The 71,282-nt window shown below is 51.2% G+C and overlaps 2 protein-coding genes across 2 annotated transcripts in view; one reads left to right on the plus strand and one right to left on the minus strand.

Annotated features, from left to right (window-relative positions):
- Positions 1–12,035: 12,035 nt before the first annotated feature.
- On the plus strand, positions 12,036–43,016 carry CUNH8orf74 (chromosome unknown C8orf74 homolog). Its single transcript, XM_033176912.1, has 4 exons — positions 12,036–12,121; positions 15,845–16,037; positions 39,996–40,402; positions 42,652–43,016. The coding sequence occupies exons 1-4, from the start codon at positions 12,074–12,076 to the stop codon at positions 42,886–42,888; spliced, it is 885 nt and encodes a 294-aa protein (XP_033032803.1). The 5' UTR covers positions 12,036–12,073; the 3' UTR covers positions 42,889–43,016.
- Positions 43,017–66,294: 23,278 nt separating this feature from the next.
- The window catches only part of SOX7 (SRY-box transcription factor 7), a 6,865-nt gene continuing 1,877 nt past the window's right edge, over positions 66,295–71,282 (minus strand). Inside the window, exon 2 of the mRNA XM_033176961.1 lies at positions 66,295–69,207. Within this exon, the coding sequence (XP_033032852.1) occupies positions 68,279–69,207 (929 nt within the window). The 3' untranslated portion in view covers positions 66,295–68,278. The remainder of the gene's footprint in view (positions 69,208–71,282) is intronic.

Here is a 71,282-nt window from a genome sequence, read left to right on the forward strand (position 1 = left end):
CTAGGGACAGAAGGAAGCGGCCAGTGATGGGGAGAGACTGAGGATGCAGGAGGGAGGGGACAATGCAGGTCCTAAAAAGGTGAGAGGAGGAGCCACAGCTTGTTACTGGGGCCTGGTTCCCGGGACTGGTATGTAAACCCAGCCACGGGGCATTTACGCACTGAGTAAGAACTACAGTGGGCTCCACATCACCTGGCACAGCCCAGGACAATGCAGCCTCTGGACCATCACTTCCTCAGCTGTCCTCATGAGAATTCTGCCACCACAGGCCCTCCTAGGGATAGGATGGTTTTCCACAACTGCCGCTGCCAGGCCATCATTCTCACACGTGGGCACAGCCCCTCCTTCCCTCAAAGGGCACACCCACTGTCAGGTTCCACCACCATTGGCAGCTCCTTGCTGCTGTTGTCCTCAAACCTCGTGGACTCACTCCCTCACATGAGGAGTTTGGCACCTGGCCGTGCAGAATCTCCCTTTTCACTTTAGAAATGCCACTGTTCCTTGATGCCCCTATGTCTGTGTGGCACCCAGCCCACAACCTGGCCTCATATCCCCTCAGCTCAACACCCTCCATCCACACTCCAGCTCACCAACTCACTCCCCATCCGTTCCCCAGGCTTTATCACCCAGAAGTGACCAGCTCTAGAAGCCTAAACTCAAAGAGCTCAGTCTCAGGCCACAGTCTCCTATGCGTACAGCTCTCTCCTCTCCGGCTCTCAGCACAGGACTGCCCGGTAGCCTTTCAGCCATGCTGCTCCCGTGCTTTCTCCTGCTTCCTGGCTCTACCGAGGCTCTCTGCCCAGCCCCATTCTCATGGGACACACTTCGTATACTCTCTTGCAGATCAATGCAACGACGTACCTTCCTCTCCTCCACTGCACCAGTTGGAAGCTTCTGAAAGAATTTGCTCACTTCTGTGGATTTAAGTTACTTCAAATTCACGGTCTCAGCATTAACTGAGACGTTGATTCATTTCCTCAATGTTTTTCTCATTCTCTGGTTCAGTCTTCGATGCTCTTTTCAAGGTTTCTCTCATTCTGTGGTCAGGTCCAGCCCTCACAGTTGCTACTCCAAATCTTCACCAGCTTCCCCGAGTCACCGTCTCCGTGGACCTTTGGGCAGGATAATAGGAGGTGAGCTATTATTAACATTGTTCCTCTGCTAGTTGCAGAGGAACAGCAAATCTCCCTGAAAGAAGCTGCTCTGTGTCCCCTTATAGTTCTGTGTCTATGATTGCCTTTACCCAGACACCACAGTAAGCAACATTCTGCAGTCACGTGAGCTCAGATCGACTTCAACAGGAAATCCACCAAGTCTTTACTGCAGAGCTGAGGTGGCTGCTGTGGTTGGATTAGGAGTTTTGTCTTCTTGTTGCCATCTGGATTCTTCTCTTTCCTTCCCCTCTGCACCCTTCTACTCCTGGATGGGAAAGATGCTCATTTTTCTTCTCCTTACTTTAGAGAAAGCTCCCAGCTGCAGGCAGCCAGGCCATGCATGAGTGGCCTCTACAGGGCACCATCACTGGGGGTGTGGCTCACAGGACCCCTCGGAGCTCCCCGCTGGACACAGCTCCCCAAGTGTCTGATCTCTAAGGCCAGACCAATCCTAGAATGAGTGGCAGGGCTTTAGAACAGTGCTTCTAAAAGGAATTGCAGCTAACAGTGAGTTGTGGGCAGTTTGTTACCTACACAAAATGGGATAAGGACAGACATCGTGGGTACGCATTTAGAAGCTTAGAACAATTTGACGTTGTGGTGATATCCAAGTGCAAGAATGCTTGGCTCATATTTTGTGTGTCTAATACATTTTTAAATAATTTCTTTCATTGTATTCTTTTAAGTACTGACCGACAATAGATTCACAATTTTTAAACCCAACAAATAGGTTCTTCTTTCCCAGGTGTCGTTGGAGAAGCACATATCTGCCCTGGGAGCCATCATGTCTTTCCTCTTTCTTTGGAGGGAGCCACCAACCTGGCTCACACCTTTACAAGGCTGGCACCCACACTGTAGTCGGCTTCAGCCCCCGTAACACAGGACCACAGACTGGGGGCTTAGATAGCAGAAACGTATTTCCTCACAGTTCTGGAGTCTGAAAGTCCGACTTTAGGGTGTTGGCAGGGCTGGTTTCTCTGGGAACCTCGCTCCTGTCCTGTAGACGGCTGTCTTCTCCCTGCGTCCTCACATGGCTGTTCTTCTGTGAGTGTCTGTTTCCTAATCTCCTCTCTTTGTAAGGACATCAGTCCTATGGGATTAGGGCCCTTCCCATATGACCTTATTTTACCTTATTTACTTCGTTAAAGACTCTATCTCCAAATACACTCACATTCTGAGGAATGGGGGGTTAGGACTCCAACATGTAAGTTTGGAAGGACATGATTCCCCCCTCACACCATGAGTTCACACACTCGGGGCCCAGTCCTCCCAGCTTTTCATCCTCTCTGTGTGACTCCCATGGTCCTCAGCAGCTCAGCTCTCCCCTTTCAACAGAACCACAGATAAGAGCGGACTCGAGAACCTGGGCTCATTTCCGAAGTGCCCGACCAGTTGTAAACTGGTAAACCCCCAGGGCTGCTGTTGGCCAAATTACTATCATCAGGGGATTCTTTCTTTCATTAATTCAACAAATATGGACCTGGTTTTTGCTTATGTGTCTGACACTGTTCTAGGTACAAGAGATACCAAATAAACATGCAGTGCTCTCACGGGCTAAGGTTCTGGGGTCTCCAGTTCTTCCTTTCACCTCTCAGGCTCCCAGGATCGCTCCCTCCTTTCCAAAGGCTGCTTCAGGCCAACCCTCCCCAGCCTCTGACCTCCCAGCCACAGCCTCCACTCCAGGAGAGGCCTTGACCGGAACTCCTCCAGCCAGTGTGCCAGCTCTCCCAGGCATACAGAGGACACGCTTCGATGAAGTTAAGTTTCCACGTGGGTCTGAGTACTGCAGGGCCACTCTTGGAACCACTGGTGTCCTGTTCTCTGCAGACGAACATCCAAACCTCTGTAGACCCACCCCCGCCTCCACAGTGACATCATCTCTGCCTCTTTTGTAAAGTGGAAATCAGACTGAGGTCTCTCTCTTTTCAGAGATTCAGGTAAACAGGCTCCAGCCTATCTTACTGGATAGGGAACTTGGCATCTCTCCGCAGATCCATGGGGATATTTGGGGGTTAACGCTTTCACCTAGTGAGAACCAAGTCTGATTTACTATGGCCAAATTTCTCGTCTATCGTCTGTTGGGATCAGGAAAGGCAGCTGGGGTTAGCTCACAGCCCTGCAAGGGAGGACCTTTGAGGGTGACCAGTATGCAGCCCTGCACACCAAGCTCTCAGGCTCAACCCTCCTTGCATTGAGGAGTGTCCTGGCATCTTCCCTGGAACTCCCTACTGCCTCCACTTCACTCTTGCCTCCTACCTCTTCACTAGGAGCCCTAACTCCCCACCTCTCCTACCCTCCTAGTGTCCTGCCACATCTCTTTTCCAACCAACATTTCCTTATCCCCAGGCAGAAGGTCGATGCCACTGTGGCAGAGGGTGTTGGCTGTCCATGTGACTTCTCTACCTCCTTCCTGGCTGGAGAAGCTACTTTTGTCCAGATATTGGAGCCTCACCCCTTCTTACATAGAGCCCTGAGCCAGCACTGGCTCCAGGAAGTGCCCACAGTCATCCTTCCACAACCAAAGAAGCTATTTAAAACAAACTAAAAACCAAAGCTATTAAAACAAGCCATTAAAAAGAAATTATTAAAAACAAAAGGCTGTCACCGGGGTGCATGCCCTAGCGCTAAAGCTCACTTCCACACTGCACTTGCCCACACTAAAGTGAGGGTGGTGCTAGGGATGTCTCCTCTCAACCTCCCCCCACCGCCCACCACTTTGCCCACATCACCATTGGTCCCATCACCCTCCCACTTCCCCTGACTCCAGGCAGAGTGATCCCCAGCCAGCCCCAGGTAGCTCATCTCCTCTCTCTCTGCTGGACCCTCAGTCCCCAGTTAGTCCTGCTCTATGTCGGGTGCAGAGTCACCTTTTGCAGCCCGCTGTCACATCTGGGTCAGGGCCCACCTCTCCTCCATCCCAGTCCCCTGAGGGTTCTGTCTTCACATTCCAGGTGCAGGCTGGTGACATGGTGTACTCCTCCCTTGTCCTGGGAGCTCTGGACACCTGCCTGGGTGCTTTCATTCGACAAATACATTGGAAGGGTCAACTCCATGCCAGGCACTGCTGTGGGCACAGGTCCCCGCAGGGAGCAAAGCCAGGCCCCTGCTTTCCTAAGTAACACCCTAGTGGGGAAGACAGACACACACTCAGCCAGTCCAGGGCAAGGGGTAACCTGCTGGGGAGGAGGATGAAGCTGGGTGGGAAGAGGAGAGGAGGGGGAGCTGTTGCAGAGGCGTGCTTGGAGGATGTAATCTGAGGGTGTGACATTGGATGAAGGCTTGGCCAAAGTGAGCTGGCCAAGCAAGCACCAGTGTTCTGGACAGGAGAAAAAGGCACAAATGCATGAGCAGGAGCACGCCTGCAGCATGGAAAGCCCAGCAGTGGGGATTCAGCAGAGGAGATCACGCCAGATGGTGCCGGAAGTCAGGGCAGCGTCATATAAGCCCTCACAGGCCATCTCTGTAGCTCATGCTGTTAGCAGTGTGGCTACTGTTAAGGGCTCAATAAACATTTGTTGAGTGAGTGAATGAATGAATGCCTGCTTTGAAGCATGCTTAGGTTGATTGTGTCCTGAAAATGGCCTTTCTGGACTGTTTATCTTCCTCTTGCCACCTCCAGGGGCCTGGGCTTATGGTAACTTGGGAGCAAGGCCTATGTTCTGGCTGCTCCTTCCCCAGAGAAATGAAGGTTGCCGACCTGTCTATCAAGCTGCGAGCTCACAAGTCCAAACTGATGTTCTGAGAAAGTGTCCACCATGGGGAAGACTCGAGTTCCAGCACGATGATTTGTCCTTGACGGGAGTTCCTTTTATGTTAATGAGAAGGCTTCCCAGCCCCCACCCCCATGCTCCCACCCTCCCCCAGTCCTGGAAAAGTCTCCCAAGATGACGGCCTGACTGTCCCTTTCTCAGGGACCTGAGAGGAAGTAGGAGGTGCAACTCACATGGGTGACAAAAGGAGACATCCTGAGGCCTCAACGCCCCCACTTCCTGGCTCTGGCAAATCACTTTACTTCTGTGAACGAGAGCCCCTTGCTGCCTGGGCCACCTCACAACCTCATTTGACCCCACCTGAGCCAAAGCAATTCAGGCCTATAGCACCTAGTGCAGCTACGTGGAAACCTAAGCCCAAGCGACAGCGGCTCAACCCAAATGTGAGTGTTTCCTTCTCATACATCATAGAAAGTCCAAGAGTTAGGAATCAGTGACCAGTGCAGCAAGCCTTGGCTGTCACCAGGGACCCCGGGATGGGATGCCCATTCATGTGCTTGCAACATGACTGCCAGAGCTCCAGCAATCATCCCAGCCTTCCCTGCTGGAGGAAAGAAAGGGATAAAGGGTAAATGGGCTTCCCAAAGCCCAGAAAAGCTGTCAAGGATCATGTCACATGACTAGTCCAATCTGCAAGGGAGGCACTGAAATGTCATTTTTTTTTAACAGTGTACGTTGCTCTTGGCACCCCCCACCCCGCCTGCCCCACAAAATGGGAATTCTCTTGTAAAAGGACTAGGAGAGAACAATACTGGATGGATCACAATTATTTCTCTGTCTCTGAACTTCACTGCTAGCAATCTGGATTCTTCCTACCATATTCTGCAATGCTACAGCCTTGGTTAGTGTGTGGTACATGACCCAAGGTACAGCAAGTGACACAGTTTTTTAAAATGTTTTCAAATGCATCACAAGGTCACTAGCTTTTAGTCTGTAATGTTTGATATGTTAATATTTCTCTACCTACCTTCTTCATTCAGTCCCTTTCAAACATTAGCTTCTTTTACTTATGGCACCCCACTTCTGGTACCATAGTCATAAGTTAGGAGATGTTAGAGCTGTGAGCACCATGACTTAAGTATGATGGCTTAAATATGAAAGGGTTAGTTTTTGTCATCTGATGAGAAGTCCAGGTATAGTCACTGCTGGTATTGGTTCAGTGTCCCATGGTGTGAAGGTCAAGTCCTCTCTGATTAGATTGGTCTTTTCCCTTATGATCCTCAATATGTGCTGAGGCCTCAGCCATAGTGCCCATGTCCCAGGTAGGAAGAAAAGGAGAAAAAAAGGCAAAAACGTGTGTCCCAGCTGGGAATACTCTTCCTAAAAAATCTCTCCTGATATTCCATCTAAGAAGTCCTGCTTATATTGGGAGTAATTTTATCATAGGACCACTCCTAGCCAAAATAGAGGCTGAGGAAGGTAGCTTTTGGCTGAGCCTATTGTTTTACCTGCCCCTCCTCCACAAACTATCAGGGTCCATTAGGAAGACAAAAGTAGAGAATAAATATTGGAGGACATAAGCATTCTTTGTATCTTCACTAAAGAAACTCAGGTTCTCTTGACACCATAAGCCAACATCTCCCAGCTGATCTGTCCACTGTCCTATTAGACTGCTTTCACCTTTTCCTTGGTCATTCTTAGTAGGTAGAAATACTGTTTTGGGTTGCTTTATTATTTTATGTATTTCCTCTACATTTAAATATGTTGTATTTGTAAACAAAAAGTTAATTGTAAATAAAAAGTTACTTGTTCAATATAAGTTCCTTAGGGCAGTATATCAACTAGGGTTCTCCAGAGAAGAAGGCCCAGTGGGATGGATAGATTGATAGATTGTAGAAAGATAGATGATTGACAGATAGTCGTTAATTTATGGATAGATAATTGATAGATAATAGTTAATTGAATGTTAGACGCTAGATAGATAGATGATATAGAAAGATGATAGAAAGACAGATGATAGATGATTGATAGAAAATTATTATTATGGCACTATTCACAATAGCAAAGACTTGGAATCAACCCAAATGTCCATCTGTGACAGACTGGATTAAGAAAATGGGGCACATATACACCATGGAATACTATGCAGCCATAAAAAAGGATGAGTTTGCGTCCTTTGTAGGGACATGGATGCAGCTGGAAACCATCATTCTTAGAAAACTATCACAAGAACAGAAAACCAAACACCGCATGTTCTCACTCATAGGTGGGAACTGAACAATGAGATCACTTGGACTCGGGAAGGGGAACATCACACACTGGGGCCTATCATGGGGAGGGGGGAGGGGGGAGGGATTGCATTGGAGTTATACATGATATAAATGATGAATTGATGGGTGCTGACGAGTTGATGGGTGCAGCACACCAACATGGCACAAGTATACATACGTAACAAACCTGCACGTTATGCACATGTACCCTAGAACTTAAAGTATAATAATAAAAAAAAAAGAAAATAGATAAGTGATGGATAGATGATTGATAGGTAGGTAGATAGACTGTAGATAGATAGGTAATAGATGATAGATAATAGATACATAGATGGATGATAGATGATGGATAGGTAGATAGATGATAAATGATGGATAGGTAGGTAGATAGATAGATAACAGATAATTAGGAGATTTATTTTAAGGAACTGAATTGGCTTGTATGATCACCTTAGCTGGCAAGTCCAAAATCTGCAGGGCAAGCTTGCAGGCTGAAAGCTCAGGATGAAGTTGATGCAACAATCTTGAGGCAGAAATGTTTCTTTTTCATGAAGTCTCAATTTTTTAAGGCCTCCTTTGAGGCAGAATTTTTTTTTCCAGGAAACCTCAATTTTTGTAAGGCCTCCAATCAGTTGAAGGGCTGGAAAAAATGGAGGTTTCCTGAAAAAGAAACATTTCTGCCTCAAGACTTCAGCCTTACTCACAATATTGTGAGCAATCTCCTTAATTTAAAGTCAACTCATTATAGATGTTTACCACATCTGTAAAATACCTTCACAGCAACATCTTGATTCATGTTTAATTCAATTCCTGGGTACGACAGCCCAGTCACATTGACACATGCAACTGACCATCACAGGCAGGTAACATGATACAGATGAAGCAGGACTAATACAAGATCAGAGGCTTCAGTTAGAATCCTGAGCTTGATACCTGACTACTGATGCCCTTTGCTTCTCTGAACCTCATTCTGTTACCTGGAAAAGTTGAGGGCTTGGGCGAAAGGATCTATGTGCTCACTTCCAGATGGAATACTTTTAGATAATGTGACTATCCCAATATACCTTCTTATATTTCCAGCATCCAAGTTCACATCTTAGCAGGGGCTCAATGATGATGACAATGAAGATGATAAAAACCGTATTGACGTTGATAATGATGATAGAGAATATAAAGGGAAAAATTAAGGTCAAATCTTGCATGCAACCAAGGATAGTCAAAAATCCCTATTGTATAGATGATTCTTGTAGCTTGAAGCAAGTGGTGAAGTAAACTGCTTTAGCACTAACTGGAAGCCTAAATGTCAAGCCCTACCTGGAAAACTCCTGAATCCTGCAGCAGTGTTGATAGTATGACCAATTGTTAAGATTAAGTGATTTTGGCACAAGATATTTAATCCCTCTATGCTCAATTTCATCATATATCAAATGGGAATGTTAATAATTATATTCATCTTATAGAACTGTTGCAGGGATTAAAAGAGATAATGTATCTAAAGCTCTTGAAATAGAACTATCTACTAACAAAAAACACTCTTCACTGTTGTTTTGTAACTCTGTGAGGTTTTTATTTCATTTTTATTACCAAACAGGCCGTTAGGATAGGTAAACTGAGACCCAAATATTCATCCCACACACAGTAAATGGGAAAAGACACCACAGATGCCACTAAGCTCAAGCCTGCCAGGCCATGTGACTTTCACATGGCTCTAAGAAGAGATTTGAGAATGTCCATGTTTCTTTAGCAAGAGAACATTGGATGTGGCCAACATGAGTCAAGAACATAGATGGGCTCTGTCCATAACCAGTTTTTGCCATCGACATCACTTTGTGATTCTTTTGATTATTCACCAGTAAACTTGTACTGAGTCCCAGCCACCATCCAGGCCTGCAGTGGGCACCAGGGCTCCAGAGGTGACTAAGACATTGTCCATGCCCTCGCAGGACCAGCAGGCTATAGGGGGAAGCCACCATTCAATCAATATACAAAGTGCAATGTTGTGAGAGCCATGACAGAAATGAGCACAGCCATGCAACACACAATGGTGCCTACTATGTGCCAGGTATGTACAGCGGTAAATAACACAGTGATAAATAAAACAACATGCCCTCTTTGTCCTACAATCCAGGAGAAAGCAGCATTAAAACAATCATCTACATGAAATGAAAAAGTTACAAAGTGCAAAGTGCTACTGGGGGTGCATTTAGTGCTACAAGAGTATGTGACAGGGACTCAGGAAAAGTTTCCTTGAAAAAGGGATGATTAAGCTGAGACATGAAAAACCAGAAAGAGTTATCTAGATGAGCAAGGGAGGAAAGAGCATTCCAGGGAGAGAGGGCAGCCAGCAAAGTCCTGGAGGGAGTGTGGGTGAAGCCAAGGCCAGTGGGCGAGAGGCCAGTGTGGGCTGGAGAAGAAAGAAGGTCACACAAGGCTGGACAGCCACATGAAGGCCTTGGGGCTTATGAATGAGCAGCCATGGAAGGTTTGGATGAAAGAAATTAACATAGTCTAATTTCATATACGCATGTATTTGTGTGTGTAGAGAAAGGGGAGAAGGTGTAATTTACATAAAATAAAATTCAGAGGTCTTAAGTGAGATGTATATATACCAGGGTAACCACCTCCTGAAACATGATGCCACACAGCAGCACCCTGTCGAGTGCTCTTGTCAATACCAGTCCATAATTAGATTTATTTTTTTAGTTACCTCTGGCAACAGTGTGGAGAATGGATGGTGTAGGTGTGGGGGTGGGGGCTGGCAAGAAATGGCAATGAACTCTACTTGGGGTGGCAATGGGATACAGAGAAGAGAATGGGCTCAATAAATATTTAGGAGGCAGAGTTCCCAGAGCTTCAAGATAGCTAGAAAGGAGTGAGGGCGAGGAGTCAAGAATGAGGTCTAGTCCGCCGGGTGTGGTGGCTCACACCTGTAATCCAAGAGCTTCTGGAGGCCAAGGCAGGGAGATGACTTGAGGCCAGGAGTTTGGGACCAGTCTTGGCAACATGGTGAGACCCGACTCTACAAAAAAAATTAAGAATAATTATCCAGGCAGGCAGTGCGCACCTGTAGTCCCAGACACTCGGGAGGCTGAGGCAGGAGGATCACTTGAGGCCAGGAGTTGGAGGCTGCAGTGAGCCGTAATCATGCCACTGCATGGCTTAAGCAGTGAAGGACACCTGATGAGCCAGGGTTGAAGAGGGATCTGGAGGGTTTTCCAGAAGAACTAAGTTTCGTAGAGGCTGTTTTGTGGTGTCAGTTAAGAGTCAGCCAGGTGAGAGGGTTTAGAAGTGCATTTAGGGAGGACCCTGAGAGTGGATGAAGACCAGGCAAGCAGAACCAGGGATCAGGGAGGCGCTCCTTACAACCCTGTGCCAGAACCTGGCCCCCGCCCGCCTTAGGCAGAACTGAGATTTCTCAGTCCTGTGAGACAGCACATTTGCTTTTGGCCTAAGGTCATGCTGAGTCTCTGATAATTGCAGGAAAAAGGCACTGTACTAATACTGACTCTGAGAAAATGGAGCAGGATGGGACGGGATGAGAAGGGGTTCTAGGCTTGGGGTATGGAGCCCTATCCCAGCTGCATCCTATGGAGGTCCTGGGGCCACAGACTTGGGAAGGACTCGAGTGAGGGGCTCCACCTGAGGGCCGAGGCATGGTGTCAGCCTGGGGTACACACCCAGCACTGCATTCAGGACAGCCCCTGCCAGAGAAGCCTGGACGTGGAGACCCCTGTCTGACCCTGGATTGGGACTCCTGCCAGCGACACACCCCAAATGTTCAGAAGCCCCCGAGAACCCCTGGACACCGCACAGGCGGCGCAGGCCCGCAGGCATCCGTTCTCTGGGGAGAGGTGTGGTGTGTCACACGCCCCAAGGCGAGAAGGGGTGAGTACCTCCACTGTGTAAAGGGGTGAGTCATTTTCTGTGGATGAACATTGCAATCACGTGGTTGCATAAAGTCATTCAAGACTAGGTGGTCAGGAAGGGCAGTGAGGGCCTTGAAATATCTCCACCATGGCGGGAGGAAGGTGGGCTGGGCCTCGACGGAGTCACATGGCTGAAGGAGGATGACGGTTCAGGGTGTCTGGAGCCTCTTCCAAGACAACCCACTGGGGAAATGGGGTGACCTGGGGAGCCAGGGGTCCTGGGCAGCTGCCCGCCAACCCTAATCAGTAGGCCCAGGTTTTCCTCATTGGGACTCTGGGCAGTGAGGCAGAGGAAGGAAGGACTTGCTTCTCAGGCGACCGGCAGGTGCCAGGGACTTCCAGGACAGAGAAAAGCAAGGCTGGCCCAGAGAAGGAGTGGACCCCTCCCAAACGTCGCCTTCAGGGGCTTGGGCACTACACTTGGAGACACCCCTGAAGAGCTGTTTGCTGCACCCCAAAGCAAAGTTATGACGCCAGAAACAGGGCCATGGATGCTACTGGCCAGTGGAGGAGGTCGGGGGGGCCAGACCCTAATAGGAGGAGTCAGGGAAGACATGGAGGCAGCAAGCAAGGGCAGTCTTTTCCGTGAAGACAAACATGGGCCTGTGGGCGGGCAGGAGGCATGAGGCTACAGTCAGAAGAACATGAGGATGATGGGCAGCATGTGTGCATGTGTGTATGTGTGTGTGCATTCATATGTGTGTGTGTGCGTGCGTGTACACGTGTACCTGTGTGTGTACATGTGTCTATGGGTGTGCAAGTGTGTGTGTGTTTACAGGAAGCCTCAGGATGCTCACTTCCTGAAGGAGAACAGGTTATGAGGGAGAGGCAAGGGGTTCCAGTCCCTGAGCAGGTACAGGTGACGAGGCCCAGAGCATTGCAGGAGGGGCCGGGAGGAAAGAAGCCTGGGAGAAGCCATTCATGACTTAACAAAGCTGGCACTGGCCACCCCCAGGGTTCCGGAAACTCTGTGTCAGTCTGGCTCGGTCTCCTGGCAACTAGATGCAGGGGCCATGGCACTCTTAACACCCCAGGGAGTGAAAGAAGTCTACCAATTTCAGGTAAAGGAAGAGAAAATGTGGCTTTTAAATAGAAACTGGCTCACCCTGGGCATATAAGGAGGTGGGCACTAGAAGTGCCTCTTCAGGAGACCCTGGGGCAGCCACCCCGGCTGGGCACAGCACCTCTGAGGTGCTGTGACGAGATGTGCGGGCCCAAACTCCAGGCCAGGGCTGACCAGCCCCTGGATCTTGTGGGCTGTTTTTCAAGCCCACATGCAGGCCCAGAAGGGGCAGGTCCTGCCTGAAGGGAAGTGAGGGACTGTGCCTGCCTCCCCTGGGACTCTCAGGGTCCTGTGAGTCCCTGTGTGCAGGGAGTGTGTTGGGGGAGGCTCTGTTGCTTTCTAGGGGGTGCTGTCTGGAGTAGGCAGAAGAGTGGTGGCAGTGGAAGAGGAGTCTCTGCGGCCGAGGACATGACTCTGGGCCTCCCTCTGTCACTAAGGCCACCATGGGTCCTCCAGGTCCCTTGGGGTCCTCCCAGCCAGAGGACTCCTTTCCCCAGGAAAGCAACATGCTTGCGTGTGGTGGGTGGGTCTCTGCATCACCCCAAACATTTTTTTGCCACTTCCTTTAAGTGCCACTTGCTTCTCCTACATCTGCTGGTGGCCTATAAGAACTTTCTAGAAGGGCCAGATGAACTCTCAAGTAAAACAGGTTTTTACTTCTAGGCAGGGAAAAAAGTTTACCTTTTCCTCTTGGCCTGCCAGTGTATCTGAATTTTCACCAAGCAAGTCTCATTCCTTCTGCTCATTACATCACCAAGACCCCTCTAGGTCAGTCACTAACACTGTAGTATGAATTTCATTGTCAGATCAACGCCTCTAGTGCAGTTAGTCGAGAGTAGGCTGAGGAAGGTCAAATTTTATTTTAGGAAAGGGGGGAAGGGATCATATTTCAGAACCTGAGGCCTGCTGGAGGTACACAAACCCTGGGCTACAGTGGCCAGCATGAGAACTCTTAGAGGAAGGGAAGTCTAGAAGAAGAGCAAGTCCCGGGAGGAAGAGGGAGTGCTGCCCAGAAATCAAAGCACAGCTCTTCCCAGGGGTGCCCACTTTTCTAGTTCCTCTTCAGGGCTCTGGAGCACCATTGTGGGGACCCCAATAGTGTCTTACCCAGTAGAGAGGGCCTCTTGACTCCTCAACCCCATATCATACCCTGCAACCCCCATATCATACCCTGCAACCTCGATATCATACCCTGCAATCTCAATATCATACCCTGCAACCTCGATATCATACCCTGCAATCTCGATATCATACCCTGCAACCTCGATATCATACCCTCCAACCTCTATGTCATAACCCACAACCCCCATATCATACCCTGCAACTCCCATATCATACCCCACAATCCCCATATCATACCCCACAATCCCCATATCACAACCCGTAACCCCCATATCATACCCCACAACTCCCATGTCGTACCCCACAACCCCCATATCTTGCCCCACAGCCCCCATATCACACCCTGCAGCCCCCATATCACACCTGCAGCCCCCATATCACACCCTGCAGCCCCATATCACACCCTGCAGTCCCCATATCACACCCTGCAGCCCCCATATCACACCCTGCAGTCCCCATATCACACCCTGCAGCCCCCATATCACACCCTGCAGCCCCCATATCACACCCTGCAGTCCCCATATCACACCCTGCAGTCCCCATATCACACCCTGCAGCCCCCATATCACACCCTGCAGCCCCCGTATCACACCCTGCAGTCCCCGTATCACACCCTGCAGCCCCCGTATCATACCCTGCAGCCCCCATATCACACCCTGCAGCCCCCATATCACACCCTGCAGCCCCCATATCACACCCTGCAGCCCCCATATCACACCCTGCAGTCCCCATATCACCCTGCAACCCCCATATCATACCCTGCAGCCCCCATATCACACCCTGCAGTCCCCATATCACGCCCTGCAGTCCCCATATCACGCCCTGCAGCCCCATATCACGCCCTGCAAACCCCATATCACACCCTGCTGTCCCCATATCACACCCTGCAGCCCCATATCACACCCTGCAGTCCCCTATCACACCCCTGCAGGCCCCCGTATCACACCCTGCAGCCCCCGTATCACACCCTGCAGCCCCCGTATCACACCCTGCAGCCCCATATCACACCCTGCAGCCCCCATATCACACCCTGCAGCCCCCCCCGTATCACACCCTGCATCCCCGTATCACACCCTGCAGCCCCCGTATCATACCCTGCAGCCCCATATCACCCCTGCAGCCCCCATATCACACCCTGCAGCCCCCTATCACACCCTGCAGCCCCATATCACACCCTGCAGTCCCCATATCACACCCTGCAACCCCCATATCATACCCCACAATCCCCATATCACACCTGCAGCCCCATATCACACCCTGCAGTCCCCATATCACCCCTGCAGTCCCCTATCACGCCCTGCAGCCCCATATCACGCCCTGCAAACCCCATATCACACCCTGCAGCCCCATATCACACCTGCAGTCCCCATATCACACCCTGCAGTCCCCATATCACACCCTGCAGCCCCATATCACACCCTGCAGTCCCCATATCACACCCTGCAGCCCCCACATCACGCCCTGCAGTCCCCACATCACACCCTGCTGTCCCCATATCACACCCTGCAGTCCCCATATCACACCCTGCAGTCCCCATATCACACCCTGCTGTCCCCATATCATGCCCTGCAAACCCCATTTCTTGCCCTGCAGCCCCCATATCACACCCTGCAGCCCCCATATCATGCCCTGCAAACCCCATGTCATACCCTGCAATTCCCATGTCATGCTCTGCAAACCCCATTTCTTGCCCTGCAGCCCCCATATCACACCCTGCAGCCCCCATATCACACCCTGCAGTCCCCATATCACACCCTGCAGTCCCCATATCATACCCTGCAAACCCCATATCATGCCCTGCAGTCCCCATATCACCCTGCTGTCCCCATATCATGCCCTGCAGTCCCCATATCACACCCTGCAGTCCCCATATCACACCCTGCTGTCCCCATATCATGCCCTGCAAACCCCATTTCTTGCCCTGCAGCCCCCCATCACCACCCTGCAGCCCCCATATCATGCCCTGCAAACCCCATGTCATACCCTGCAATTCCCATGTCATGCTCTGCAAACCCCATTTCTTGCCCTGCAGCCCCCATATCACACCCTGCAGCCCCCATATCACACCCTGCAGTCCCCATATCACACCCTGCAGTCCCCATATCATACCCTGCAAACCCCATATCATGCCCTGCAGTCCCCATATCACACCCTGCTGTCCCCATATCATGCCCTGCAAACCCCATTTCTTGCCCTGCAGCCCCCATATCACATCCTGCAGCCCCCATATCACACCCTGCAGCCCCCATATCATGCCCTGCAGTCCCCATATCACACCTTGCAGTCCCCATATCATGCCCTGCAAACCCCATTTCTTGCCCTGCAGCCCCCATATCACACCCTGCAGCCCCCATATCACACCCTGCAGCCCCCATATCATACCCTGCAAACCCCATATCATGCCCTGCAGTCCCCATATCACACCCTGCTGCCCCCATATCATGCCCTGCAAACCCCATATCATGCCCTGCAGTCCCCATATCACACCCTGCAGCCCCCATATCACACCCTGCAGCCCCCATATCACACCCTGCAGCCCCCATATCATGCCCTGCAAACCCCATGTCATACCCTGCAATTCCCATGTCATGCTCTGCAGAGACCACAAGGTCGGGAGCGCCTGCGGAGGCTTCTTAACTGGGAGGAGTTTGATGAACAGAGAGACTCCCGGAGGAGCATCCTGCTGGACACCCTCTACGACAGCATCATCTTTGCAGTGGGCAAAGGCTTCCCATGGGTGGAGGTGGCCCAGGTGGTCAAGTTCACGGAAGAGCTGCTTAGGGAAACCAAAGGTAAGGGGCGTCCAGGGCAGGAGTTAGCAGAGGCTGGTGGGATGGGTGGGTGCACGTAGGACTCCCCTGCCATTCACAGCCCCAGCAGCCTGGGAGGAGCCAGGGCCCCTTCCTGCCTTTCCCTGGCATTGGGCCTCCTCACACGCTTGAAAATTTGATCTCTACCCAGGCTTCCCAAACATCCTCTCTGAGTCTTCATTGGTCTGCCTGACTGTAAATCTGAACCACTCCAAGCTGTTGGCACAACAGCCAGGGTGTTCGCTTTTGTTTTGGTTTGGTTTGGTTTCGCTTAACGTAAATCAAATGTGTCACCTTCCCCGACTTAAAACCCTTCACGGACCCTGAAGGGCTGCATGTTGTTCCTGGTAGGAGATCTGGCTTTGCTGCAAGTCCCAGGGGAGTCCTGGAGCTTGCTCATGCAAAGATGGAGGATGCAGTCAGTCAGGTGCACGGAGGCAGCATTGCTCCCACCCTGGCCCTGTGCTGGGCTTGCATGAGAAAAGGACCTGGTGGCATAGGGAGCTGTGGTCACTCCACCCACCTCTTGGGCAATGAAGTGCAGATTCATTCATTAGGCAAATACATGAGGCAGGCTCTCTGTGGCTGCCTCACAGTGGTGCTTCATTTCACTGAGAACCATCCATGGGTGCTGAAAGTAGTGGGCGAGGCCGGGCGCGGTGGCTCAAGCCTGTCATCCCAGCACTTTGGGAGGCCGAGACGGGTGGATCACGAGGTCAGGAGATCGAGACCATCCTGGCTAACACGGTGAAACCCCGTCTCTACTAAAAATACAAAAACTAGCCGGGCGAGGTGGCAGGCGCCTGTAGTCCCAGCTACTCGGGAGGCTGAGGCAGGAGAATGGCGTAAACCCGGGAGGCGGAGCTTGCAGTGAGCTGAGATGCGGCCACTGCACTCCAGTCCGGGCAAGGGAGCGAGACTCCGCCTCAAAAAAAAAAAAAAAAAAAGTAGTGGGCGGATGCTTGATGAGAAATGGGATACTTCCATGCTTTCTAAGAACGTCTCCCACAACATCCTTCCTAGTGACAAAGAGAAAGGAATACTCTTACAGGGAAGAAGCTGACAGCTGCCTCCTTAGTCAAGTGATCCAAGTGGACATTGTCAGTAAGAGGCCACACAGAGAGTCCCATGTGCCTGGTCAGATGCAGCGAGAAACCAGCATCCTCCCATTATGGTTCCAACAAAGACTCACAGCCCAGATCTAATCAAGAGAAAACAGCAAGTTAGGAGCGTTGCTCAAAGTAGCTCTCCTGCCAGATCCAAACACTCAAAGGCCATAAGAGCCAAGGAAAGACTGATAAACCTTTCCAAACTGAAAGAGGCGAAGGGATGTGTTCAAACGTGACCTGTGGCCTGTCTGGGTCTTTTGGCTATGAATGAGGTTATTGGGAGAACTGTGGAAACCAGAGGTTGGCCTGGGGACCCAGCGGTAGTGACACATTCAGGGTAAGGGTCTGGATCGGATGGTCGTGCTGATGAACGTTCTTGCTTTAGAAGATATACGTGAAAGGATGCTTCGGTGGGATGTGCTGGGTGGGGCACTTCTTTTAAGTGGACTGGGAAGAGTTTCTTTCTACTATTGTTGCAACTTTTCTTGTAATTTATTTTGCTTTGAAATTATTTTCCAAAAAAAGTATAATAAGATTTTTTAAAAGTGAGGCACATTAGAGGTCTTCCCTGGCTTTCTGGTCACAATCTCAGTAGCTGCCAATCACACAGGCTGCACGATGCTATGTCTCTCATGCACAAGACGCCATCCTCAAGGCACCCATAACTCATCACTCAGTACTGCTGGCAGCATGTCAATGTCCTTCTCTAATCTCACCACTTCTGACCATCCCCAGGACCAGTACCATTTCCACCCCCCTCTCTTGATTGGTCCACTACTTTCAAATCTTGCATTCTGCAATCGATTTACCAAACTGCGAGTGCTTTTTCAGACACACAGAATGTCCCACGGCACCTCTGTTTGAAGGCATCCAGTGCTCCCAGCCTTAGGCACACCTGGGCCAGCCTTTCTTTAATTTCTTCGGCTGCCAGGTTCTCTTCCAATTCTCTCCTGCCAGCCTGCAGTCCCACCCAGTGGTCCCAGCCTAAAGGCTAGAGCAAGACATGGCATCCCTCACAGGCTGGACTCAGAGATCCTCAGGACATCTCATCTCCCTCCTGCCATCCCTAGCCCCACAGACAGGAGCCTTCAGGGTATCTCTCAGGGTCCCGCCTCCCCACTGCTCACAGCCACAAGTGGGTACTGGAGTGCAATCCTGGTGTCTGAGCTCTGGAGGGGTTCGTGGCCAGAACAGACACTGACAACCAGGAAGAGGGATGTCAGCCGCAAGCAAGCAGGTGGGAAGCAAACTCTTTCAAGTCCCCACCAGAGCCTTCACAGGCCAAGCCCTTGGAAAACAGTCGATGATGAGGCAAACCCACCTTCAACCCAAGATGAGGGCGCCCTGGAGCTTTCGGCACTTCCGGTTGGAGCATGGCTTACCAACACAGCACAGCTATGTCTCACGGACTCTCCAACTGAGTGCACAGAAAACTCCTCTCCCTGACTCCAGGGAGCCCCTGGATGCCAACTAAGCTCTTCCAGCTTCTGCTGGCACCCACTAAGGGACAGGGAGCCCCTCCTCCTTCTGCACTTCATTCCTTCCATGACCACACTCATCATTAGGAAGTTCTTCCTTGCATCTAGCCTACAGCTGCCTTCTGCCCCTCTCCAAATCTGTCTTCCAGATTCTCAGCAGCCTGTGGGTCCTGAGCATATTTATTGGGCTTCATGTAATGCGACTAGTACATCTTTCCATTTGGACTAGACATCCTAGTACCTTTTATTATTCTTTTTAAAAATTCAAATATCTACTGCATTGCTAGCTAAATTTCTGCTACATACATTTATTTAGAGCTTCCATAAATCATATATATGCCATTTTATTTATTTAACATATATTCATTATTTACCATAGTTTAGTCTTCAGATGCTGTATATAATGAGTCAAATATGCCTGTGTTTACTACCACCCATACCACATCATCTCTTTTTCTATTTTAATGTGACATCCTTCCCATAGACCCTGCCCCCCACCACCTCCTAACTAACCTCTGCCCCCTCTCTCGCTGCCCTCATTCAGGTAGCCTTGTGTTTGTCAGTATTAGTCTTAACATATGGCATCTGGATTCAAACACAGCAATCAGATGGCCAGGGATGTGCCATCTCCCCTGTGCTGGTCATGATGCTCCTGTTTAAATAGCCGATGAGGGCATTGGTACACAGATTGGCACCAGGCTGGCAGTCCACTAAAGCCCCTAACCATTTCCCCCTCCTGCCCTTGTGCAATGGCGATTTCGAATGCACTTGCAGACCCTCACAGTCACCCCCACGGATGCCACCTCGTTCAGACTGGTCTTCCTTTCCTTCCTCCTGAAATATTCTCAGCCTTAATCCTGGCCCATCCAGCTTACACGTTTCTCCTCTCACCTTCGTATCATCTGAAGAAGTGTGAGGCATGGTTGATACAAACACGGACTCGAAACAAGCTCTTAGGTGGGCTTCCCATGCCTGAAGTTAAACTGGCTGAAAATAGACATCAGGAGGCTGGGGGTTCAGAGGGAAAATTCAGCTCCTTACTGGGTGCATGATCTAGGGCAAGTCTCATCCCTCTGAGCCTCTGTGAACACATCTAGAAAAACGGGGACGCAGGATCACTCTCCTCCTGGGATTATTAGAAGGATCAAATGAGACTGTGCCTTAAAGCCCACAACACGGTGCTCGGTGCCTGGGAAGTGCCCAGTGCGTGGCACCTCTATTTTTAGGAGACACAGGGACCTGGGAACTCGAGGGAGCAGGATGTGATCCAGAAACCTGGCAGAGTCAGGGGTCACCTGCTTCAGATCAGCCCTAGCAAGAACGAGGCCCGGTAGACACATGCCAGGGCCCCTTCTCCTCAGCCCCTGCACTGCCCAGTGACCCTGCACTGCAGGAGATGGGGCAGGGTCAGAGGCAGGGCCAGGAAGTAATTTAAAATAAAAAAGCAAACTGCAGATTTATTTCAGAAGTCAGGAGTGAGCTAGGAGGCAAATGAGACTGTCCCAGTTCCGCCCAGGGGGTGATGGACCCACCAGGAGAGCTGGCTCCCGAGAGCCGTGCCAGGCTGGCTGCAGTGTGGAGAGAGTAGGCAGCGGAGTGCAGCTGGAGCACCCCAGGGTGCAGAGCCCCACGAGAGCCAGGCCTCCTGCACCTCGGCTCACCACGGTGCTGGTCAGGATGGTGCCTGCTGTCCCTGAGCCAGGAGGCTGGTCCAGGTGGTGCCCTTGTCAGCACTTGTGTTCTTACTGCCTTGCACAGGGACACTCATGAGAACATGAACAACCCCACAGTCCCCCAGATGCAGAGGGTAGAATTCCAGCAGCACCTCCTTCCCCGGGTCCTCCTCATTGACAAACGCTGCCGTCACCTCCAGGCCCAGGCTGAGCCCTACATGTTTCTGGGGCCCCAGTTTTGCCATTTCCTAGCTGTGGGACCTTGGCCACTCCCTCTGTGCTTCAGGTCACTCATCTGTAAATCTGGGACAAGAACAGCATCCGCTTCACAGGCTTGTTGAGTTCATTTATGGCCCTGGAAAGGTAGTCAGCATAGAGGAAGCCCTGAAAGTGTGCACTGGAGTCCGCCTTTATGTTACACCCACTTGCAAGGGTCTCAGGCACCCTCCTGGGCTCCACTGTCCACCTGGAACTTTAGGTCCTCTGCCTGCCCCACCCGGACGGCAGTGGCCTAGGCAGTCCTGCGGCACCGCTCGTGGAAACCGCAGCCTTTCCTCCCCCAGCTTTGCTCAGTTGTTTCTGCTCCAGTTCTGCCCAACCCCAGCCCTAACCTTGATCTTCTCTGGTGACATCCAAGTGGCACTGCGCAGGTTTGGACCATAGGCTCTAAGTCACCAGCACTTATCTATCCTCCATTCCCTCCTGTGCCCTCCAGCCCTGGGTAAACTCCCCTCCTGACTAAGCCTCTCCCCATCCTTGGATTGCACCACCCAGAGCTGATCTTGGCCCCTCCAGCGTTGGGCCTCATGGGCTAAGCTTCTCTCTCCAGGCCATGGCCATGGCCTGGACGCCTCACACTTGCATTTCTGCAGCTGCCTTCCCTCTGGGCCCTGCAGGCGTGCCCAGTCCGGCTCATTTCCTGTGATGACTGTCTCGTCTGTCCTTCTCACGCCCTGCTTCACCAGGCCATCCCCCTTCCCTCTCCACTCAGACCACGGGCCTCCCTGGAGTCCTCAGCTGGAGAGTGAGAAAGGCCTGGCCTGGAGAAGCTGGAGCTGTGGGAGAGGGGTCTGCACCCTGTACATCTTTGTCCCCTCTGACCCCCGAGTGCTGAGCGACGCATATGGCACAGAATAAGAGTTGAAGGAAGAAACGAATGAACAAACCAATAAATGAGTCGATTCCCGATGCCCATGGAGACAGAGCGTTCACGATGCGCAGAGGAGGCGAGGGCTGGCCTCCAGTGATGCTCCTTGCACCAGTGACTTGCTCCAATGCCTTGCCCCAGTGATGCCCCTTCCACACTGCACACACCACTGATGTGAGAGGCAGCAGAGCAAACTCTGCAGTCAAGAGGTCTCAGTTGAAATCCCACCGCTGTCACTTCATTGCACAGCCTTGAGAACATTATTTCCCTCTCTGTGCCTCTGTTTCCACCTCTCTAAAATGGGGGCAGTAAAGGTTCCTACTTACGGGAAGGAGCAAATGAATCGGACATGCGGCACTCGCAGCAGGGTGAACAGCACATTGTAAGTGCTTAATCAATGTTCACTACCATATGCCTGGAGGCGACATGGGATGGTTCCATGTCCATGTCCACCCATGTCCAAGACTCGCCAAGCAGAGAGAAGGTGCCACTCTGCAGCCATGGTTCAGGGCAAGAAGGAGCTGCATGCAGGCCATCAGGGCGCTCACTGTCTATGCCCTTTCTTGCCTTCCCTTCATCCTGCAGATGGGTTCAAGGCATGGGCCAGCAGAAGGGAGGGCCAGACCACCTCTGGCCTGGACTCTAATCAGCTGCCCACACTCATGCTTGGCCCTGGGCACACGAGGGAGCCATCCTTGCTGCCTACCAGACCGAGAGAGCAGGAAACTGCGGTCCTCAGGAGGGGGCTTAGGTGGCCAGGGGCAGAAAGAGCTGGCGTACGTGGCAGGTCAGGTCCCTGGCACATTCCAGCTCTTTCCCACCTTGCATTCCTCCTCTTGGCATTATCCCTATCTCAGAATGTGGGTGCAGGCAGCCAGGGCAGGGGCGGGGGTTCTGTATCTGTTTCGGCTAAAATCCACACTGGGCTTTCAGTCGTCTTGGAAGGTGGCTTCTCCAGGGACGTTTTCGTTGTTAGTCTGGAGCTAAGGGTGGTTGCATTGTGTTTGCATTCTAGATAAGAAAGTTGGCAGTCGCCATGAAGGAGGGTCATGTTTGCACAGCACTGATTCAGAGCTCTGCCAGGACAGCTACCAGTGCAGCATATCTCCCGGCCCAATCAGGCCTTGGCACAGGGAGGGAAGGGGCCCTTTCTTCAAAAGCTTTGGCTTGCCCTGGCCTGGCAAACGTCTCTCCAGGACATTCTGCTCCTCACACCAGGCCAGAAGAAGGAGTCCTTTCCTTGTGCCTTCTTGGCCAGCCTCCAGGAATCTCTGGGCAGACCATATCCAGCCATCTCCCCCGGGCCAAGGGTGAAGCCACCAGCTGTGACACAGAGCGGGAGTCTTCCAGCTTGGGAGTCCTGGTGGGAGAAAACCACAGGACAGGGGCACAGTTTGCCCGCCTTGTCTAACCCTGGGGAGGCTCAGGAGAGGAGAGGGATGTGGGGGCCTTGAGGAGCCACAGAGATTTAGGGTACCCAGGAGGCCTGCACAGGAGGCAGGGAAGGTGGGGACAGCCTCCCCTGCTTCAGGCTTTCTTTGACGGAAAGCTGAGCCTGGAGGTGTCCCACCTGTGGCCACCTGGCACCTGCAGGACCTCCCCAGCCCACCACCGCTCTGACCTCTGTGCCACTCCGCCCTTCATCATCATCACGCGTGGCAGGCACGGCCTCTCTCAGACGCTCCATCAAGACAGCTGAAGCAGGAAGAACCTTTGCATATGGCCAGGCCCCCAAATCCCAGGCCTGGCAAGAGGTGGGCCTTGAGATCGGTCAGTGGAGGCACAGGACATCCGGGTGAGTGCCTGGTGAAAGGCGTCATGGTCCTGGCATCTGCAATTCCACCCATGGTCACTCCTGATTCTAAAGGAATTGCTGCCCAGGTAGCCTAGGACGGGAAAGCAGCCACCTGTCCACAGCAGCCTGGGCTGGCAGGAGGCAGTGACTCTTCCAAGCTCCTGGCACAACAGTTCTTGCTGGGACAACCATGGCCATGCCTAGGTCTGCCCAGCAGCCCTGAAGTACTCCGCCCTCAAGTGGGAGCCTCCAGCCTCTCAAGACCCGCGAAGCAGAGAGAAGGTGTCACCCCCGCGAAGCGGAGAGAAGGTGCCACCCTCTGCAGACTGGGAAAGGCCTCCAGGGACCCTCTTTCCCAACCAGAACCTGACACCCCTCAGGCGAGAGCTGGAGGAGGGTCTTTAAATGAGACTTCATGATTGACGGATGGTGGAAGTCTCCACAGCAGCTCTAGATTGAGATCTTAGAAGGGCATTTCTTGGGACAAACGGGCAACTCTCCTTGCGTAGATGCCTCCCTGCGGTATTAGTTCACCAGGGCTGCCGCACAGAACCACGTACTGTGTGGCTTCAACAGCAAACATTCATTTCCTCATAGTTCTGGAGGCTGGAAGTCCAAGGTCAAGGTCCTGGCAGGGCTGGTTTCTCTTGAAGCCTCTCTCCTTGGCTTGCGGACGGCCGCCTTCTCTTCCATCCTCTCGTGGTCTCTCTCTGTGCACCTGTGCCCCGGCGTCTCTGTGTATGTCCATGTTTTCTCTACTTATGATGACAGCAGTCCTGTTGGCTGAAGGCCGGCCCTAAAGACCTCATTTGACCCTAATCAACTCTATAAAGACCCTCTTTCCAAGTACGTCCTGACATACTGGAGGTTAGGACCTCACCACGTAAACTAGGGTATGAGCAGTCCATCTTGTAACACGGAGCGAGGTCACCACTCCTTGAGTGAGCCAGTGTCAGTAAGTAGGCCAGAAATCAAGACGGGGCCATAGAAACCTTCCCCTGCCTTCCGCAAGAGACCATCCATCCCACAGAGGGAGGCCTTGTGTGTCATGTGCCTGGCCTTTTACACAGCTTCTGTAATTGTCACTGCAGTCTGGCATCACAGGTGCCATTTGAAAGATGAAGACACTGAGGTCTGGAGAGATTAGGTAACTTGCCCAAGGCCACACCTCGAGTGAGCGGTGTCGGGATTTGAACCAGGTCAGTGCCCACCCAGCCGCGCAACTTTTCATTTTGACCACGGGGACCTGTCCACCTGTCCGGGGTGCAGGAAGGCCTGAGAAGCAGGCAGCCCAGGAGAGCCCCCACAGCAAGTGGGCTGGGGCTGCGGAGTGCAGACGGAGCAACACCTGGATGAGCCAGGTCTGACACCTACTGACTTCCTAACTGGGTCACCCAGAGCTGTTCACAGGAGAGGCTGGGATCCTGGCCCCAGCAGGAAGTCTCCAGGATGGTGAGTGGCCCAGGCCCAGCTGGCAGGGTGAGTTGTACCCTTTGGCTAAGGTGTCCTGGCCTGGATGTGCCACCTGTGTGTGGGCAGATGGTAAACGTTCTCTCAGGACCCCTTCCCACGTCTGAATTCCCAGGTTCTTCCCCCATCAGCTGGACATACTGCTCAAGCTTAGAGCCCCCAGCATTAGAGGGGACAAGGTATGAGAATGGAGTAGCCGCATCTCGGGCTGGGAATGGCACTGTGTCCCTGAGATGGTGGGACTGCCCAGTTGCTTTCATCTCCGGGGGACGATGACCATGAGGACGACGAGGACCGCAAGTCAGGGCTTCCCTCACCAAGCTCGAGTCAGCTGAAGGGCTTGGCCAAGATGCACTGGCAGTGCCCCAGTTGTGGCTACAGGGACTGCCAGCTCCATGGAAATCCCCACAGCATCTGAGAGTTGAGAGGGGCCCCAGAAGTCTCCGGATCCAACCCCCATCTGACACATATCCGGGAATCCCGTCTCTCCGGTGTCTGACCATCCGAGGCCCCCAGCTGTCAGACTGATGCGGAACACCTCCTCACTTCTGGAGAGAACTACTCTTCCAGTGAGCACCCTGTGCTTCTGGAAAGTTCTTCCTGCTGTTGCACTGAAAGCTGCCTCTTTGAGCCTTCCGCTGGCTGGCCCCTGTTCTGCCCCATTCTCCAGCAAGCCCAGAGTGAACCCAAATCCCTGCGCGCTAAGGAGCCGGCCTTCCTGTGAGGCTAGGCGGGAGGTAACTGCAGCAGGACAGGAGCCCCATGCTTCCAGGAGGACCAGGGAAGGGATTGATGATCATAATCTCAGCCACAGACATGGCACACTGAGCTCTCTGCCCATATCATCTCATTTGATCCCCATTGCAGTCTTGGGTGCATTGGTACTGTTGTCCCCATTTCACTAACACAACTGAAGTTCAGAGAGGTTAGGTAACTTGTCAATCATCACACAGTAAAGCGCAGAACCAATAATAACCTTGGGTCTTCCTGGCCGCAGAGCCTGTCCCTGCTGCCAAAGCTCTTTCACATGAATCATTCTAGCTTCCTGATTCTTGAGAAATGGGGGCAAGGACTGATGAGGTGCCGAGCGTGCTAAGCGGACCAGGTAGGGGGACCATTGTGGACAAAGAGAAGGGCGTGGACAAGAGCCCATGACAGTCTTTAAAGCATGTGGTCCTGGCCGGGCGCTGTGGCTCACGCCTGTAATCCCAGCACTTTGGGAGGCTGAGGAGGGGGGATCACAGGGTCAGGAGATCAAGACCATTCTGGCTAACATGGTGAAATCCCATCTGTACTAAAAATACAAAAAAAAAATTAGCTGGGCATGGTGGCGGGTGCCTATAGTCCCTGCTACTCTGGAGGCTGAGGCAAGAGAATGGTGTGAACCCAGGAGGCGGAGCTTGCAGTGAGCCGAGATGTCACCATTGCACTCCAGCCTGGGCAACAGAGCAAGACTCCGTCTCAAAAACAAAACAAAACAAAACAAAATATGGTCCTGTGCTTGCCCTCTGAACCCTAGGCAAGTGACCAAAAAGAATGTCTTTAAAAGGACAACAAAATATTTCTAATCCTAGTGTTTGAGTAGATTTTTCCTGAATATGGTTCTTGGTTTATAGTAGTCCACTCTAATCCACCATCAGGAATCTACTTCAACACCCCCCAGGTGGTGCCTGAAACCGGGGATAGTACCACACCCTATATCCACTACTCACAAATTCATTTTTCTCCCTTCACAGTTTCACAGATAGAAGATTTGTTCTTACATAGTTCTTAGAAGCCTCAGCATATGATTTTCTTTCTTTCCTTACGAAATCAAGAACTTTCACCTTTTCACTGAAAGGAAGCACTTGGTAGCTTATGTTTGGCATATCCAAATTGCCAGCATCACTACTGGTGCGCTTTGGGGCCGTCATTAAGTCAAATAAGGGTGACTTGAGCATGAGCGCTCTAATAACTTGACAGTCCTTCTGATAACGGAGATGGCTCCTAAGTGACCAACGGGAGGGTGGCGTTGAGAGCAGGGGTCCCCGGAAGGAAGGAGTGATCCACGCTCCATGTGGGATGGAGCAGGATGATGCAGATTCCATCATGCCACTCAAAACGGTGCAACATCTAAAACTTATAAACTATTTATTTCCGGAAATTTCTACTTAATGTTTTTGGACTACGGTTGGCCACAGGTTACTAAAACCAAGGAAACTGGAGCTGCAGTTAAGGGGGGACTACTGTATCTTAACAAATTGAAAAGACATAGTGGATGAAACCAATATGGCGGGTCCTCAAAAAGGCAACCATGGAATTGGCATAGGGTTCAACAATCGTTCCTGTGGGGACACACCCACAAGAACTGAAAGTGGAGACTCGGGCAGGTGTTTGTACACCTGTGCTCATAGAAGCATCGCTTACAATAGCCAAAAGTGAAAGTCACCCAGGTGAGCATGGATGGATGAATGGATAAGCAGAATGTGGTCTATCCATACAATGGAATATCACTGAACCTTACAAAGGAAGGCAATTCTGCCCCACGCTACAACATGGAGGAACCTTGAAGATATTATGTTATGTGAAATAATCTAGATGCAAAAAATAAATATCCTATGAGTCTGTCTATGAGGAACCCAGAGTAGTCAAATTCATAGAGACAGGAAGTAGAATGGGGATTGCCAAGGGCCGGGAGGAGGGGGAGTGTGGAGTTAATATTTAATGGATATGGAGTTCTAGCTTGGGATGATGAGAAAGTTCTGGAGATGGATGGCAGTGATGGCTGCAAAATAATGTGAATGTTCTTAACGCCATAGAACTATGCACTTAAAAATAGTTAAAATGGGTTGGGTGCGGTGGCTCACGCCTGTAATCCCAGCATTTTGGGAGGCCAAGGCAGGTGGATCATGAGGTCAGGAGATTGAGACCATCCTGTCTAACACGGTGAAATCCCGTCTCTACTAAAAATACAAAAAATTAGCCGGGCATGGTGACACATGCCTATAGTCCCAGCTACTCAGGAGGCTGAGGCAGGATAATTGCTTGAACCCGGGAGATGGAGGTTGCAGTAAGCCGAGTTTGTACCACTGCACCCTAGCCTGGGTGACAGAGTGAGACTCCGTCTAAAAAAAAAAAAAAAAAGAAAAAAAGAAAGAAAGAAAAAAGAAAACAGTTAAAATGGTCAATTTTAGGTTATGTATATTCACAACAATTGAAAAATTAAATTAAATCCAGAATGCTAGTGGACATACTGTAGTGCTGTGTATTTCATATATCTTCATTCACTCCTAAAAAATGGCTGTGGTGGCCGGGCGCGGTGGCTCAAGCTGTATCCCAGCACTTTGGAGGCCGAGACGGGGATCACGAGGTCAGGAGATCGAGACCATCCTGGCTAAACGGTGAAACCCCGTCTCTAAAAATATACAAAAAATAGCCGGGCGAGATGGCGGGCGCCTGTAGTCCCAGCTACTCGGGAGGCTGAGGCGAGAGAATGGCGTAAACGGGAGGCGGAGCTTGCAGTGAGCTGAGATCCAGCCACTGCACTCCAGCCTGGCGACAGAGCGAGACTCCGTCTCAAAAAAAAAAAAAAAAAATGGCTGTGGTGTACTCTTCTTAGAGTTGGAGGATCTGAATTGAGAACTGATTTCACTACTGAATAGCGGTAGATAAGCCACATGCATGCTCTAAACCTCAGTTTCTTCATCTGTTAAATGGTGTCAAATACCTATTTCAAAGGTTGGTTGTGATAATTAAATGAGTTAATGGATAATATAAATGCTTTATAACTGTAAAATAACACACTAATGTAGTGGTAGTATTATTTCCTGAGAGCTTAGCACTGGGCAGCAATCACAGGTCCAGAGCTTTCTGGGAAGATTTTCCATTATCTGTCCTGTCGTTCTCATAAGCACCCACATGCTTTTCAGTGCAAGAATCTAGACTTGGGTCTATGGCCATACCAGCTTGAACGTGCCTATCTTGTCTGGTCTTGGAAGCTAAGCAGAGTCGGAGATGGTTAGTACTTGGATGGGAGACCACCCTCGAACACCTGGTGGTATTTAAAAATTAATTAATTCAATAATAGTAACAGAAAGAGAATCTTGATTTGGATTTGGGAAGTCTGGCCCATCTAGCAGTTTCTTGCCATGGAGGCATCCACAATAGTGGGGAGAAAGAGGATACAGCGCAAGGGCCTGTTGAGTTATGCAGTAAGTAGTGGCCTCTTCCCCTACCCTCTGCAACCCGTAACTGGGGACCCAGCCCACTCCCAGTTGTCCTGTCCCCTCCACTGTTTGAGTGACCAGGAAAGAAAGAGCCTCCACTGCTCTTCAGGTGGGGCCCTGTGCCGGCCCATGGCACCACAGGTGAATAGAATCACCAGGCAACTGCCAAGAAAGGATTGGATTGAAGAAATCCAGTCTCCAGGGTTATTGTCCTAGAGCCATGCTTCATTCTCTGCCAAAGCAGGTTGAGTCCAGGAGCCCACACAGCCCCCCAGGGAGTAGGAATGCCAGCAGAGGCCTGATGATGGCAATGATGGTGACAATGGCATTACTTATTGAGTGTTTACTGTGTACCAGGCACTGTGGAAAGCACCATATATGCATGCTGTCCTCTAATCTTATGAGGTAGATATTTTTACTGTCTCTGTTTTACAAGTGAGAACACTGCTGCCCATGTCTCTTAGACTGTGCAATCAATATATGCAATGGTTTTTATTAAAAGTCTTTTATAATAGAAATAGATTGCATTATGGCCAGGCACAGTGGCTCATGCCTGTAATCACAGCACTTTGGGAGGCCAAGGCGGGTGTATCTCAGGGTGAACTACCTGATATCAGGAGTTCAAGACCAGCCTGACCAACATGGTGAAACCCCCATCTCTACTAAAAACACAGCTACTTGGGAGGCTGAGACAGGAGAATTGCTTGAATCCGGGAGGCGGAGGTTGCAATGAGCTGAGCGAGATCGCACCTCTGCAATCCAGCCTGGGTGACACAGTGAGACTCCATCTCAGAAAAGAAAAAAAAAAAAAGAAATAGATTGCATTAGAAAAACTGCTTCCAGTGTGAAAAGATTCTGCTTTTAAATGCTATTTTAAAAAATCTGTTTACTTTTCTGTGATTTTATCATCATTGCACAAATTAGGAATAACTTATTTTTCAGGGTCACCATCTTCTTAAAGTAAATCTTTCATTTAATTATAGCATACACAGAAAAATGCATAAATTATAAATGTTCATCTTGATATTTCTCAGAAAGTGTGCCCATTTAACAGCATCCAGAACTAGAAAGTAGAATTAAAACATTATCAGCAACTGGGCCAGGCACAGTGGCTCACACCTGTAATCCCAGCACTTTGGGAGGCTGAGGTGGGTGGATCACTTGAGGTCAGGAATTCAAGAACAGCCTGGCCAATATGGCGAGGGCTGTCTCTACTAAAAATACAAAAATTAGCTGGGCGTGGTAGTGGGCACCTGTAATTCCACCTACTTGGGAGGCAGAGGCAGGAGAATCACTTGAACCTGGGAGGCGGAGGCTGCAGTGAGCCAACATCATGCTACTGCACTCCAGCCTGGGCGACAGAGCAAGACTGCATCTCAAAAAAACAAAAAACAAAAAACAAAAAAACATTATCAGCAACCAAAAGCCTCTTTCTGACCCTCTCCAGAAACTACCACTGACTTCTAACACCATAGTTGTGCCAGTTTTTGAACTTTAATAAATGGAATAAAAAAGACAAAGGAAAAGAACGCTGATGCCCAGAGAGGCAAAATAACGTGTGCAAGTGATGAAGTTGTGCAGCCCGAGGTGAGCCCGCATCTGCCTGAATCTCCAGTCTGTGCTCATACCAGACACGCCCCACTGCCCCTGACAGAGGAACTGAGCTTCAAGGAATGGCCCCAGCGTCAGTGCCATCTTCAGTCCAGGTGTTCCCTAAGCTTAATGGTGGCTGCCGTGTGGCCGTGAATGGTGGCTGAGAACAGAACACGCAGTTATTGAATCCTTGGTGCCGAAGTCACGGGGCAGGAGGACGATGCATCTCCAGCCAGCGTGGTCCTCCTCTGGCCAGTCCAGGCCCATCCTGATGAGGTCACGAGGGATGCGGCGGCTCCTCCTCCCCACAGGAGTGTCAGGCCCAACCAGCCTGCCCTCTCTCCTCTCCCTGCACTCCAGCCTGGGCGACAGTTTACCAGGTGGCTTTGGAAAGGGGTCATCCTGAAGGGACCACTTGTGCTGCAGTAGGAGGTGGGGAGGCCAGCAGTCCAGGGACCCCGGGACAGGCAGGAGCCACAGAAGAGGTCTCAAGCAAAGGTGGCAAGCTCTCAGGGCTGTTCCTGACAATCCTGTCTGTCCCCAGGCCGTGGTCAGTAGGGCAGCCACAAAGCTCACTCCAGGGAACAGCGCCTGGCCCAGTCTCCTGCCCTGGCTCCTCCATTCCCTTCCCTGGGCAGACAGTGCCCCAGCCCACATTTCACAGACACTTGTGACCTACTAAAAAGCACCAGGGCTAAGGTAATGAAAGGAAACTGGCACCAACCCCTTCCCTACACAGGGAGTGGTGACAGGGAGGGCAGCTCTACCGCCAGGTTCCTGACCCCTCCCCCCGGGCAGAGCTCAGGTCCTGACTTTGCCACAGGTTAGCTTTAGGCAAGTCTCATCCTTTTTCTGGGCCTCGGTTTCCCCATTTGTAGAGAAAAATGATTGGGCAAGCTCAACATTTCTCCTTGGTCCAGAGACATGTGCTCCTTGGTCCAGAAAGACTATTTGCCCTGAATAGACTTGAGAAACATTGCAAACGCTCCATGCCTTTTAGCGATCTGCTAAGCTAATTTGCATATTTTGTTGAGTTCATTAGCATATTAAGACTATTTAATCTCCTTGGATCCAACATATTTTAAAGGTCTCTCTGGCGCGAAACATTCATTTTGATATACAGGTGACTCTTGAACAACACGAGATTTAGGGCCACCAACCTCCTGTGCAGTTGAAAACCCATATGTAACTTTGGACTCTTCCAGAATTTACTTACTAATAGCCTACCGTTGACCAGAAGCCTTACTGATAACATAAACAGTTGATTCACATATATTTTGTATGTAATATGTATTATGTACTGTGTTCTTACAATAAAGTAGGTTGAAGAAAATATTAAGAAAATCATAAGGAAGAGGAAATACATTTACCCTTCATTAAGCAGAAGTGGATTATCATCAAGGCCACTATTCTCATCATCTTCATGTTGAACAGGCGGAGGGGGAGGAAGAGCAGGGGTTGGTCTTACCATCTTGGGGGTGGCACAGGAAGAAAATCTATGTGTAAGTGGACCCGCAGGAGCATCTGGAGGCCGAAAGTTAGAAGTCATCCCAGGGACTCCTTCCTCTTGCAGTTCCAACCCATGTTGTCCCAGGGTCCACTGTAACAGCTCTTGCAAAACATTCTTTGGAAAATGTGACCAATGGGGTTGGAGGTCCCTTGCAGTGTCCACCTCCAAGAATCTACAAAAAGACCCCAAAGCTGCTTGGAGCTGGATGGCCTGGAGTTTGAATTCCAGCTGAGGCACTTACCACCTGAGTGGCCCTATGCAAACCCCTCAGCCTCTTTAAGCCTCAGTTTCTCTCCTGGGTGAAGAGGGGTTGGTGCCTGTGCCAGCCTCACTCTGCTGGGAGCTGGGAGAACGAGTGACCTAGAGCATGCATGGCACAAGGCAGTGGGTGCTCCCTAACTGAGGGGAGCTCACCTGGGCAGTACAGTCCCTGGCACCCAGGGGTGAAGGAGTTTAGTAGAGTCTCCCCAAGAGCACAAAGGGGGCAGAGGGCAATGCGGGGGGATGAAGGATGCGGTGGGGTGGAGATGGTGGGCCCTTGCCTTCGTCTACTTCTCACCATACCGGGTCAGCCCTGGTAGGCGCTCAGGTGTTGGGAAAGGTGAGCAGTGCCAGGCTGTAGCCTGACTTGGTTCCTGCCCCTGGGAGGCAAGAGGGGGGAACCAAACTGGTTTATCGGGGTACCTGGGTCCTCCCGCTCAGGCACACCCAGAAGGAGCAGCCTTCCCCATTTCCAGCCCCGCAGGGATATGGTGCATCTCCCCTTGCTCGCCCAGCCCAGACTCCAGGTTTGAGGGGCCAAGGAAGCCACCGGAGCCTCCTGGTCCGAGCCGTTTCTGCCCTGATCATGGAGCTTCCGCTGACATCTGCCCAGCAAGCCTCCCCCGCCCTTCCCCTCCTCATTCCTCTCCTCCCCTACTCCCGCTGCATCTCCTCACAGGTGCTGGCCTCCAGGGGCTTGGGGACCATCTTCAGGAAGTTCCCAGCAGCCAATGCAAATGAAGGCCACTCCCTGTTATTGAAGAGCAACTTGCAGGCACAGATCTGTCCGCCCTGCAGCCAGTGGCTTCTCCCTGAGACTTAATCCCTCTGCTTTCTGAGTCACCAGGAACTTCTCAACCCGAGGCCCAGGGAGTGTGGTCCAAGGCCAAGAAAGTATGTCTCATGAGCCGGCTTCCAACAAGCTTTGCTGAAACCCAGAATCAGCCAAGAGCGTCTGGGGGCCGAAAGTTAGAATTCAACCCAGGGCCTCCTTCCCTGTTGACCCAGGACAAGGTCTGCACTTGGTTTGTATGACCTCTTAGGTGCAGGCCACAGCCTGTGGTCATAGTAGGGCATCGGCCAGGATGACAAGCCAGCAGGAAACCCTGGCTCAGCACAGCGGCTGAGTGCATTCGCACTACTGAGCCTTGTGGACTTCTCCTTTCAGATCTGGGCTCTGTGTACGGCTGCTGGGGCTGAACAGAGGGGCTCAGGGGCTGGCCTTCGCCAAGGAGGCAGACACAGCCACCCACAGCTGCAGGATGCAGGTGACCCCACCCCATGCTCCATCAGGCCAGGCCAGGCTGGTGGAGGAGGGCACCTTCTGGCCAGTTCAGCGAAGGTGTGATGAGTCACCTGGTGAAGCTCACACCGTCGCCCCCACACAGGCCCCGAGTCCAGCGTGCTGATCAAAAATGATGGCCTCATGTCTGCTCACCCTCTGGGATCCCTTGATGGACAGTCTCTGCTGTCCTCCACGCGGTCACCATCTTCCCTCTGGGATGGCCCCAGCCTCTCATGTCTGGCCTCAGTACCTCTCCACCAGGTTCTTAACCCTGAGGAATTTGATAAATCTATGTACGCTATCCTCGGAGGTCTTCGTGTTCCATGATGAAGTCAACTCTTTCACATGGCACACAGGGCTGTCATGAATGACCCTGTCCAAACTGACCACAAGCCCTGGGTCCCCCAGCTCCGTCCCCAGAATCCTGCTTTGCCTCCTGGACAGCTGGGTGTGGCCCTGTGCACACAGCCACGCTGTGCCCCACTCGCCCCAGAACTTCGCCGCTGCTGGCCCCCAGCCTGGTGCCTCCGACATGGGTCATGTGCAGATCCCCTGGCCTCTCAGAGCTCCTTCTTCTCTCACTGTGTCCCTGCGGGGAAGCTCCTGCCAGGTGGTGGCAGGCCTGCATGCTCTGATGCCCAGCTCTGCGTGAAAGGACGGGAAGGGACACAGGGCATGTGGGGCCAGGGGGGTCTTTGGTGTCCGGAGGGCAGCAGCAGCCAAGAGCTCCTGGTCAGTGAAGCTGGACCTGGACCCTGCCCTAGGCTGATCCCCGCCGAGGCCTTGGACCTTCCTTCCCACACAGCTTGTTCCTCCTGCTGTCAGAATTGGCTCCCTGGAACCTGGCTCCACTCACCCCCTACCGGCTGGAAACCCTTCTGCCATGTCTGGGTGGGCCTGGCCTTTGGCGCCTGTTCTGCCAGCCCAGCAGCCTCCATGGTGAAAGCCTTGGCCACAGGTAGCATCCCCCAATGCCTGGCACATGGGAATGTTCCCTAAATAAATTCTTTTGTGTGTGTGAGAGACAAGATCTCACGCTGTCGTCCAGACTGGAGTGCAGTGGCATGATCTGCAGCCTTGACCTCCTGGGCTCAAGTGATCCTCCTATCTCAGCCTCCTGAGTCACTGGGACTAAAGGCAGGCACCACCATGCTGGCTATTTTTTTTTATAGTGTTGGGGTCTTTCTATGTTGCCCAGGCTGGTCTTGAACTCCCAAGCTCAAGTGATCCCCCTGCCTTGGCCTCTGAAAGTGCTGGGCCCATTCCCTTGTGTCCATGCAACAAGGCTCTCCTTCTCTGCAGAGCACCTCCTAGGAGCTGGGCACCGCTCTGGCACTAGGCACCCAGCAGTGAACAGAAAAGACGCCCTCTCACTCACTCACAGCTTGAGTGCTAGTAGAGGGAAAATGACCAAGAACAAATCGCATCAGTAAAATGCGCAAGATCAAAGACCTTGACGAGTACTCTGGAGAAAGACTCCGTTGGGGGTACTGCGAGACGGTGACCCTGGGGGTGGGACCCCTGCAGGGCAGGGCATGCTAGGGGCTTTCGGGGCCTGGCCTACCCAACCTCATCTCCAGCCAGGCAGCTCCTCACCTGCAGATCTCTAGCCTGCTGACTGCCTTCCTCCCCCACCTTTCAGTCCCTCAGAGGGCCATGCCTGCTTCAACCACAGGGCCTTTGCACAAGCTGCTGTCCCTCCTGCCTCGCTCTTCACCACCTCTTTGCCCAGCAAACCCCTTTGACCCAGTCCATCCCAGCCCCTTTACTGCCTCCTCAGGGAAGCCCTTCCTGACCTTCTTCCTGTCATGTGTGCTGTCAATCCCACAGAGCCCTGTGTAGAGGTAGATATCTGTGCATTTCCTCCCCAGCCCTCCACTATCTCCCTGGAACCTGGAAGAGTTCTTGGCACAGGGAAACCCCGAATAAGTATTTGTTGACAGAATGAATGAACACCTCCACCTTGACATATTAGAGCTGGTTCATTTACTCTGTAGACTTTGACTGGGCCCCTCCTGTGCACAAATCCCAGTGCCGGGAGCCGAGAATACAAAGGTGGCCATCATTTATTCAACTGTCTCCTCTTCAAGACTGGCAGCTCTCTGAGGGCAGGGGTCATGTCAGAGGTCAGTATCTTACCATATGGTATTCTCTCTGTTGGTAGGCCCACTGACCTTCAAACATCCCCTGTAAGAACCTGGGAGTTGTGCCGGTTTCTGTCTTGCACACCCTACATCTGAGGATGGCCAGGTCCTGCCACTCAGATCTGCTCCTTCTGTGCACTGCCCAGAAGACAGAGCCCTGGTTCTCAGTATGGCGTCCATCCAAGGCCCTTGTGTCTGTCTTCCACCCACCTCTGCATGCAGCTCTTGCCATCATCTGCCTCCACCTTTAGGTGCCAACAACAACAAACCTCACCTTGCTCCCACCCAGGCCAGGCTGCTTCCTGCTCCTCTGCTGTCACTCAGCTGGGCTGTGAAGTGGCCCCACTTCTGGGCCTGGCTCAGCCTCACTCTGGGATGCAGCTCACACATCGCCTTCTCTAGAAGGACCCGGTCCTGAAGTCCGTGCTCTTCTTCACCCAACTCTGTTCCTCTTTACTATGCACTGCCATTATCTGCTTGTGTCTCTCCTGCAAGCATCTGAGAACAGGGGATATGACTTATTTGTTGTCATAGTATTGCCAAAATCTTGCATAGTGCCAAGTAATTAATAGGCAGTAATAATTTATAGGTTCAGTCACCATTTGACAAACTAATCTTGAGTGAATGGAAGGATAAATGTATAAACCGAAAAGTATCTGAGACAGGTCTCAATCCATTTAGAAGGTTATTTTGCCAAGGCTAATGACATACCTGGAAGAAAGATCTGTTCCTTTCTCCAAGGATAATTTTGAGGGCTTCAATATTTAAAGGGGAAAGTGGGCTGGAGGGGTAAGAAGGAGGGTATGGTGATCCACATGTTGCAAGAGAAAAGGAGCAGGTGGGGAATAATCAATTATGTGTTCTTCCCTTGCTCAGTAAATTGGCACCTTATCTAAGATAAGGTGAACATAGAGTAGCTACCTGTGGAGATATTTAACCTTTTATTTGTAGCTACCTGCTTAGGAATCAAAGGAAAGGCAGTTTCTTGTGTTACTCAACTTTCAGGCTAATTTTTTTCTTTTGGCATAGTGAATTGGGTTCCCAAGTTTTTATTTTCCTTTCACAAATGGATAGAAGGGTGGGTGAATGGATGGGTGGATAGATCGAAGGATTAATGGATGGATGAATAGGTGAATGGATAAACAAATGGGTGGAAAAATAGATGGGTGGTTGGAAGAACGGATGAATGGATGGATGGATGGATGGATGGATGGGTGGATGGGTGGGTGGATGAATGGATGGATGGATGGATGGATGGGTGGATGGGTGGGTGGAAGAATGGATGGATGGATGGATGGATGGATGGAAGAATGGATGGATGGATGGATGGATGGATGAATGGATGGATGGATGGATGGATGGATGGATGGGTGGATGGGTGGGTGGAAGAATGGATGGATGGATGGATGGATGGATGGGTGGATGGGTGGGTGGAAGAATGGATGGATGGATGGATGGATGGATGGGTGGATGGGTGGGTGGAAGAATGGATGGATGGATGGATGGATGGATGGATGGATGGAAGAATGGATGGATGGATGGATGGATGGATGAATGGATGGATGGATGGATGGATGGATGGATGAATGGATGGATGGATGGATGGATGGATGGATGGATGGGTGGAAGAATGGATGGATGGATGGATGGATGAATGGATGGATGGATGGATGGATGGATGGATGGATGGAAGGATGGAAGGATGGATAAGTGGAAGGATGATGGATGAATGGATGGATGGGTGGGTGAAAGCATGGATGAATGGAAAGATGGACAGAGATGAATGAAGGAAGGAATAGAGGGAAGGCTCGATGGGGGAGGGGAAAGTGGAAGAAGGGAGAAACATTTTTTTGCAAAGGTAGAAATAAATTCTTTCTACAGCATTTATCGATTGCTGGCTTGCATTAGGCTCTGTATGAAGCTGGACATCTTACCCCATTTGACCCTTCCAACAAGCCTGTGAAGTCAGTATCACTCTTCTGAATTTTATATTTGAGGGAAAAAGGCCCAGTCTCATATCTAAGAGGGATAGAGTATCTCAGACCTCCAAACCTGGTACCCTCACAAGAGGAGTGTAACCCGTGGGCTCCAAGCCTGCTGGTTTGCCATCACAGAAAGGAGAAGTACAGCCTCCAGTCTGTAATTCTGCGTGGTGGAGCAGTTCCTCCTTCCCTCCCCCAGGAGGCTGAGATTGCCAGAATCCAGGCGTCACGCCCAGCACATCCTAACATGGCTCCAAGTGGAGTGGTGCCCTTTTGCTAATATTTTCCCAAGACCATGATGTCTCCACCCTCTGGGTACTTTGGGGAGATTCAAGGTAAATATTTCCATACAGAGCAAGATAGCCTCAGGGACCAGCCAAGAGGGAGCATGAAGGGACTGGGGGTGGGGGGACTTCAAAACAAACTTGTGGGCAAGGCTGAAACAGTCCCTGCTGAAGGGGCATGAAGCACTCTAGCAGGGGGTGAGGAAACCACCTAGGGCCCCATGGAGGGCTCACACAAAGGAAGAGCAAAGGAAGGGGTCTGTGGACAAGCCAGGTCACCTACTTTGGGGAAAAGCCTGGCTCCTTGCCTACAACATGCTACTTTCATTGTCAGCAGAGGGAACTGCGGAATTCTCCAAAGTGCATGATCTGGTGGGCGCCTGGCCCAAGCCCTCATTCTTCAGAGGGGGACACTGAGTCAGAGAGCAGGAGAGGCTTGGCCAAGTCCACAGTGCACTTCCAGGACAGTGTCTATGAGAACCCAGGTCTCCAAGCCAGGGCCGTGCTCTCCTGCTGCCCTTGACTTGCCTGTCTCTCTGCCTGCTGTCTGCTCATCTACTCACCAGGGTAGGCATGTAATTCAGCCACGACCCTTCATGAACCACCTCCTCTGTTGAGAACCAAGCAGATGATGGGAGAGCCCTGCCTCCAACCACTGTGCTGAGCACCTGAAAGAGTTGTGAGCAGGAGGAGCGAATGGGAGAGGAGGAAAGAAGAAGTAGGGAGATGGGTCACCCCCTGAGGAGCACTGCCCACAGTGCTACCCTCAGAGCCAATCCTTTGCATGGGGTAAATAATATTTTCCCAACTCTGCAACATAAGCCACCAGCACAGCAGTTGCCTGGGCATCAATCACCTGCTTCCACTTTTTTTTTTTTTTTTTTTGGCGGGGGGATGGAGTCTTGCTCTGTTTCCCAGGCTGAAGTGCAGTGGCATGATCTCGGCTCACTGCAACCTCCACCTCCTGGGTTCAAGCAATTCTCCTGTCTCAGCCTCCTGAGTAGCTGGGATTACAGGCACCTGCCACCACACCCAGCTAATATTTGTATTTCTAGTAGAGATGGGGTTTTGCCATGTTGGCCAAGCTGGTCTCGAACTCCTGACCTCAAGTGATCCACCCGCCTCAGCCTCCCAAAGTGGTGGGATTACAGGTGTGAGTCACCGCGCCCTGCCACCTCCTACTCTACTCTTATGGGAATTCCTTTTCTACATTCTAATCTCCTTCCTGAAGAGAAGTAGAAACAAGATAAAGCACAACTAAAGCAAGTCTTTAAAACAGGCATCAAAAGACAAAATACTGGCCAGGTGTGTGGTTCACTCCTGTAATCCCAACACATTGGGAGGCCACAGTAGGAAGATCGCTTGAGCCCAGGAGTTCGGAAAAACAAAGAAACAAAAAAGACAAAATACTGGTAATGATAATGTGATTATACTGAGATCATATAATCATATTTATATAATTATACTGGGGTAATTATGTAAGAAAAAATGGGATAAGTTTAAGTTACTGCAAGTAAAAAAAGAAACGTGGTACACTCCATACCTTTCAAGAGCTAATGCATGGTAATAAGAATTGCAGTTAGAGCAGCCACAGTGGCTCACACCTATAATTCCAGCACTTTAGGAGGCCAAGGCAGGAGGATCGATTGAGTTCAGGAGTTCAGCCTGGGCAAAATAGTGATAACCTCATCTCTACAAAAAATAAACAAAATTAGTCAGGTGTGGTAGCATGTACCTGTAATCCCAGCTACTCAGGAGGCTGAGGCAGGGGGATTTCTCGAGCCTGGAAGTTGGCGGCTGCAGCGAGCTATGATCACACCACTGCACTCCAGCCTGGGTGACAGAGTTAGACCCCATCTCAAAAAAATAAATAGAAATATTTTTTAAAATGCGGTGGGGACATGGGCTCTGTGACCAGGCTGTCTAGGTGCAGAGCCCACATCCACTGCCTGGCAGGGCAGCTCTGTCCCACTCCCACTCTGTACCTGGCCCCTGTGCCCACAGGCTGCTCCATTACTGAGGCTGTGACGATCCTGGGGAACAAGCTCAGAGATTACCAGGACCACTTCAACACCACCCACCTGCTGGCCCTCTGTGACTACTTCCACCATACCTTCATCCGCCACTACAAACTCTACCAGTATGTCCTGGGCCAGGACCAGCAGGTCGACCTGACCGTTGCCCACCTGGAGGTGTGCATGCCACCTCAGCCCCTCCCGCTGGCCGAGGGCATGGACAGGGACTTGTGGACCCACCAGCAGCAGGTGGCTGCGCTAACGGAGGCCGAGGCACAGAAGCGCGCCGATGTGCTGCTCCTGAAAGAGGCGCTGCTCCTGGAGCTGGATAGTTCACTGCAGAAGGTGTTCACTGCTGCTGCGCCTGCGCAGCCTGGCCGGGTCCTGGAGAGACAGGTGAGGCTCTGACCACCTGCCATGGGTGGGCACCTGGGCCAGCAGAGACATCAGCCAGATCTGGCGTCACTGCAGATGGGAGCTCCTCATTGGCACCCATGGGAGGGGGAGAGATGCAGGGAGGAATCAAGAGTCTACCATGGGTTTCTCGGTAGACTAAAGGTAGAAATTCATGTCCCTGTTTTAGTGATGAGACGACTGAGGCTCAGAGAACTTTTCAACTCCCCAAGGTCACCAAGCTAGCATGGGGTGGAGTTCACATTTGGACTGAGCCTAACTGACCCTGAAGTCTAAGTTCCTTCCTCTGTGTCATTGATCAGTGACAGATTCCACCAAGAGAGGCAGGAAAAAGACTCCAGCTTTGGAACTCCTGCAGGTCCCCCAGAGCCGGCACGCCCCCAGGCTAGGGGAGAAGATGGAAGAGTCAGGGACATGGGGATAGCTCGGGGAGGGTCATGTGACCAGGGAGACAAAGGGCGGAGCTGGAACCGGGGAAGGACTGGGAGGATCTGGTGCCTGGATCTCAGACTTTGGGCTGCCCTCTTGGAGGGTCTGCCAGACCACTGGGGCTCTAGCTGCCAGCATTTCCCATGACCAGCTCTTCAATGACCGTGATGACCCCAGCCCCAGGGTAGCTGGCTTCTTGAGGGCCTAGCCAAGCCTACATTGGTTTCTCAGCTATACATAAGCACTGAAGTCATCATGGTTGCATCGTCTTTGAACATACTTTGAGAGACAAGTATGTGCACGTGTGTGTGCACGTATGTGTGTGTGTTTCAGGCATTGGGGTCGGGGAGTTGCAGGGCCTGTGAGTTCCAAGGGATTTTGGTTTCTGAATCATCAGCTGAAGAGCAAAAGGCCCTGGGAAGTATTCCTTTAGGGTTATACACACACACACACACACACACACACACACAGGAAAATCTCTACAGAGCAATGAGCACAGCAGCCTGGATGGTGCTCATCTAAGGTTAAGTCTGCAGACAAATAGCACATCAGGGGGCCATGAAATCTTAGCTCATGAAGACATTCAATAAAGACCCAACAAAACCCCTGCAACCGTCTACGTCTCTGGCCCCCTGCAGGGGACCTTGCTCTAGCACAGGGGGTGGGGCGGGTCATGGCCACAGTGGCCCAAATGGCCCCGTACTTCCCACAGCTGTTCCTGCCTGCTCCTCCCAGCTCCCTGCCCAGCTTCCAGCATGGCACTGCTGGACCCAGCCTGGCGGAGCTGGTGAGCCAAAGCCCCCTACACCCTGTGCCCCAGCCTGGCGGAGCTGGTGAGCCAGAGCCCCCACACCCTGTGCCCCAGCTATTCACCTGAGATGGGGCACTCAAGGGCATAGAACAAACACTGCGCATTCTCCTATAGCACAACAACCTTCCCCAATAATTTTTTCTACAAAAACAACCAAGAGGATATGCTGGGGCAAATGTACAATTTTGCATACCTTTTAAGTGAATACAAGATCTCAAAGAAATGCACTACGGACAGCCAGTTGCTCCCAGTGTGTCCCCTGACAATAGCTCCTCTGCTGTGTGGTTGCTCAGGCAGGGAACCTGGAGAAACACACTTGCATCGTCCGTGTCTCCAGGCTCTGTTGGCCATGACTCTGATGGAGCTGACCAATGGGGCTTCCTGTTTAACTCGGTGGATGGGCGGTGGCTGCGTTTTCATTCTTCCTATGGCTGGCTGGGTGGATGACACGCCCAATCTCTGAAGCAATTTCCCCTGTCCCCTCCCATGAAGCTGCCACTAGAACTTTGAGAGGTGAGAATGAGGATGGTTGGGGGTGGGGTATCCAGATGGAGCCTGCATTGACTGGGAAGTAGGGTCTATAGGAAATACGGCACTGGCCAATGAGCCCAGAACAAATGACACACTCAAATAGCCTGGCCATCACTCTAGGCCAAAAGAGAAAAAGGAGGGAGTGACTATTGGAATCCAAAAAGAGAGCTTTAGTTACAGCCAAGGGTTGAGGGACAGGAAGTGTGACTACCCAGGGTCCGTGGCCATGGCCAGCCCACAGCCGGTCAGGAGAAGATGAGGACCTCCCCACCCTTAGACCTCCCACCCCTAGTTGACTGAAGTCAACCAGAAGCCAGAGGTCAAGGCAGCCATGGCCCATGGGCAGGGTGAGATGGGTGGACAGTGGACACATCCTCATACCCGCAGTAGGGGCTGAGTTGAGAACCAGATCTGGTGAGACCTCCCAACCCCGCTCACCGGCCCTCCCCATTCCTTTCAGGAGCTGGAGAGCCTCGTCTGCCAGGTCATCCACATCCAGATGAAGCTCCTGCAGGAACTGCTGCAGTGCAAGATCCAGAACACGTTCGCCATCTTGGACCTGAAGCTTCGGAAGAAAACTCTGAACCTCAACGCCCCCACCCCTATCCCGCCCCCCATCACCAGTCACGCAGGCCAGGAGGAAGCCGTGAAGCCCCACAGAGCGAACAAAGAAAAGAAAGTGAAGGCAAGGAAGTAGAAGGCCCCAACTGCCACACGAGACTGACTGGGGACCAGTCACCCACAGCCATGAGCCGTGCAGTGTGGTGAGTTCAGCACCAACCCACAGAGAGACTTCTCACGATTAAAAGAAACAAACCCATGCCATCAACTGGTCTCTGTCTTGGAAACCACCTGCTACCACCTAAAATCCAATCCAAATGATTTCCCCTGATGGCTGTGCACCTCTGCTAAGCATGGAGCTTTGCTCTGGGGGTACTTGTCACATGCTGACAAGTCTGAGCTCTGCTGAAGATGGAGCCACCCATGGGTGCAAGCTGGTAAGAATGAGGGTGCTCCACACACCAGCAAAGCCCTCCAGGGAATCCCATGCCATGTAACAAGAATCTATCCTAGGATTCTTCCTCCTGACATTTAAACCACAGGCTTCACTGCATGCAGCCCAGCCCATAGGTCTCCCGCAAGAGGACCCAGAGCCATGTGCCCTCTAGAAAACTCTTCCTCCCAGGAACATCTGCACTGTCTGGACTCAGGCTGGGGGCAGGTGCTGTCCCAGAGGTCGGAGACCTGGCCTGGAGCCCGCTTTACTGTGGATCTGCTGTGTGATGCTGCCTGTGTCCCTTTCATCCCTGGGCCCCAACTCTCTCTCCTGTCGAGTAGAGGTGCTGTGGGATGGTGTCTCAGGTCCCTCTCTCACTAAGATGTCCTAGGAGAAAGATAAGGTGAGGTTTGCTATTCCCATGTGTCAAGGGTTTCAAGGTTCATGGAGGAAAAGGACCTACTCGAAGTCACACAGCAGAGAGCAGAAGCCCTCCTGCTTCCGTGCTGTTTCCCAGGGGCATCGTTCCTCTTATGCAAACAGTGGCACATGTCCTGGAGCTGTTGGTTTGACAGGTGACCATGGCCCTCGAAATCAGAACGGTGAGGGGGTCACCACATACTGCCTCTTCCCAAGCCCGAGACTGCCTCTGCCCTGCTCTGCCATTTGCCTGCTGCACCCCTCGTGCCCAATAAGGCAGGCCAGTGTCATTAGCTCATCCTGCCCATCTCTCCTTTGCCACCTACTTTCTAGTTTGTGCCACCTGAGGTACGCCTGGTGTCTGTTTCTAGGCAGAGTCAGCTGCCTTAGGGGGTTGGGGGTACTTAGCGAGGGGTGCCCTGCTGAAGGAGAAGAGCAGCCCTCTGCAGCCCCGGGAGAGAAGTCCAGGACACAGGACCCCCCAGCAGGGGAGGCAGCCCTGCTGGGAGCTGCACCTGAGACTCTCCTCCCATCTCACCCTGATGCCACGGCCAGGTGTGTTGATCCCCAAGAAGCTTGATGAACCTTCTAATACCTCTTGGGATGGAGAAAGGAGGTCCTGGGAGTTTCTTAAATTTTTTATTCCTTCCTTCCTCTTTCATTCCATAAACATTTTTGAACAACTGTATCTACTGTATGGATGAAACAATTATGGTCTTGAGGGAAGTGTGAGAGCTGCCATCGGATTCTGTCTAGGGCCTCACCAGGGTCCCAGACACCCTCATGGCCAGTGTGGATGGGTGTACTCACATGCGTGTGTGGGAGTTGGTGTAGGGGCAAGTGGGTACAGCTTCTACTCAGGCCATGTGCCAGAGACCCACACCTGGCTGACTTCACACGACTTCCATGACCATTTGGTGGCATTTGTTCAAGGGCAAGCAGAGGAGGCCTGGGGGCCTGGCATCATCTGAGGGGCAAGGTTGGAGGAGAGGAGAGGCCCAGCTGGATCTCGAGGCCTTCCAAACCCATAAGTGAAAGAAGTGACCTTTGGAAGAGTTGCATTTCAGGTGATGGGGTTCCAAGCCAGCGTGAGAAGCCACCGTCCTCCCTCAGTCCCTGCTGGCATCTGCAGGAGTCCCGGATGTGGTGCAGTGTAGACGTATGTTTTGTGTGTAGCTGAGCTGTATTTATGAAGAGGTCAGGAGGAGTTGGGAGAGTCACAGGGGCCAGAAATGTGGAGGGAAGCCACAGCAGTGAGTGGAAGAAAAGCCTCGGGCCCCATCCTCCATGGAAGTCAAAACTGGGCTTTCTGTCTCAAGCTAAGAATAGCAAATGGGTGGTCCCATGGGAAAACTCCTCCCTCCCACCTGCCTGAGGCAGCAGCAGGGAGCACCTTCTTACAGCAGACACTGGGTAGACACTGAGACAACTGTGGGACAGTGGACTTCCCACCCATGCCCCCTACTCATTCAAGGCCTAAACTCTCACACCACCCAGGAGTGGAGACCCCAAACTGGGAAACTGTCCTCAAATCCATCTGAAACCAGAATGCCAGCTAGAGCCAGTGGATAAAGGGACTATGCATTCTGGGTTCTCTGGGGCTGTCCTGGGTGACTCCTGTTATCCCAGTGTTGGGCCTGCTTTGGCGTGCACCCAGCTTTGATTGTTTCGTGGAGTTCTCTGAAGACTTGCTCTAAAAGAAGCTGGGGGGGGTAGGTAACACCCCACGTGTGCTTCAGCTCCTGCCATGACTGCATCTCATGGTGTGGGACTCTCCTGGTGTGTAGGCACATGGGGTGTGCCGTGAGCAAGTTCTCACCTATGCTTGAGGCTGCAACTGGAAGAGGCAGAGCACTGACCTGTCTCTCCCTCCCAACACTCTCCTGACTCAGTGGAACCCTTCAAAAACAGCACCCGGGCCATTCCTGAGATACTGAAATACAGGCAGACACAGGTAACTGAGGAGAGCCAGCTCTTCCCATGGTGGTGGTGCTGAGAGAAGGACACAGCACCTCTGCTCCCACCAACTGCTCAGCGCCTCAGCCACTTGCACAACCGCAAGATGCATGAAGCCACTAGGCTCTGGGGTCAGTGGGAAAACGGAGAGAGACAAGCCAGGCACATAGGCGGTATGTCCAGGAGCTGGGAGGAAGAAGTGTTCACAGAGGGGAGTCCCCATGGCCTTGCTGCATTGACTTTGCTACTTACCACTTGCTACAAAGCTACAGTGGTTTAGCTATTGTTTGCCACTGCATTTTCATTTTTCAATAAACCCTTTTGGTAGCAATGAACTCAACAAAAAAGGAAAATGCCTGAGTAATGAAAATGTAAATATATTGACTTTCTCTTTTTTAAGAAAGTTAATTATGAAACTGTAACATGCACAAAGTTGTTCTCTGCATCTACCATCTGCCAAGAACCACAGCAATACCACTGACTACCGAGAAGTCTTCTCAAAAAGTGTCAGCAGCTACCTCAAAGGTTCACAGGAACTTTAAGAAGCCTGTCCAGGAAAGGCGTGGTGGCTCACATCTGTAATCCTAGCACTTTGGGAGACTGAGGTGGGTGGATCACCTGAGGTAAGGAATTCAAGACCAACCTGACCAACATAGCAAAACCCTGCATTTTTTTTAGACAAAAAAATGCAAAAATTAGCCAGCCATGGTGGAGCATGCCCGTAGTCCCAGCTTCTCAGGAGGCTGAGGCAGGAGAATCGCTTGAACCCAGGAGGTGAAGGTTGCAGTGAGCCAAGATTGCACCACTGCACTCCAGTGCTTGGGTGACAGAGCAAGACATCATCTCAAAAACAAAAAAAGAAGAAGAAGGCTGTCCAGAACCCAGAATCCACAATTTAACATGCACAAGGGCAACCGAGCAGGTGGCAGTTTAAAATCGAACTTGCTCTGTGTTCTAAGTTTTCTTATATGTAAGCTGAAAATAAAGCAGTGGTCATTCACTGGATAGCATCTCAGTAGAATTTCACATATGGTAAAACAATGCCAGTTTTAGCATCACCAGATGCATCAATTGCAACATCAATCAATTCCAATAATGGTTCACTTTATTCATCCAATTCTGGCAAAGTAAAGTTTTTGAGAATTCACTCTGGTGCGGGTGAAACACCTCTCACTACTGCAAATACTACTGGAACTTCACTTAAAAAGTTCAACATTAAAGATAAAAGTGCTCATTTTTAAGATGATTAAACAAATATAAATGTTTGTAGATCTTAGCACCTTTGTCAAAGCAATGGTCTCACTAGTGTTTATAAAAAACAGAACCTAAGGCACAGAAATGTATTTAGAATTGGCTGTTGGGCATACATTAAGCCATAACTGCACCCAGAGGAGCAGAAACTGGAAGTGAGGATGGAAAGGGATGGAGAAGGCACTAGGCAACCTGAAAGGGCAGAGTCAGGCTCCTTCTGTCAAGACACTGAGACTCACAGACAGTTGACGTTCATTTCACAAACATTAATTGACCAATTGTCTGTACCAGAGGCTGTCAGGCACAGAGGACTTGGCAGTAAACAAGCCAGACAAGGTCCTCGCTTTTGAGGAGCTCACGTTTTAATGCAGGACGCTAACAAGCAATTGAACATAAGCAGTACTTGGGAACAGGGATGGGTGCTGTGAAGTCCAGAAGCAGGTATCTAACTCAAGTAACTCTGGAGTGTCAGAAGCCTCCCTGGCAACACTATTCCACAGACATGTAGAAAGTGCCTACTGCATGCCAGATACTGGGATGGGTCTCATATGTAAGGATACAGAAAAGACACATCAGTACCCTAAAAGAGTGGGAGCAGTCTGGTGTTTCTGATGGGGCTTCCCAGCCACAGTGCCTCCCCCTGGCCAAAGGGTGAGCCTTCTCCCAAGTGGACCAATCATCGTGCTCCATTGCCCTGGGCCACAGTGATTGGAGCAGACATGGGCACATGGCCCAAACTGGACCAATCAAAGTACCCCATCTTCAACCCACCCACCACACCCCCAGCCAGGATGAGGGATTCTGGGGGTTTTCTTTCTACTGCTGCCAGGGTGCTCTTCCTTTTGGTTGTGAGGCTTTAAGGATTGCAGGAGGCCAGAGCAGCTTGTAGCTGCGATTCCAGCATTGAGAGAAAGAAGCCAACAGGCAAAGGGAAGCAAAACAGAGGAGAGATTGATTGAGAGATTGCTTCCGTAATCCAGTCGCCCTGGAGGCAGCTCCACCTGTCATCCAGCGTTTGGTTGTGGGAGCTGATGCGCACACACCCAGTATTTGACTGAGGTCAGTGAGACAGGCAGGGCAGAGAATGCTTCAACTGTGACAGCCAAGGAAACTGAGGCTCAGACAGGTAGAAGGATTGCTCAAGGTCACTTGACTAAGAGTGGGAGAACCCCAAACAGAAGCACATCTTTTACCCCCCAGATGAGGGCTCTTGCCCCATCCACTGCCTCCAAGGACATAGCGCCTGGGCAAGTCCGTCACCCTGCCCACCTGTGTAATGGCCCCTGGGTATGAGGTACCCCTTTGTTCTGGACTCCGAAGAAGACCACAGTGTCCACTCTTGGATGGAAAACTATTCCGGACCCAGAAGCAGAGCTTGTCCTCTGAGAACTTGCACATGAAAAGCCAAATGAGGAATTTGAGCAAAACAAAACAGAAGTTAACCATCCTCATAATACCCTCTTCAGAATACCTGCCCCAATAACAATGTCCTCTGACTTGGCTCAGGAGGGCATTGGCCTTACTAAAATGCACTGAGTTCGAATCTCACCCATGAACCTTTCATCATCAGCACGCCTCATGGTGTTGCTTAAGAAGTGTCCCCCAAAGAACTCAGAGGGCTTTCTGGTGCTTCCTGTTTAGTAGTTTTCTACCTACTCAAAAGACTGAGAGAACACAGGTTTTTCCCAGGGCCCAGATTTTTGTAATGAGAACCAAGGTAACCTTGTGTCCTTCCTGCTCAATATTCTAGGAACATGGCTTCCAGCACCTGGGAACTGAAACACAGGTTGTCTAAGCCTAATCTGAACCTCCAGTACCACGAGGCTATGTTATTCAGGCCCCATAATTTCAGAAGTGTTTCTCAGGAGGCTGGCCTTCCTGCGGGTTTCAGGTTTCCAACAGAATCTGGAAATTCACGTCCCTTGACCCACAAAGTGGAGGAAGTGGCACTGCCCAGGGCTTCTCATGTCAACCGGCCTGAGCGTATTTTTCCTGAGGACTCCAAATGCCTCCGATGTTTATGTGAATGGGTTTAGACCAGACAGGTAGACGAAGGCTTTGGAACTTTTCTGGCAAAAGAACAGAGCTTTAGGTAAAAGTTGGCTGGCCCCGCCCAGGACTCTGCAGGAAGCCCTAACCAACCAGTTTCAACTGGCCAGCCAGGCATCATGGGTGTCCTGGGGACACTCACGTTCAGACTCTGAACATGGTGGTGGGAACTCACTGCCCAAAAGGAACCCCTGCCTTCAGACTCAGCCAGTTATAGACAGGTGGCTTCATGTGCAGAGCAGAAACCTGAGACTGCAAGCTCTTCAAAGGTCCCTGTTACCCCCAATCCCTCTGCGAGCCCCCTCCCACCTCTATGGCCTTACCTCTGATTCCAGCCAAGGCCACAGAAAACTGTTCCAGGTAGGTTCCTGCCACTGCATTCCAGGTAGGCTCCTGCCACTGCATTCCAGGTAGGTTCCTCCCACTGCATTCCAGGTAGGCTCCTCCCACTGCATATGGCCAGCACCATCTCAAGTCTATGCCAAATGTCTGCTGCTTCCTCTCCTGTGACTTCTTTGATGTCATAGCAGGGGACACCTTCAGGAGCCAACATGGCATCTTCTCCTGCACATCCTGGGGGTGCAGGGAGCTTAGCATTCCACAGAACGACCCAGCCAATGGGAGATGGGAGCCTGTGACCAGCTGCTCCTCCCTTTCTTCCCTCAGGGAGACATTTTTGTTTTTTTTTTTGGATACAAGGTGTTGCTCTATTGCCCAGGCTGGAGTGCATTGGCGCGATCACAGCTCACTGCAGCCTCCATCTCCCAGGACTCAAGCTATCCTTCCAGCTCAGCCTCCCTAGTAGCTGGGACTACAGCCTTGATTTTCCTCCATATGGGCCTCTCCATGTGGCTGCTTGGGCTTCCTTACAACATGGCAGTTGGGTTCTAAGAAGGAGGAAACAAAAGCTGACAGTTCTCTGAAAAGGGGAACTGTGTCTGAAGGCATGGGCTCCTTCTGGGCAGTGAGTTCCCACCTCCCAGCTAAGTTTTTGCATTTTTTTGTAAATACAGGGTCTCACTTTATTGCCCAGGCTGGTCTCAAGTTCCTGGGCTCAAGTGATCCTCCTGTCTCAGCCTTCCAGAGTGCTGGGATTACAAGTGTGAGCCACCACACCCGGCTAGGGGGACAATTCTGAGCTATAGCTCTATGTTCCTCAAAAGGTCCCAGAGGGACCAAGTCCCAGTCAATCACAGTGGTGGACAACTCAGGGATACACCTTATATTAGCTTTTCCTTCTTCTCCGTCTTTCTGTCTTTGGTCCTCATTCCTGCTACTCCTGGATCACTTCCCAAAGAAACTCTACACTATGAGTAAACCTGTGTCTTGGGTTCTGTTTTTGAGGAGGAACCTGGGCTAAGACATGGGACTTCATCTTTGGGTTCCCATATGCCAGCATGAGCTCTGTCTGTGCTAGTTACTTATTGCTGCATACCAAACTATCCTAGAACTCGGTGGTTTAAAACAACAATCACAGCCGGCGCGGTGGCTCATTCCTGCAATCCCAGCATTTTGGGAGGCCAAGGCAGGTGAACCACCTGAGGTCAGGAGTTCGAGACCAGCCTGGTCAACATGATGAATCCCTGTCTCTACTAAAAATACAAAAATTTGCTGGACTTGGTGGTGTGTGCCTGTAATCCCAGCTACTCAGGAGCCTGAGGCAGGAGAATCACTTGAACCCAGGAGGCAGAGGTTGCAGTGAGCAAAATGGTGCTACTGCACTCCAACCTTGGCACCAAGAGTGAAACTCTATCTCAAAAAATATTAATAATAAATAAAACAACAATCACAATTTTGCAATTTGGGCAGGGTTCATGTGAACAGCTCATTTCTGCTCTACATGCCATCAGCTAGGGCAGCCCAAAGGGGGCTGAAAGATCCACTTACAAGATAGCTGACCTCTATGGTGGCAAGTTGATGCTGGTTGTTGACAGAGACTGTTGACAGGGAGCCTTGATTCCCTTCCACATGGGCCTCTCCATGTGGCTGCTTGGGGCTTCCTCACAACATGGCAGTTGGGTTCTAAGAAGGAGGAAACAGAAGCTGACAGTTATGAAAAGGGTCAGAACAGGCAGAGCATCACTTCCAGTGCACGCTATTCATCAAAGCAGTGTAAGGCCTGGCCCAGAGGAAAGAAGGTAGGAAAATAAGACACACCTCTTAGCTCAGGGAGTGACAAGCCATTTTCAACCATTCTTAACCTGCCACAATGGTGCAGAACACTACATTAATGAAGACTTGAATAAACAACTAAGTAAAGAAATCAATTAATTAATGCAACCAGCCATTACTCAATGGTAACCTTCCCTCAACCCACATAGTCACTACTACTCTTCTGAAATTTTAGAATAAAATATTAATTTGATAACTTATTTGAGACTAGAAGGTTTTGTGACCTTGGGGTCCTAAAATATTAGAGCTTTGGAATCCTAGGGGTAACCCACCTCAGCCACCTCAGGCTGAGGAAAAGGAAAACAGGAAGGAGGGAATTTGTCCAAAGTCACTGTCTTGGTTATTGGCAGTGCAGGTCGCATCACAGGGCCTGGATTCCCACCCAGGTCCCCCATGTCACACCTCAATGCCAGTTTAAGGGATGTGAGGACTGCGGCCTTTCCCACAGGAAACTCCACTTCCTGAGTTCCTCATGAATCTTCATCCCCAAAAATACCACACTCCAAACTGTTGTAAGCAGTTTTTGAAAACTTTTCAGAAACTGGGCACAGGAAGGACCCTATGAACGGGTTGAGGCTGTCAGTGTGGAAAAGAAGCTCAGACTCAGGTCCAAAAATGCTGCTGGGTGGCACTGCCCACTTCATGCAGGCCAAAGGCGGGCCTGCTTTGGTGCCAGTCATGGGCCAGTCAACCACACTGATCTGGTCAATCACACTGACCCAGTCAATCACAGCGACCCAGTCATTCACACGGATCCAGTCAATCACACTGACCCAGTCAATCACAGCGACCCAGTCATTCACACGGATCCAGGCGATCACACTGATCTGGTCAATCACAGCGACCCAGTCATTCACACGGATCCAGGCGATCACACTGACCCAGTCAATCACAATGATTCAGTCAAACACACTGATCCAGTCAATCACACTGACCCAGTCAATCACAGCGACCCAGTCATTCACACGGATCCAGGCGATCACACTGACCCAGTCAATCACAGTGACCCAGTCATTCACACGGATCCAGGCAATCACACTGACCCAGTCAATCACAGTGACCCAGTCATTCACACGGATCCAGGCGATCACACTGACCCAGTGAATCACAATGATTCAGTCAAACACACTGATCCAGTCAATCACACTGATCCAGTTGATCATACTGACCTGGTCAATCACACTGACCTGGTTGATTACACTAATCTAGTTGATCACATTGATCCAGTAAATCACACTGACCTGGTCATTCATACTGATCCAGATGATCACACTGACCCAGTCAATCACACTAACTCAGTCAAACACACTGACCCAGCCGATCACACTGATGCAGTTGATCACATTGATCTGGTCAATTGCACTGATCCAGTCATTCACACTGACCTAGTCAATCACATTGATCCAGTCAATCACACTGATCCAGTCGATTACACTGACTCAGTTGATCACATTGGCCCCGTCATTCACACTGATCCAGTTGATCACACAGACCTGGTCGATCACATAGATCCAGTTGATCTCACGGATCCAGTCAACCGTGCAGACCCACTCGATCACGTTGATCCAGTCAACCACACTGACTTTGTCATTCACACTAATCCAGTTGATCATGCAGACCTGGTCAATCACACAGATCCATTTGATCACACTGACTCGGTCGATCACACTGATCTAGTCGATCACACTGAGTTGGTCATTCACACTGATCCAGTCATTTTCAATGGTCCAGCCATTCACAGTGACCCAGTTGGTCACATTAGCTGCCACATTGATAGTGGGCAGCTTCCACATTTCATGAGCATTTGTGGAAGCCCTGGAATGTGCAAGGCACAGAGGAGGATACAAAAATAATATAATGAATGTAGTCTCTCTCTTGATATTGAGTAGCTACCATGGGCCAGGCATTTCATTTCATTATCTTCATTTTATGGATAAGAACTGGGTAATTTCTGTTGTTCTCTAGCTACTAAGCAACTGACTGGGGTTTACCCCAGGCCCAGCGGACCTAACCGTCCACTCCTTTCCCTAAATCACCCTGCACACTGGTCAATGTTCTCCTCTTCTAGGAAGTTTGATCAAGTCTGGAGGCCAAAATATCCCACACTCAATCCATAAGGAGATCATACCCCCCAACACAGAAGCAGAACCCATCACAGAAGAGTCAGGACTCGGGCACAGGAGGCCTGGGAGGGAGGCTGGGCAGGGCCGACCCTGAACTAGGCAGAGGCTGACTGCGGGAGGAGACTGGAAGGTAGTTAAAGGCAGTGGTCAGAGACAGGTTGCCTGGGGGAGCCAGGGGGAGCCATGGGTTCCAGAATTTCTGTGTAAGGGGGCACCTGGGGAGCTCCTGTGCACCAAGTTGAAAATCGGAACTCAGAGACCTGTCTCAAAGCTGCCTTCGCACAGTGTACCCTGCTGCCTTTTCACCGCATGCTTACCAAGGTGCCCCGTGCCCTCTGCCAAGCCTGTCTTGGTGCCAACAATCATTAGTGGGGAATGTGGCCAAGGGCCCTGAATATAAGACTGAGATGCTGAGCTCTGGTCCTGTTGTTTGGAAGCCCCTGGGATTCCAAGATGGGCAATGACAGGACAGAGCAGGAGGAAAAGTGCCCATTTATGGAGCAAGCACTTGCTTTGAGTCATTTGACCACAGTGTGAAAGTCAATGCACCTCTCCACTGGGTGAGGGGGTCTCAGGATCCCAATTCCTCCAAATGAGGAAGCCGGGGCTCAGGGGAATGCAGTGACTCATGCGGGTCTCAGCTAGCAGGTGGAGAGCTGCGCACTGGGCCTAGGTCGCTCCCCTCTGAACTGCACTTCCCTTCCCCTCAGCAGTGAGCTGGACCGGGCTCCGCCTTGGGGCATAGGAGCCAGGAAGACCACATCCTGCAGGGCCACAATCCAGCTGGACAAGAGAGACACACTTAGGAAAATGCCCACCGAAGCCCCCTGTGCAGTTTCCAGCAAAGGGAGGCATCTCCAGGCCAGGCGCACCCCGGGCCTTTGCCCCTCCTCCTCAGGAAGAGAGGTTTCCGCCCTGAGCAAGACGGCACACGTCAGAGGCTGAGGCCGACCAGGGGCCAGTTCCCAGCACTCTGGGTAGCTGGGGCCAAGCTGCTGACTCACCCTGTAGCCCTCAGACAAGTCCCTTCCCTCCTGGGTACCCAGCATGGAATTGAAAGTGAGCACCCCTATGTCCCAGGCTGCCAGAGAGGTCTTTCCAACCAGGGCTGACTGGCTGGGTGGAGAGGGGATCGGATGATTGTCAGCAGAGTGGGAAACATGTTCTTTGGAAACGGGTATTCAATGGAATAACAGAACTTAACATTTAGAAAGTGAGAACACAGTGGCTCAAACCTGTAATCCCAGTACTTTGGGAGGCCGCTTGAGCCCAGGAGTTCAAGACCAGCCTGGGCCTGAGCAACATAGCAAGACTCCATCTCTACAAAAAATTAAAAAATTAGCCAGGCATGGTGGCACACACCTGTAGTCCCAGCTACTCAAGAGGCTGAGGTAGGAGGATCGCTTGAGCCTAGGAGGTCGAGGCTGCAGGGAGCTGAGACGGCGCCACTGCACTCCAGCCTGGGTGACAGAGCGAGACGCTCTGTATATATGTTTTATATATATTAGAGAGAGAGAGAGAGAGATCTCGCTCATATGTATATATGAGATACATATATATACTTAATAAACTCATATATATGATATATATTAATATATATTATATGTAATATATATATAAATTAATATGTATATTAACTCACACAACCACAAGGTCCCGCAACAGGCTGTCTGCAGGCTAAGGAGTAAGGAGAGCCAGTCCGAGTCCCAAAACTGAAGAACATGGAGTCTGATGTTTGAGGGCAGGAAGCATCCAACACGGCAGAAAGATGTAGGCTAGGAGGCTAGGCCCATCTCTCCTTTTCATGTTTTTCTGTCTGCTTTATATTTGCTGGCAGCTGATTAGATTGTGCCCACCAGATTAAGGGTGGATCTGCCTTCCCCAGCCCACTGACTCAAACATTCATCTCCTTTGGCAGCACCCTCCCAGACAGACACACCCAGGATCAATACTTTGTGTCCTTCAATCCAATCAAGTTGACACTCAGTATTAACCAGCACACCCTCTTACCTCAAAAAAAAAAAAAAAAGCAAGTTTCCAAAACAATGCAAACCCAACATTCTAAAAGAAAGTTAAGATATTTACATAAGCACACACATCTGGAAAAAAAAAAAGTCTAGAAGCAATACAACAGGATATTAACAAAAGATGTCTTTGCATGGTGAGAGATAGGGGAATCTCCCGCCGCACACTTTCTCTTCGTTGTGTCTCTGTACTTCCAGGTCTCCTATGTGTACCTACACAACATATTTAACAATAAAAGCTTTGTAATTGGGCTTGGAAGAATAACTGACCAAAGTGCCACCTTACTTCCAGAGAGAACTTAGCACCCTTATTACTACAGAGTGAGCAGCTCACTCCTTACTGAGATAAATCCTAACATGAATCATCAGTGTCAGCCCCGCCAGGATCTGTCCCAATGGAGTCAACAGGGGAGCCAGATTTTGTAAGTGTGTGTGTGTCCATATGTGTCACATATTTTCTTCCTAATCACACACTTTGGTGAGGACAGTGTTACAAATAGCATTCCTGACTGATGGAAAGGGTGGGGTATGGACACAGCCCAGGAAGTGGCAGGGATCCAGTGAAGAATTAAACTTTTCCAGGGATCACTGAGAGGAAATTGTATTAGGAATTAACATCTCACCCTCGGCCCTCTCCTAAGCCATTCCCGTTGTTTCTATCACCATAATCCGAAACCTCCCGACCGAAAAAGTAGGACCAATTTACAGATAGAAAAATGGAGCCACAGAGAAATGAAACAAATGATCTGAGATCACGTGCTGAGCAGAGGGCGGACCAGTCAGTGTTTGCACCGTGGATAGCTATTCAACCCTCCAACAAGCATTGATTGGACGCCTACTATGTGCCTGGCATGAAGCAGGCCCCATGACATGAAAGATACATAAAATGCCTTTCCCAGATAAATGCATTTCCAGACTAGTGGGAGGACACAGACTTAAAAACAGAGCTTGCATCATGACGCTGTGAGAGCTATGTGAGAGGCTTGTGAGAATGTACAGAAAATGGGCCTGCAAGCTGCATGGCTGGAGACTGGGCATGGGTAGGCTTGAGCGGGTGGAGGGCTGTTGCAAAGGCTCTTTGAGAGGGGGAGCACAGTGCTGGGTCCTGAGACAGGAGCAGGAACCTACCGAGAAAAGGTGTGGGGAAAGGTACTCCAGAGGGAACAGCTTATGCAAAGGCACTGGGGTACGAGGAAACATTTCCTATTTGGAAACTGGCAATGCCCAGAACCCACAGTGTGCTGTGGAACTGTGTAAGGTGATGAGGGCCAGGTAAGTTGGGACCGGATTGTAAAAGGCCTTGAATGTCCCCCTGTGAAGTTTAAGCTTTACCTTGTTGGCAGGACTGGGCAGATAAAACTTTTTAAGCAAAAAGGAAACGCTGTTAGATCTTCTGGAAGCATTATCTCTCTAGCTGGATGGGACAGGGGAGACTCTGGGTCATAGCCAGTGAGTGACAGGGTGACTGTCTGGGGCAGACAGTCATGTTAGGATTCAAAGCATGGAATCTGGGAGTCCATAGGGCACGGAGCCCCTGCCTCCCCTAGGAGACCAGCAGCAGCCTCACACCGGGCCCTGCTTGGCAGGGAGGGTGCTCCTGAGTGCCAGGGTTACATGAGGATCCACAAGGTTGGGCTCAGATGACAGCGGCCTCTTGCCCCATCCCGTCCAGCCCAACACCCAAGGTGGAGGGGTGGAGGGATCGGGTGATGTGGGCAAGGCAGGGCAGAGTTCCCAGGAGGTGGGGCCAGGGCCGGTTATGCATGGGAACAGGGCCAGGCCAGGTGTCTGGGGGCCTCTTGCCATGGCCTGGTGACAGAAGGTGGGGCAGCAGCCAAGGGCAGCTGAGGCAGGATGGAGATGGTGTCATGGGAGGTGTTCCCTGCCTGGATGCAGTAACTGTGGCTCCAGCCCAGCCGTGCACAGCACCTGAGGCTCACCCTGCCACGGCTGTGCACAGTGGGACTCCCACCCAGGTCACCCCCCAGCTGCCACCTCCCTAGAGACCACCCCATGCCAAGGCCAGGGTCAGAGAGGAGGGGACCCTCCCCTTTTCCTTGCTCCCTTTTCACAGACTCAGAGAACCAGGAATATTCCAGCTCTTGGAAACTGTCGAGTCCTGCCTCTTAATTTACTGAGACCCAGAGAGGGAAAGCAATTTGCCCAAGGTCATACACTGGGCAGCCCCACAGAGCATTAGATGAAAAGGCCTAAGTAGACCCCAACCTTCCTTCACCCTCCCCTCCATGCTTGGGAGACACAGGCAGTGGGGGCAGTCCAGTGCCCAACCCCTGGGTGCAGATGGTCTCACTGCACCGGGGACTCCCTGCCTGCCTCTGGGCCACCCATTGGCTGTTTCAGGACCCCAGACTCAGCTGCAGTTGAGGGAGGCTCACATCCAGGAGCAGCCCGAGAGATGGCTGCCCCTTGTGGGTAGGAACCTGGGCAGGAGAGAGGGAGAGACTAAGGGAGCCGGGGGCCAGGCTCCCACCCCCTAGCCATGTGTGTGCTGCTCCATGGATGGAGGCCCGGCACACCCAGCTGCGTGGCCTCCCTCGGCCCTTCACCTGGCCTCAGCTTCAGCTTTGCCACCTGTGAAAGGACAGAAGCATGCCTGCGTGAAGATTGCCCTGAGGGTCGCATAAAATCCCGAAGTGAGGCCGCACCTCGAGGATTCAAAGGGCAGAGCTGCCGCCTGCTCTCCAATGTGCCTGTGCAGTCAGCTCTTAGGGACACACGTGCCAGTGCTGTCCCCAAGGCAAGCACAGGTTCATCTTTTCTGGCCGGTAAACACTCCCTTCATGTACCTTTTGTTACCAACAGCCAACTCCCTGAGGAAGGCGGGAGTGCCTGTGTCAGTGGGGCTCGGAAGGCAGGTCTGCAGGGAAGGTGGGGCCCACCTACAGGTTGGGGGGAGTCCCGTGGGCCCAGGGCCCCCTGGAGGCTGTGCTGCGGCAGGAGGCTTGTGTGAGAGCTGGCGCAGCCCTGGGGAAGCTCACATCTGCGACTGTGCCTCTGAGCAGCTTCCAGTCTCCCAGGACCTCGGTCCTTATTTCACAGCCAGGGCACTTGGCAGATGCTGCGGGCACCTCTCCCACCCACAGGCCCCCGACCGGCCCCTCTCTTGTCCCTCCATCCTGTGCACCTCCCCACCCCCAAGCTGGAGCCACACATCCCCGTCCCCCAGGGCAGGAGACGGGACTGGCCCTAGAGAGGCAGAACAGAGAGTGGAAAAACCAGAGGGTCGGCCCAAGATGACACTGGAAAGGGAGCTCTCCTCTAGCTGCGGCCCTCTTCCTCAGCAGGGACTGGGACTCTGGGGCGCCCTCGGGAGTGCCCAGCACCCCTCGTCATTCCTGATGCTTCTGGAAGGGAGGGAGACCCTAAGCTCCCATGTGGCTCAGCCCTTCCAGTAACAGACAGGCAGCGAAGCTCAGGGAGGGGTGGGAACTCATCCAGGCCACACAGCTCAGGGCGGAGCCGGGGTGGCGTTGGGGTCCCAGGATGCCAGCCCCTGCCTTTTCTCTGTGCCAGCCTGCCTCCAAAGCCCACAGCCCTCAGCTCAGAGGATGTTCTTCCAAGATGGACATAGAGACAACAAATGACCGGGCGGAAGGAGGCTGGTCCATGGACTGTCCGTGAATAAAGACACCAATTTTCTAAGGCCAAATGCTAGGCAGGGGGTCTGATAAAGACAAATGATGTGCAGTCACTACTATCCTTGAAAGTGGTTGATTTTGGAGCAAGAAGGCATCCATTCTGGGGGACCGGGGTGGTGGGGCCCTCAGAGAGGCCGAGTGCTCCGAGGCAGGGACCTCTGGACTGCTGGGCCCCCGTCGGCTTCCTGAGGCTGCTGGGACAGGGTGGGGAAGGAAGGCCGGCCAGAGCAAGCTAATCTGGAGAAGTGATTTTCCTCCTGGGCCAGCCCTTCCCTGGGCAGGGCTCTCAGCAGGCTCGAAGGTAGGGCGGCCAGGGCTCTGCAGGGAGGGGCCGGCTTATCAGGCAGGAAACACTGGGCTCCGGCCACATCCTCCTGCTCCTGGTCACAGCAGCTCCCATGGGCAGGAAAACACTCAGCAGCCACTGCTCCTCGGCCTTCTCCGGCCCCTCCTGCGGGCCTTCCTCCTCCTTGGAGACTGGAGTACTATGTGCTGGTTCTGCCGCCCCCAGCTCTGCCTGCCCTGCCAGGTGCCCTGGACCACCCGCCGCCTACCAGGGCCCTGAATCCTGGTCACAGTGCAGCAGAAACCCGACCGAGGGGCCTACGGTGCTGGGGATGTCGGGGTGGGCTCCTTGGACCCATCTATGCCAGCCCGTGCTGTCAGAAGCCACCACCTGTTCCCGCCCACGGTGGCCCGCAGGTGCACACTGGGACGCCCCCTCCTCTGGAGCCTGTTCTCAGCCCTGCTGTCCTGAACCAGCACCCATGGAGACAAGCTGGGCTTCAAGCAGCATGACAGCCAAGGCCTTGGGAAGTCTCCTAAATACATGGAAGCCCTAAGCTTCAATATCCCCTCCCGCCTGTGCTCCCGGCCCCTTCCTTGCTTCACCCCACACCTCTGGAGCTGTGCTGCTAGCCCCTGCCCCTGCTGAGACCCTGATGCAGCTGAGCCCTTCCAAAAGCTTGGCTTGGCGGCTTCTCTCCGCAGCCCTGTGCCTCTCAGCCTGGCCCTGGGGGATCCCACCTCCCCAGCTCTCTCCCGACCACCCACGCTCCCCCCACAATCCTTCACTGACTTCTCCTCTCTGCTTCGTGCCCTGGGGAGGACACCATTCCCTCTCTGGGCCTCCATTTCCTCTTCCATCAAATCTGGACTTGACAGTGACTCCCGCCAGCCTAAGCAGTCAGTGATTTTATGTTTCAAGGTTACAGAGCTTGATTAGGGATGACAATCTCCAATTTTAAGCCTTGGTTCTTTCTGGCACCAATGCAACTCTGCTGTTTACCTCTGGATGCCTCCGAATGGCCTGACGGGAGGGCAGGATGGATCCCTTAGTCTCCTCTCTCCTGCAGATCTTATGATGTTTCATGCTTTCTGTGGCTTTCGTGGTGCCCTGACCTGTGGGAGCCGGTGCTGCCATTTTTCAGGGAAAGGAATAAAGAAAAAGAAAGTTCTGTGGCTCCCAGAGATGGGGATGGAGGAGCTACGATGCCCTCTCGGGTTCTCTGATAGGATGGGAACACCAGCTACTGTGCTGAGACAGCAGGAACCCAGGGATGCCTCTGGCCACCCAGCCACTTTGCATGACCTCTCAGGCCTGGAAGTCACAGCCTTACCTCGCAGGTGTCAACACTGGAACATCTAAAACCCAATGACGAGCCTCCCTGAGGCCCCTGGAGGCTGCAGACCTTCCATTCATCAGAAACTGTGACTTTTCTGGGTGGAATATTGTCCAAGTTTTATCGTCCTCCCTCCAACTTTGTCCCAGACCCGCGCCACCCCACAGCCTCTCAGATAGATAGAGATGCGTGACCGTAAGAAAGGACAGTGGCCAGGGATGGGGAACCAATCACCATTTGAACCAAGAGTGAGCATGAGCCTCTGAGAAATGACTACACCCCACACCTACATGCAGAACATTCCAGAAGCACCTGCAGAGCATCGCCTCTCACCCCCTGCTGAAACCCCACTTTCCTGTCCCAGTCTTTTGTAATGAGCCTTATCTCCTCCCTCCCACCCCCACATCCATGCAACACTCGGCCTCTAAGGGGAACGCAGACCAGAGAGGGGGTCTGGAGGAAACCACAGGCCCTACCCGAGCCTCAAACACAGTCCCCAGGGGAAAGAAGGGTGACTGCCAGCCTTCAGGAACCAGGACTGCTCCGACCTCCGCAGATGACGTCAGCAGACGTGGACCTGGACTGCGGCAGAAGGGACTTAGGTGAGATGGAAGGAAGGACTTTTGGATGATGGAGCTTGTTAGACTAGCTTATAGAAAGCAATGCCTCTTTCTTTTCAGGATTCTCCAACCAAATAGAAGCCCATCTGCCAAGAATGGCAAAGAGGCCGTCCTCACTAGAGGAAGGAGAACGGGCTAAAAAGGACCCAAATGGTCTCTTTCAATCCCAGTTCTGTGGCCAAAGAAGGAAACGGACAGAGTTCCTCTATAATCCACATTAGGTTTACTCAGGGCGTCCTCTCCCCTCATTTCTGCCTCACAATCCATACCAATGTGACAATTGCTGAACACATGGCTCTGGATTTTTCAAGCTAGTACCCACCTCCAGGCCTAAAAACATCTAAATGATCTCAAGAACTCCAAAATAGGCAATAGCTCTCCTACGCATTCACATAAAACTCTGCCATTTCTAAAATGCATATGAATCCACTCACTACCTCCTTAGATGACAGAACCGGTTCAGGGATTTACCCAAGTCCCAGTTAAAATCCAGGGATGGGTAGGGCCAGACCGTGCCCCCAGGTCCCGGCTGCTCTCGGGCATCCTCCCCCTGTATCAGGAGCTCCGAGCGACCTGAAGATGCAGCCAGCAGCATGGGCGCGTGTACCTGGGAGACCTGGGAGGACCAATCCAGTTGCCTCGGTAACTCACAGAGCAATCCTTTGCCCCATATAAGAGGCTGATGCTTAAACTCAGGATAAAAACCACTTTCACACGTCTTGGGCTGAGAGCAGTAGAAATGGGTCAGAAGCCAAGGAAGAGTGTGTCATTCACGGTGGTGTCTGGGAAAAGGGACGCTTTTTGCTATTGGAAGCCGCCAGGAAGCGCAGGAGAAGGCAGAGGTGCCAGGACAAGTGACGCAACGGAGCCCAGTCAGATTTCAGGCAGTCTTATAAATAGTCTTCAGACTTTAATTCTTCCCGTTAAGAAAAAGTGAGTTCATTCTGGGAATGGAATGGAGTCATTTTTCCTTCGACAATCAATTGAGACTCTGGGAAACCAATGAACCATTTGAAGCAAAGCCTGCAAATATGCTCATGTGCTTAGACCCAGTGACCTCCTGCTGGGAATCCAGCTGTGAGTGCAAACCAATAGACTCACTGCGGTGCTGTTGATAACGGCAAAAGAGCAACAATTTAGTGATCTGATAGCAAAGGGATGGTCGAAAGCTCCGTGTGTTCACTGCGGTATTCTGCAGTCATCAAAAATGATAAAAATTAAGATGGATATGAATGTGGTAAAACTTCTACAGCAGAATATTGAATGGAGAAAGCTGAATGCAAATGGCATCTATAGCTACACAATGTTCACAGCATGTGTGCATGGATGTGGGGCTAGGGAATTCAGTGTACAAACACAAGTGTATTGATAAAAGGTCACAGAGTGGGTGGTTTTTCTCCCCCTCCCCAGTTTTTTTATATGAATCTTTCAACTAGGAAGAGAATATCTTTTGCAGAAAAATGAAATTTAATGGCATAGAAAAAAGTTTATTTAATATTAATGGATAAAATGTCTATTACAGAAGATATGTATATATGCATTATATCTACATCAAAAAAAAAGAAAAAAGGGCTTGATAGATATATACCCAAAATGTTACCATTAATGTCTCTAAGTTGTGGACAATCGATGACTTATTTTTTTTCTTTATGATGTTATTTTTTTCTATACTTCAGACAAACACTATATGTCCCTTTTGAGAATTGAAATATCAGTGAATAAATGGATGGATGGATGGATAGATAATAGATGGGCAGGTGAGAAGGCGGGTAAGGTATGGGATAGATGAATGGAAGTGTGGGTGGGTAGGAGGATGTATGACTGGCTGGCCGGATGTACAGGTATACGAGTGGGTAGGCTGATGGATGGATAGAGAAAAAAGAAAGAGAGAAAGAGAGAAAGGAAGAAAGGAAGAAAGAGAAAGAAAGAAAGGAAAGAGAGAAAGAAAGAAGAAAGAAAGAAAGAAGGGAGGGAGGGAGAAAAAGAGGGAGGAAGAAAGGAGAAAAAGAGAAAGGAAAAAAAGAAAAAATTAAAAAAAAGAAAGGAAGAGAAAAAAGAAAGAAAGAAAAAGAAAAAAGAGAAAGGAAAAAAAAAGAAAGGAGAGAAAGGAAGAAATAAAGAAAGAGAAAAAGGTAGGCTGAATGACTGGCTGGATTGATCAATGGGTGTGTATGGATTAAGGAGTGGATGGAAGGATAATTAAGGAACGAAAGACAGAGAGACATGGGGTGAACGGACAGATGGATAGATGATAGATATATAGACAGACAGCTAAGTAGATTCATATAGATGCCTCTCTCTTCTTTTTCCTTCCTTCCTTCCTTCCTCCTTCCTCCCTCCTACCCGTCCCTTCCAAATTCCTTTCACTGGGATGAAACCAGGAGCACAGCCTCCTCAAAAGGAAAGGGAGGCGAGAGCGATGACAGCAATCTTCTGCCCTCAGCCCTCTTCTGCTGCTCCACGCTGGGGTGGGAGAAGAGTGCTCTCCCCGTGTCTCCGTGCCCATCTCCCACCCCAGTTCTGCCAGGCTACGCTCCAGCAGGTGCAGAAGAATAGTCGTGGCCACATCAGACCCAGCTTCAGAGCCCCAAGAAAGACACACACAAAGGCCCCAGGGTCTTGGTTTCCAGGGAAATGGAAGGTAAAGTTAGGGACAGAGAAGGGTTCATTCAGGTCTTTACCACCAAGATTAACCGGCATACCTACAAGACATCCCAGGTGATCTTTTAATCTATATGTTCATCATTTGTTTCTCCAGCAGCAGCCTCTGTGGGTCACCTGCGGGAGAGAGTGCACAGGGCGGATGGTTCCAGGGCTGGCGGTGAGTGCGGTAACCAAGGTCCGCCTGAGTCCTGTGGACGCCTGGGGAGGACAGTGACTGGCCCCTCTGCTGAGCGAGATTGGGCGTGTCTGAGCTGGACTAGGACAGTGAGTGCAATGTCACCAGATGGTGACGGAAGTGAGGGTCGCCCAGGTCAGGGAATCAAGGATTAGCTCTGGTGAAAACACAGGAGCAGAGAGAAGGCAAGAATCTCCCAGGCCCCACAGGCTTCCCTGTGGTAGGGTACACTGCAGCAGGCAAGGGCTGCGTGAGAGGCTGCTGGAAAGAACAGGGTCAATCACAGGGGTGCTCGCATGGGGACTGACCCTGGTGTTCTGAGGCTTATGGCTTGCACAATTGGGGAAGGGGGTGGGGAACTCTTAAAGAATACAAAAGCATTTTCCCTTTTGCACAGTTTTTACAAACCAGTGGCCATGTGAACACATGACTAGGCCCCTCCCAGGATCCTGCACAACGAGGGACCCAGAGTGGGAGTCACAGTGAACCCACCCTGGTGCTACCTGTGTGCTCTGGGCAACGAGCCGGTGCTGAGGGCCCTTAGGGAAAAGGTGGAACGGCAGCACATAGGATTCAGAAAAGGAACTTCGAACTGTGCATTGCCATCAATTCCCATTGGCTAAAGCAAGACACATTTTTTGCACTAGAGGCAGCGATGTGCCCAGAATGGGCAACTAACACTCAAAGATGCCCCTGGCTCCTGGGCACGACTGTCTCACCCGCAGCTGAGCACAGTGGAAGAGCGGCCCGGTTGTCAGCCTGCTTCCTGCCTTCCCAGAGACAGAAACCATGCCCCCACAGTGTGTCCTGGAATGAAACCTGCCCGTGAGGCAGTGACAGGATGATGTGCCGGGCAGGCACTGCTAGACAGGAGCTCCAGGCAGCTGGTGACTCTGCAGACTGGCACGGGCCACGGCCGCAGCCACCGGCCTGGATAGCAAGGTCTTCAACATCATCTCACTCTGGCCTATGATTTTCTCTCCTCTTTCTTTCTTTCCCTGAGCCGTGATGGGTATGAACTAGACCTCATATGACTCCATGCCATAGTAAAGTGGGAAAAATCAGGCAGCACCAACCCCAGCAGTGAGACCAACTAATGCTGCCAACACATATCTGACGATGCTAAAACCCAGGTAACAGGGCCACACGAGCCAGCCACCCTTTGCCCACGCCCACCCTGGGCTTCCATGTCCCCTGCTGCACAACGTGGTGGGTGGATGACAGGCCCCACCTGGGGCTGTGGATGAGAAATAGTCCATAAAACTTTCCGTAAAGCTCTGTACACCTATAAAGTGCTATTAAAGTAATGACTATAGATTAGGATCAAAACTGAAGGGAACACGCATGCCCATTTGGGCTCTCCCAAGACCCACTCCTTGGCCCAGAGGGCCTGGGAAAACACACAGCTGCCCTTAACTTCAGCAAGTTACAACTGCTTCCCCATAGACAAAAGCCAGACAGAGGTGACCTGCACAGGGACTGAGTCATCCTCAGTTTCTTCCAGTGCTTTTTGGCTGGGATGTTGCTCCTAATCCTCACTAGATTTGCATCCTTTTATCATTACTCTGTGTGCTCTCCTGCCTTCTCCACAATGTCCCAGTGAGTTCTGAGAGCCTGTGATATATTTCCACAGCATATCCATAAACACAGGTGTGTTTCCAGATTATTTCAAAAAGAAGAAAAAAAGTGACAGTCTTTTTTTTTTTTTTTTTTTAACAGAGTTTCACTCCATCGCCCAGACTGGAGTGCAATGGTGCGATCGTAGCTCACTGCAACCTCCGCCTCCTAGGTTCAAGCAATTCTCCTGCCTCAGCCTCCCAAGTAGCTGAGATTACAGGCACCTGCCACTACACTCACGCCTATAATTCCAGCACTTTGGGAGGCCGAGGCAGGTGGATTACTTGAGGTCAGGAGTTCGAGATCAGGCTGGCCAACATGGCGAAACCCCATCTCCACTAAACATACAAATAACAAAAACAAAAACAAAAACAAATTAGCTGTGACAGTCTTAAGTAAGCAAACAAGTAGACAAAACTTTCATTCTTCAGACAGCCTGATAGTCACCTCATTCCACTTTACGAGTGTAAAGTCATCAAGAGGAGAAAATTGTTCTACATGTAGGTCATGAGTTGACGTTTTCTTTCATCGTCAATAAAAACAGCAGGTTCCAATGTGTAAAATTTGGATTTATCTCTTTAGCATAACTCATAAAATGAAATAAACCATCCCTACCAGATAACAACTTTTTAAAATAAAAAAGTTGATGTAGAAAACATTTACATCAATATCGCAAGCAGCACTCGATGTAATATTTATGTCTCGCTTGGAAACCTTTTCTTTTTGCAAAACTATATTTCAAAAGACAGAACAGTCATGGTACAAAAACGTTTATTTAAATTAAATATTTTCAACAAATTAATATTGACAACTATTCCAAAGTATGTGTCGTTCTTCCAAAAAAATGAAACAGTTTAGCTTAATGGCTGTGATACTGTTTTATGAGATTATTCATACATGCTCTGGACTGCACACCGGTCAATCATATCATCAACAATTTACTATTTATTACCAAATGGCATATAAAGTAATAGCATAAAGAGTAATCATATCTTATAAGTGATTTTACAATAGGACATCTTGGGAGGACAAAAAGGATTTATCAACAATACAAAACATAAGATAAAAATAATAGGAGATTATATAAAACATATTTCATACAGGAAATAATATGCTAAAATCAAAAAAAAACAACAACTGTCTTTCAGCACACTGTTACACATGCTCCTTCAAAGGAGGTCTGGGAGAAAGATGAAAATGTTTTGGGGTCAGGTGTCCAGGGCTCAGAAACATTTTTGGAATCACAGTGAGTTTCTGATTTGTGGGAAGGTGCTCTAAAGCACTGGCTGAGGACTTGGCCAGAGGACCTGGCTGGTGAGGAAGACACACTCTCACTGCAGCTGGAGGAAGCAGGCTTGGGCTAAGTCAGGGGCTGTCTGAGTTAGCGACTAGTTCAGCCGTGGAGGAAGAGTAGAAAGAAGAGAAGAAGAAATCACAGAAAAGAGAGTAAAGAAACTGGAGATGGCTGGGAAGGAAGCACCTTTCACATCTACAGAGGGGAAAGTGTGTGTCCAGATTTGAGGACAGTGACTTTGCTTGGTTGTAAAGTCCTTTTAGGAACCCGGGCTCTTTGGGTCATCAGAAACAGGGATTTGGCAAGAAGCTGTCATTGTTAATAAAATTATCTGATTTAGACTTTAAGAGTTGCATGAAGTGGGCATGTGTCTCTCACACTCCTTTTATATATTCAGACTGTGCAGATTGTTTTTTTTTTTTTTTCCTTGAAATGGAGTTTTACTCTTGTTGCCCAGGCTGGAGTGCAATGGTGCAATCTTGGCTCACTGCAACCTCCACCTTCCAGGTTCAAGACATTCTCCTGTCTCAGCCTCCCAAGTAGCTGGGATTACAGGCATGCACCACCACTCCTAGTTAATTGTGTATTTTTCGTAGAGACAGGGTTTCACCATGTTGTCCAGGCTGGTCTTGAACTCCTGACCTCAGGTGATCCACACGCCGCGGCCTCCCAAAGTGCTGGGAGTACAGGCATGAGCCACTGTGCCCGGCCTAGACTGTGCATATTCTCTTGAAGTGTGTGTATAATAGAGAGAGAGAAAGAGAGAGAGAGAGAGGAGAGAGAGAGAGAGAACTGCTTTAAAATGTATATTTAAAATAAAAGTTTTAACTAAATCCCATTTTGTGTAATATAGGTAGCCATACTGGTTAATATCTCAAATCAATTTGATTGTTTTTTCTCAAATTGTGAGTCCCTTTGGAATTTTGTGGTCATTTTGGAAAGGAGTGCAGAAAGTGCAGAAAGCCTCGTGGTCCTCGGGCTGTGCACACAAAATTATTACCAGATCGTAGGTTAGTGAGCTCATTAATGAGTCAAATTTCCCCATCTTCCTTTATTAACCTTGAGAGAACCCTAAATCAGAAAACTGGACCAGAAGGGACCTTAGCTATCAAGTCTGTCCCACCATTAGTTTCGACGGCGGCTATAAAGAAAAGAGGTCAGTGCATATTCTACTGGGAGACAGCAACTCTCAGGGGCTGGAGGAAAACTCGCTTGAAGGAATATACTTCAAATGCAGGCTGCAGGGGCTGGAATGTGGGGAAGGGGATGGAGGCGGCACTCGGATAAGCAGAGTCCAGCTTAGGCCAAAGGCTCTGGGGCCACAGTTCAGACCTTCCTGCCCTGAGTGGTGGGAGGAAAGCTAGTGTGGCTGCACGGCTCCCCCGCCACTCGGGGCACAGGAAGGAGAGGGTGTGAGGGCTGGCTGGACGCGGCGCCTCCAGCTCTATGACACACTGTAGCTGTTGTAGTACGTGGCCGTGGCATCAGCCAGGACAGAGATGAGGCTGGTCTCTGTGGGACCCGTTGGTGTCACCTGGGAGACGGGGACATGCCCATTGAGGGCCACGGGCCCTGTGGCAGAGTCTGGGTGGCCAGGAGTGTTCAAATACTGGTCGAATTCATTGCGATCCATGTCCCCCAGGAGTTCCACCTGACTCAGTTGATCCAGGGCATCGAAGCCAGGGTGCTCAGGAGGCGGGGAGAGCTGGCCCAGGTGGGCTTGGAGGTTGGAGTGGAGAGGGTGGTAGGTGGCCGGGGAGTAATAGGCAGGAGATGGGGGACAGCCGGGTACAGGGGACATCATGGAGACGCCGGGGGACTGGCCAAGGGTCAAGGAGCCCAGAGAGTGGCTACAGTGGAGAGGGCTGGGGGCGTACTCCGGTGAGTACGGGGGCCCTGGCAGATGGGGGATGCGGCGGGGGTGGCCATGCTCCTCCTGGCAGGGGGAGGAGAAGAAGGTCTGCTCCGGCTCCAGCACGTCCAGGGGAGACATTTCAGGAGGTGTGGGCAGCCCGTACGGGTACGTGTCCACACTGCTCGGGGTGCCGCCGCCGCCACCACCAGCCGGCCCCTCGTGGTAGCAGCCCCGGAGGCTGGGCAGGGCAGTGCCGGGGGAGTACTCACCCCTGTCCTCCTTCTCCCCCAGCGCCCCCCGGCTGCCGCTTCTCTTCTCCGGCAGGGCGTTCTGGTCCCGGGAGAGGGAGCTCAGGAGGAAGCCGGGGTCCACGCGCTTGCACAGCCGCTTGGCCTGCTTCTTTCTGCGCGGCCGGTACTTGTAGTTGGGGTAGTCCTGCATGTGCTGCAGGCGCAGCCGCTCCGCCTCGTCCACGTACGGCCTCTTCTGAGACAGCGTGAGTGCCTTCCACGACTTTCCTGCTCACACAAGGCAGAGGAGGCCATGCTCAGTGTTGTGCCCCTCAGGCATTGTACATGCACACGCGTAAACACACATGGGCACATGTACACACCCTTCCCTTCCCCCTCTCAGTCACAGAGGACAGGGGCACCTCTTGCACCCTTTTCCCAACCCAGATCCTGCAGACACAGTGAGGCGAAATCAACACCTCTGCTTGCATCCATAAAGCCAGATCGTGCACTGTGCACACAGAGAGCATCGCCTCTCATGTAAGAGCCACCAGAGCGTGCCCAGGCTACAATGCAGGGTCCCCAGTGAAAAAAGCCCACCTGACCATATGTCAGCTACGGGCAGAAAATACCTAATGATCACGATATTGATTGGGGCTCTTTTTACCCTTCGAGGGTCCATTCTAAACATTTGTGCATTCTCATGAAAATCTCTGCCTTCATTGATTAGTGCAGACTAAAGAGATACTGTCACAGTTACCTATGGCATAAATCTCATAGCCCTTTCTGGGAGGGAACCCAGGCTCTGTCAATAGTTTCACAGATGTCAGTAAATCGGAGATTCTCACTTAGGTTAACAAATGCCTATTCCTTACCTCTGAAGGTCAAATAGGACCCTGCTGGATGACGGAGGCCAGAATGCTAACATCTGCTTGCAACACATGTATGCATGCCCAGACACATGCGTGCACACACATACACATGCAAAGCATCACTTCCAGCCAGCCATCTTTTGGGGACCCTTGATGGTGCCAGGGCACCTGCTTTGCCACAGATCTCCATGCAGAAGCCATTCCCTGCACGTCCCTGAGTCTCTATTTTCTTCAATATAACATAAAGATCTTGTGACACTCTCCAGCTCCAAACTCTCTCTTTAAAAATTATTCCATGCTTGCAACCCACTGGTGCTAATACGCTGGCTGCGCTTGATCTTCTATTCACCATTGCTTGTTTGTCTGTTGTTTATCAAGTCCCCGGAGCATCTTCCCTCATCTCTCAGTGTGCATCGCACACCCCTCCTGCAGTGTTTTCTAGGGGTGGAGGGTTTCTTGGGTTGCTTTGCTACCTCCTAAGTTGGGCTCAGGATTCTACAACTTTAACATGTTCTCCCATGACACTAATGTGTCCTGAAGTTTGAGATGCATTAACCTAGAGGTTAAGGCCTAAGGAAAGAGCTATGTGTTCCATTCAGCACATTCTGCACAGGGCCAGGGGCAGAGCCATGCACACAGCAGCCCTCAGTACCTCTGTCGACTGGTTCCTTGGGCTGGGGCTCAGAGCCAGGGTAGGGCAATAATTAAGAAGGGCATTGTACCACTTGGATGAAAGTTTATAGAAATTCTGTGGAGCTTTCAACTAACATCATTAGCTGTCACTTAAAAGGGTGACTTGAAAGTGTTAGGAGCTGCAGATTCAGGGCTGATCATCAGTTCCCACCTTGTGGCTGAGGCTACAAAGCTGTTGCAAGTGACCCAAGATTCAGGTGCACCCCATACCCTGTCCGTGGTCTCAGTATAAAATGTGGCCCTAGCTTCTAAATGTATCTGGATGTTATATGATCAATAAAATACGTGTTCATTTTAAAATGCTACCAAATGTCTCCTTCTCTTTATGCATATTCTCAATCATAATATATTAAAAATACCAGTGTGACTAGGTCACATTTTTAACGTTAAGGTTTGGAAGGTTTATAGTGGAAAAAGTTGGAACTCTCATATCCAGGCTTTTCCTCTCAGGTCAGAAAGGAAAGAGCCAAGAAGGAAATGTCACACAGGTGGAGGGGATCATCCTGCTGCCCCCTGCTAACAGGTGCACAAAGTCCATATTGTGAAAAGCACCAGTGTTGAGGTTTCCCTCACCCAGTGCCAGGAGCTACATGGCTCAGCAGGAAGGAATCCGTGTCTTTTCTGCAGAATGAACTGTAACCTCCTGAAGCTGAAGTGTAGGCCCCGACTGGGACCAACTCACAGGAAGCATCTGTCTCCCGTGTCCCTGTGCCTGCCCCTTTCCTGGGAGCAGCCTTCCCCAATTCGGAAGGGCTGTGCTTCTCACCCTTCCCTCCTCCCCAGTCCCTGGCCCAGGCC

This window comes from Trachypithecus francoisi, unplaced genomic scaffold (assembly GCF_009764315.1).
Source record: "Trachypithecus francoisi isolate TF-2019V2 unplaced genomic scaffold, Tfra_2.0 Contig01554, whole genome shotgun sequence".
Lineage (NCBI taxonomy): Eukaryota > Metazoa > Chordata > Mammalia > Primates > Cercopithecidae > Trachypithecus > Trachypithecus francoisi.

What these genes read in the sequence shown, in the direction of transcription:
- CUNH8orf74 (XM_033176912.1), top strand. Translation starts at nt 12,074, where the DNA reads ATGGCACTCTTAACACCCCAGGGAGTGAAAGAAGTCTACCAATTTCAG. An exon ending in AAGAAGTCTACCAATTTCAG is followed by an intron (nt 12,122 to 15,844) that starts GTAAAGGAAGAG and finishes CATGCTCTGCAG; the next exon opens with AGACCACAAGGTCGGGAGCG. An exon ending in GCTGCTTAGGGAAACCAAAG is followed by an intron (nt 16,038 to 39,995) that starts GTAAGGGGCGTC and finishes CTGTGCCCACAG; the next exon opens with GCTGCTCCATTACTGAGGCT.